The sequence below is a fragment of the Triturus cristatus genome, chromosome 7, assembly GCF_964204655.1.
Source record: "Triturus cristatus chromosome 7, aTriCri1.1, whole genome shotgun sequence".
NCBI classification, from domain to species: Eukaryota; Metazoa; Chordata; class Amphibia; order Caudata; family Salamandridae; genus Triturus; species Triturus cristatus.
In genome coordinates, this window is record NC_140590.1 from 873,132,241 (window position 1) to 873,204,329 (window position 72,089).

A 72,089-nucleotide genomic window follows, 5' to 3' on the forward strand; every position below is an offset into this window, starting at 1 on the left:
GAGATCGTAAATGTTTGGGGGGGATTGATTTTATACTTTCTTTTGTGGCAGTAATTATACTTTCTTATAATTTACACTATGAGGTTATAGGGAGAAAGTGGCCTCTCCATTAAGGGCGTTCCAGAGTATAACTGGAGTCTATAGTAGGAAGTAAAAAGAGACTGGCCTCTCTGCTGACACCTCTCCTCAAGGTGACCAGTATGCATATTAGTGTGTGTGAAAGGACTGGCCTCTCCACTAAGACCCCTCTCTTGGATGACAGGTGTCTGTAGTAGGATGTGGGGAGGGATTGGCCTCTCTGCTGAGATCTGTCTGTCAGATTACAAATATACATAGTAGGCTGTGGAGAGGGATTGACCTCTATTTTCAAATTTCTCTGCCAGATGGTAAGTGTGCATAATAAGGTGTATGAAAGGCCTCACTGCTGAGACCTCTCTCTCAAATTAAAGGCATGCGTAATAGAGTGATTGGAGAGACTAGCCTCTCTGCTGAGACCTCTCTCTGGTACAAAAAACAATGTTCACAAGGAACTCATTTCTCTGAATAATTAAAAGATCTGCAACTCAAGTGATTGCTCAGATTAAATCATAAACAGGAATATTGTATACAGTTATGACCCTCTATCGAGTCCAAGTAATATTTACATACCAATTAATCAAAAACAACCCATACACATTTTGTCAGCAAGACTACCTGACTTCAGCCGAAGTAGGTAATTTAATTATGCAATATCAAAATGATTACATAAATATCCACATTAAATATTTCAGTGTGCCCCAGTGAAGTGACCATAACCTATTAGGTGAATATTCAGTGACAAGGTGAACAAACAACGGAAACACAGGTTATTGGTGAAGTACAAAAGGATGAGCTAAATACATTTAAGATTATTTAATTTTTTAAGCTCTCTCTTTTGTCTGTAGTCGACGGCGTTTTGACCCTCTCTATATACGGGGTCTGTTCAGGACCAAGTTACTGGGGTACTCTGGAGGAAGAAAGATGTGTATGAGTGGATACTGGCTATTACTGATAAACATATGGAGCTGTAAAACTGATGTAAACTTTCAAATGAAGTGCCAAATTGGACGGTACAGGATTTTCGGACCTGTGTTAAGGGACACTCACTCAAGGATGCCCATACAATACATATCTACGAATAGAGTGTTTTGTACTCACTATAGTATGGCAGAGTACATCCAATGTAGTATCATCTGTAGCGGATCAATGCTGCAATATTGGTGTGATGGTTAACCCAACAGCCCAGACACCCCCCACCCACCCACATAGACACTAAGACACCCATACAGATACTCATACAATCAATCAATAGCCCATATAGACACTGATGTAGCTACTCACCAACCCATGCTCCTGCTTACACACCAACTGAGAGACTAATATAAACATTCACACAGTTTAGTCACTAACCCATGCATTCAGTGACATACGTTCAATCAGTGACTTATACAGTCAGTCATGCATCTACTAAATAATCCATTCAGGCACTTGTACATCCACTCATTCATCAATAGACCTTGGCATAGCTATATATGAAAAATATTTAAACTTTACAGAAACACACATTCACTGGATGATGTCATCAGTGATGTCATTTGAGATGTCATCAGTGATGTCATGAGTGATGTCACTGACCATGTCATGAGTGATGTAATATGTGACATCATCACCAGTGCATTGCGGGTGCGCGAGTTATAGTTAGCTCAACTAACTATAACAAGTAAATTTCTCTGGTTTTATATAAGTCAAATGTCCAACTAACTATAACGTCTCTGAAACATATGGTTTTTTTCAGTGAATTTCTAAGGTTTTTTAAATGCTAATTCCTAACTATAATGTCCCTGAAACCTATGTTTTTTTTCAGTGAATTTCTAAGGTTTTTTAAATGCTAATTTCTAACTATAACGTCTGTAAAACCTATGTTTTTTCCAGTGAATTTTAAAGGTTTTTTAAATATCGAACTACTATTGTGCTATTTGTCATTAGTACTGTTTTTCTAACTTTTCAACTACATAAAATAAACTGCAAAACTGCTATTTAATGTAATATATTTCACAAATTACAGTGAGTTTTTAAATAATACAAAATGATTTAACATTCAGAAAACTATTTTTCTCCCTTTTTTTGCTGTCATCAGCTTCTACTTAGCTTCACTATTCAAAGTGATGCCAGTGTAGATTCATCATAAACATCAGGGGAAAAAAGACAATCAACTAGATTGTTAAAAAAAACAAATCCCTAATTCTCGCAAATATAATACAAAATCAACACAAATAACACATCCAATACTATTTCCAATCTTCAAATCTTACCTTTACTTTGTAGTTTCTGTTCACATTCACAATACACCAAATAATGTATCAAAATTTCGCTTTGAAATCATCCAGTAGGAATTCCTTAAAGTATCTTTACACCTTCCCACTAGGCCGAATGATGTATCTAAAATCTTTATTTCAGAAATATCAAGTATGAGTTGGGTAATTCATAAGGCAATCTCAGTTTCATTTCCAAGTGTGTATCGTTGCAGTGACTCCAACCATTATTACACTTTAAATAAACTGTATAATGTTCACTTGTGGTAGTACTTCCAGCATGGAAAACAATAGCAACTGTTGCAAAAGTTCTTCCAGAAATAGATACTTGACTACCAACAAAGTTTTTAATTTTGGTTTCCACTTTTCTTCCATTTGGTCTACAGCACTGCAGCATTATAATCAAATATTTTCCTTATCTTTGTAGGCATAATGTAGATAGCATTGTTGATTTACAACGAGAACAGCTCATCTCGTGATCAGCTTCTTTTACTAATTTGGAAAATGGTACAGATTTGCAGTCAGGTATTGTCAAATATAGAAATCGTTTTCTGTCAACTATAGTGCTTGAACATTGTTCACATTTATGTTCCCGTTTGTAACTGAGTCCAAATAAACTCTCAATCTGAATTCCTTCATCTTCTAGTACTCCAAGCATAAGAATCAGAAATTCTTGTGCATCTTGTTGTACATTAGCACTGAACGTTAAAGATCCAGCACATGTATCCAACAGTTGGCGAATACCAGAAGCAGAATGAATCTTACTTCTATCAGTTCTCAATTTTTCAAATAAAGTATAAAGTGCCGAACATAATCTTTTTTCCTGACTTTCCATAATTTCACCATAAAAATCTTCAAGATAAAATATAACGTTTAGAATAACATTACCATAGCAGTTGACAGAAGCATTTTCTAATTGGTATCCGACAACATCATCACTTCTTTGTATTTTCTGTTTCTTTACATCTTTTTTTCTCTTGATTTTGTTTCTGCTTTCCAACCGTAGTTGATTCTTCAACATGTTTGCGTTTTGAACACACAACACGTTTCTCATAAATAGGATATTCACCTAAACTTGGAGCATAAAGCCTTCTCAAATGATTATATTCTCAATTAACCTCAGCACTAACCTTGTTCTCATCAAAATCAATTAAATACAAACCAGACAACGTTCTAACTCGAGATAATGCAACATATACCATTCCCTCTTTAAACACGGTTCTTTCTACATTTACCAAAGCATTATCTACACTTAAACCTTGAGATTTATGAATAGTTATTGCATATGGTAAACAGACGGGAAACTGTTTTCTACGAACATACAAGTCTTTTACAAGCAAAAAACATACAGCACAACGCGCAATCTGTCTTACCTCTGTAATCTGATCAAATTTAACTTTCAAGAATTCAATTCCATTTCTATTTTGATATTTCACAAATTCAACAACTTTCCCCATTGCTCCATTCACTAAACCTTCTTCTACATTCAGATTACGCCTCAAAATTACCCAACAGTTTAAACATACATCAACATTTTTTTCTAAGCCAGAAGTTTTTGATACAGGCTTTTTCAGACAATCCAATTTAGTCTGTAGTTTTTCTGAAAGAAGAATTGTTATTCCTTGATGCTCAATTGTATCAATAGCTTCAATGTGAACTATGTCTTGATTTTCAAATTTCATAAGCTCTCTATTAAATGTATAACACTCTTTCACTGTAGGCATTAAGCAAACTACAGACTTTTTTTCTTTCATTTTCTTGTACATTACTTCTGCTTGTGTGTTTTCATTTGTAAACAAGTTCTTTAGTAGACGACTTTGAAAAGCTTCTTTACCATGTTTGCTTAGAACACCAATTCTTACATCTTTTAGAATATTTGCATAATCTTCATCTCTTGCTTGTCGCATATTCTGAGTGAGTTCTTTATATTCAAAATGTAACCACAGATTCACACTTCCAATACTTCCCAGAGATTTCTTTGTGTTTTCATGTAGAAGAGTTTTAAACACTGGTTCTCCTTTTACAGGGGTTAGTTGTAGCAGATCTCCAAATACAATTAAATGTTTTCCTCCAAAGAGAATGTCGTAATCTGTTTTTAATACCTGTCGCAATCTGAAGTGTACAAAAGCAAGCATTAAGTTTGAGACCATGCTCACCTCATCAATAATTAATAGTTTCATTTTCTTCATCACTCTTGACACTTCATGAGAATCTTCTCCAGACAACTTCTGATATTGTAATTTATTATCATGCTCAGCTGGTAACATCAGTAATCTATGCAAAGTAACTCCTTTAACATTGTGTGCAGCTAATCCAGTTGGAGCTGTTACCACAAAACATAAATGTGAACCAGTAGTTTTTTTAAGATAACTGGTCAAAAGTTTAATTAAAAATCTTTTACCTGTCCCAGCTTGACCACTGATGTACATCCGAAGAGGTTTAAAAGATGAACACACACATTCTTTTTTTCCATGCAACAAACCATGTTCTATCTGTTCTCTCACATGTACATAGATTTCTTTCTGTTCAGCATTTAGTTGCTCTTCTAACTTTTCCAATGTAAGAGTCTCCTCGTGTGCTTGTTGCATTGCAATTTTGACTTCATGCATAGCAATCGCTGCTTCATTTTCCAGTATTGGTTGTCCAAGAGGATCTTGACTACATTGACCATTACTTTGACTTTCTTGAGAACTTTCAATAGCTATTTCAGCTGTAATAGTCTTTTCCTGTTCAACTTCATCATTCAACATTTTTAAATATGTAGGGAAAATTGTACATGCAATGCTATCTTTACATGCATAAAAAGAATCTTCGTAGCAGTCAAAGTCTCTAAGTAATTCACTTTCGGTACGCCATGGTTTAAAGAGTTGGAGAAGTGCTAAATAGTAAAATTCTCGCTTATCTGGAGTTTCACAACTGCATTTCTTGTGGTTTATAAGATTACCCTTTGCATGTTTTACTAAACAACCATGACATCCAACTACTGCATATGTTCCTTCTTTTAAATTTTGTTTAACATTTCTTTTGAAGCTGTAATGTTGAAGTACTTCATACAGACATAGCTGTTCCAGATGTCGACTCCTTTTCGGATAGTATGTGTCCAACATATTAGTTTTAAGAATGTCTGTACTGTCTGGTTCATTTGCTGCTAAGTATTCTAATTCTTCTAATGATTTCAACACTCTATTCCGTGAGCAGGCAAGACCTAAACTTACCCAAATGATTCCTCGTGACTTTGAATATAAACTTGAAGAGCACAAGCGGTCTGAACATTCATAGGATCCAATTTCTCGGTGGGGAAGCGTTTTCAAAGTAAAGCTGTACAATTTTTTGCTAAGGCTTTTCTCTTGTGCAATTTCTTCCCACATTTGTTTCATCTCTGTTTTTTCTGATTTTGTTATGTCCAATGTAACATAACGTGAAACAGCAATTGAGTTATCTGCAACATACTGGGGGCCCGATTCACAGAACTAACTTAAGACAAAATCCTAAACTTACTACCATTTTCGTATTCACTGAATGCACTTACTCATTTTGGTATTCACAGAACGCACTTACTCATTTCGGTATTCACAGAAGTTAGTAGTCCTAACTTTAGGACTCCTAAATGCCTTCTGTGAATACCGAAAGTCTTAAAGTTAGGATTTTTCTCAGTTTAGGAGTAGTAAAGTTAGGAGATTTCCGAGTTATTGTGTGCCTTACAGAAGAAAAAAAAGAATTTACTCTTCCTTTACAAATGACTGGACGTGGAAAACCAAACCGACATTTGGTGTAAAATCTTCCTTTAGACTTGTATTTTCTTCTGCAGTACTTTCCACAAGGGTGACTTTGGAAATGTAAAACTTGCTGTCTCAAGCTTCAATCTCCTTCTTCTCTCGGAATCTCACATGTCACATACTGTTCGATGAAAGACAATACTGTTTCATCAGAATCAGTTCCAAATTTAGGTGCATCCTTGACCCATAGTAGCATATGTATATGAGGTGCACCTCTTGCTTGGTACTCCTTTCTCCAAAAGAAATCGGTAACTTCTCCAAGAGGTAGATTCTTTTTATTGCAGATAAAAGACATCATAGCTTGAAACCTATGATTAAAATATCTGCACACATTTACAGGATCCAATTAACACAGTTCAACAGGAGTCTTTATTTCAAAAAATTTTATATTGGAATTCAATTCTCTTAGAAACTCAAGCAAATCTTCCCATGCATATTCTGCACAGCTGAGTGTGGCAAACCATGTTGGTGTACCTAAGTTCCGTAACATACACTTGAGTTCTCCATGACGACGATACCAATACTCATTTGTTCCACGTTGACATGCCATCAAATTGATTTACTGTGCTTCTAAATTTTCATCTGTTTCTTGAACTTTCTCCACAAATTCTTTCAAAGAAAGAAGTGATTGATGAACTCCAGTTTTAAATATGTGGTTCACCGCATACGACAGAGAAGATAGATCACTTTCAAACAAAAGGTGAAATATGTATGGAACGCACTGTCGAAATCTAGGATCTTCGGAATATAATCTTGTTGACCGATATTCTGAAGCTGGAATCCGTTCAATTCGGTCATCATATCATCCACCTTCTCCAGTATGAAACAGCTGTGGAAAACAACGAGCTTCCAAGCTCTTCTCCCATACACACATTGGAGTTTCCTGTGCTTTTTTCATTTGAAATAACTCAATGCTGCTTCCTATTACTTCTTTTGAATGCAAAGGACATATTGTGTAATGTTCATAAATCTCTTCAGTCCTGGACTTGTCCACTTTCTCTATTTGATCACTTGAAATTTCACATTCATCTTCTAAACTTATCACCTGTTCATCCACATTTACAGTTTTGTAATAAATATTGTTCTCTATAAGATATAAGGACGTCTTTTAAACTTTATTAACATCCACAAATTCTTGCCATATTTTCCGACTCTTTGTTGGTACACCATTTACTAGAATGACTACTGCCTCATTTTCCTCTTTCATTCCAGCAATAGTTTCAATATTTTTCTTAAAATCCAAAGGTAAGTACACCACTCTTCCTTTCAGCCCTCTTTGCAAGTCTGTTGGTGGCAGTTTACCTGTTTTAGGCTCCATCCAAATTATAGTTTGAAAAGGATGAACAGATTGAATTAGAGCCGACTCATATGTTTTCAATTCTGCCAGTTCCTCAGGAATACCTACTAATTCTAAGTTATTATGTACTGCTCTAGCGGGCATTTTGTTCTCTTCAAATTTGTTGTAACACTATTTACAAATACGTTGATCACTACCTAACTCAAATCGACCTTCCACCAACAAGTAAGTTGCAAATTCTTCCCACTTAATATTGTTCTCCTTTTCACTTTTCAAATACAAATCAACATTCCTAGTTTGACTTTTATAATGAGTACGTCGACAACAAACACAAACATAGTTTGGTATTTCAGAGCACACTACATTAAACTTTCCAATTTCTTCTTCAAACTGATCAGTGCTAATCACTTTCCCATCTCCTTCAGCATCTGTCAAACTTTCACTTTCTATGGAATGCTCTTCTGAACCAAAATATCGCATTTCAATATCATCACACTTTTTTTGAACATCTGATAAAGAACCATGTAAAAGACCTGTATTCAGTTCACTTAAACATAATGCAGGACTTTTTACATAGTACAGTTTCCTTACAAACTTTCACATTTCTGAATGTTGTACTGCTAACATCCTCAAGTGATGAAAAACACTTTTACACACTTTTCTTGAAAGACAAGCCAGAGAATGCCCATGCTTCTCAGTATATCTTCTTACAGATGGATCTAGTCCTTGCAACAACTTAATTTTCTGTTTAATACTTTTCTGTGTATATTCTCATAGCAAATTTCACATTATATCAATAGATTCCTGTCGAATACTACAAATAATGCTACAAACCCACTTATACACAGGAACTTGTGTACGTTTCTCTTGCACTTCTTCAGCTAATAACTCTTCTGCACGTTTACCAACCAATTCCTCTTTTGGAAGGGGACAACCATCCTGAACTTCGTTGCAACGACCTCCAGTATCAACTGCAAATGGTAAACTATTTTTCTGGAAGTAACTTTCCTCATTAAAAAAAGGCTCACTAGTAGAAGTATGTTTCCAATGTTCACTAAAGATTTTGCAAAAGTTGGTTCTGTTCACAGGTCTTTTTCTTCTACTTTTCTTTCAACGCTTTGATTACTTTATCCAACACTTTGATCCTCTTCTAAATCACAATGAAGAACTTCTGTTTTAAAGTGAAAGCAGTATCCACTATACTTTTAATACGCTGGTTCTGTTTGAATTGCAGCACTTTCTTTTTATATTTGCAGCATGTTTTCATTAAATTTTGAATCACTCTAGTTTGAAAAAGTCTCTGGCGAATTTCTTGAAATTGTTTTTGTCTCCGGGTAACAGATACTGTTTCTTTATCATGTTTTCTTTTCCTGGTATTTGAAATTGAAGTCTCCTTCTCCTTACTTGAAAAATTCTTCTTTTTCCTTTGTGTGATGTTATTTTCATTAAATGTTCGTAATATTTTTTTCAGAAATTGTCTAGTGTTTTTTACTAGAAGAAACTGTTTGTGTAGTACTCTCATTTTTTTCTAATTGAAAATCTTTCCTTTTCTTCAACTATATATTTTTTTCTCTTGTCTCTTTTTCAGTTCTTCTAGGCATTTTCAAATTTTAATCCAAACGAAATAATTTTCTGAAAAAAACCAAAAATAGATTCAATTATTTTTTACATCAGTTCAATATATTAAAATATTAACATACAATTACATAAGTTCTACTGACAGCTTCCAGAGGCAGTGCTCCATAGTGATGGAGCAGGGCAGGGGAGCAGTAGGATGATGGGTAGTGCCATAGAACATACAGCAAGTATTTATTTAATTATTTACATACACCTTTACAATTTACATGTAACTGCACTACCTCGTACTTTTCACCTCTCCACCGCACCCCCCCACAGCACTCCCTCTGCAACCCACCGCAGACAACTTTATAGATAGTATTTTTAAAAATTGTAATCTATGTACTTAGAATGATATAATCAACCAAACGGCACACTGAAAAAATACCATTATTAGCCTAACAATTTTAGCTACAACTTCGCAAACATAACACTGCACCCAAGGCTTTAAGTGGGGGGGGTTCTGTGGGGGTCTGAGCACCGGCAGTTTATTTTTGGGGGCATCGAAACGGATCGCTATGGGGCTCTATTTTCGGGCCTCGCAAAGGTGGTCCATTGTTACTGAGAAGTGGAGACATCATGCAGGTGAGTCGCGTTGTAAGAGAAAAGAAATCCTTTAAAGAGAGCCATTTTCTCTTACGTTTTCCCTTCTCTTTTTGAAGCGCAGGAGCAACATCATCGTGGCGTGATTAGCAGAGAGACCACCAGGCGCGCAACGCTCATTGCCCCGGACTCCCTGAGACAGCTTCCCAATCACACACACAGAGCCGCACCTGAGTTCTTCACAGCTCTTCAAAAGACCATTTGCTTGTAAATGATGCTCTGTTCTTTTTCACACCTTTTTAGAGCCCCTACATCCCCACTTTGCCTATTGCTGAAAGAATTAGCCTCCCTCGAAATTTCGCTCTGGTTGCGCCTTTGTAGATGACCACATGCTGCCAACTCCAGCACGACCCTCCTCTCACCTTTCACAGTGTCTTGTTGTAGTGCTACGAAAACACACACTTTGCCTGGCTCACTTAGGGGCATATTATCAAGAACAGCGTTAAGATTATTGCCGCTTTATCGTCTGGAAACTGCCGCTAAAGCGGCAATAATGAGCTTGATAATATGCCCTTGTGAATTCCCATAGAAGCCCAGCTTCACACTAGAACCTGTCCTGCTATGGGAATTTACGAGGGCATATTATCAAGCTCATTATCGCCGCTTTAGCGGCTGTTTCCTGCCGCTAAAGCGGCAATAATTTTAATGCCGTTCTTCATAATATGCCCCGTTATGTTTCTAAATTAAAGTCTTACACTGAAAAGCTGCTTTACATGTCTTTCGCTGGATCAACCTTTGTTTAAAACACCACCAGATAAGGGTGGTGAACTATGGTCCACAAAGAGCAACTCAAAGCTTTCTTGTTCTTTATCAGAAACATCTGCCTGTCAATGATTATCGCCAGCCTTTTCGGCCCCTTAAGAGGCTGGGTGGATGAGTATAATATGCGGTATTTAGGATCGGGGGCGGAGAGGGCACACAAATAAGGACTTATAGTTGAATAAAGTGCAAGTGGATGGATGGCCAGATGGATGAATGGATAGCTAGATGTATGGATGTATGGATGTATGAATGGATGGAAGGAAGGATGAATGGATGCATGGACCAGTACTTAGGATAGACGGGTGGGCTGATAGATGCGTAGGATTGGTTCTGGAACAGATGTATGTATGGATATATGGGCGTATGACTGGATGGATGACACAATGCTTACCAAAGGCGAGTGGGCTGATGGATGCTTAGGATAAGTGCAGCGACAGATGTATGTATGTATGTAGGTAGGAATGTATGAATGAATTGAAAGATGGTTGGATGGTGCAGTGCTTAGGATGGATGGATGTAGGGCTTTAATTGGGCCACCTCTGAGCACCGGCAGTTATTTTCAGAAGGCCTTGAAACGGGTCTCTATCGGGCTCTATTTTCGGCCCTCTCAAAGGTAGACAGTTTTCTTTTTTTTTTTTATTGGACTGCAGTGAGAGCCTGCACATCGATGTGCGCATGCTCATTTTGCTCACTACTGAGAAGTGGAGACATCATGCTAGGTGAGCCATGTTGTAGGAGGAAGGGAAATCCTTTAAAGAGCGTGTTTTCCTAACGTAGGATAATTGGAGGGGATTTTCTTAAGCACACAATGCTAGTTATCTTGATGGAGACCACGCCCCTACTTGGATAGCCCACACCCCTTTCACAGGTTTACCCCGCCCCTTTTAGAGCACCCCCAGTTTTTTTTCCCACTTAAAGCCCTCACTGCACCATAGTAACAAAGAAATGGTCCAAGTTTCCATTTAAATGTACAATGGCACCAACTTTCATAATTTGCCATCAACGCTGGCAGCCTTCTACCACAGTGCAAGAGTGTCTATCAGCACGAAGATTTGTTATCCACAGAAATGTTGTGTGATTTGCGTAGCTGTCTGCTGGAACACTCATCACCAAAAGGCATTAAAACATACAAATTTGCAAGTAAAACATATACCATACCATAAAGCAGTTCATAAATGGGCCCAGTGCCACTACACCACCATCACCCCCATTCTTGCATAACCTTACAAAATCAAAGAAAGAGCCCCAGCAAACCTGGAAGCGCCACAATAGCCATACAGAGGCTTAATTTCAACAGATGTCTCCCGAAACACTCATCAGCAAAACATATTAAACATGCAAATTTGCGGGTAAAACATATACCATGCCATAGGGAGCTTTATAAATGGTCCCAGTGGTACTACATCACCTTTAGTAGCTAGACATCTGCACGTTACTAAAGTCTGTGTTTTAATCACCAACATACCCACCTCCCCCACCCCCGCCCTTGCTTAACCGTACTAAATCAAACAGAAACCCCCACCATTCCTTGTAGCGCCACTATACCCATACACAGGCTTAATTTTAACAGGTGTCTTCCGGAACGCTTATCAGCAAAAAGTATTCAAACATGCAAATTGGCGGGTAAAACATAAACCATCCCATAGCACGGTTTATAAATGGGCCCAGTGGCACTACACCACCTTTACTAGCTAGACATCTGTATGTTTATAAAGTCATTTAAATACTCTGTAGAGTGTATAGCAGAGGATGGGGAGAGTAAACAAAGGTTTGATATACCGTCCCTTTACTGTATGTATATTAAGGACATTAAATGGAATGACAAAATTGACGAGTGTCTCAAAAGGGCTGGTGAAGCTGAGCACCGGTAAAACCCGGACCACTTAAACACCTACGTATATTCAGCACAGGGACACAGCCTGACAGTTAGTATCACTTATAATCACATGTAGTTTACTAATGTCAAGAAAGTCATACAGAAAATATACCGAACATTTTCATTTCTTTTTTATCTCTCACACATTTATAAAACATCTCTTCTAAAGAAACACACCCCAACCACTTCTATTTCATAAGAACAGACAATCATCAATACGTTTACTACCATATATTTTAGTATATCTACTTTTTATTATTCACTAGTCACAAACTACTAAAACTATTAACTATACCCAAATGCAAACCAGAAACCATGTTCATATTATATGTCAACCTAGAATCAAATGATTCAAACTATGTGTACATATAATGGGAACTTATCACTTTTACTATCTCCATCTCCTCTCCATGTCATCTCCAAACACTGTAGACGGCCTCACAGTACAACAGCCTACCTAGGCTTATATTCAAATCTACCTCTCACCGTCAAAAATGAGACCACAACCTGTCCACATAACATTTCTGGGTTTGGTTTTATCGCTTTTAATGTAATAACACATACATCTCCTACCCCCCTTCCCCACTACTTCCACAAAATGTATAATTTGCAAACATGGGACATTTTTTTTATCTCGCCTGAATACATTAGCAAACCCAAATTAACTCTGTACCTCATTTTCAAAACCATACAGTCCTTTAAAGATGACAAACTACATTTCTTCTTTGTGAAAAATTCCTAAACATATATAAAGTACTTATTTAACAACAGGTCAAACTTTATGCATATTATATAACCAATATGAAACACCACACTTTACTAACAGTATATTATTTTGAAATAAAAAATACTTTCAAACTTAAAAATATCACCTCAAATACTTAATCACTACTACAGAACATATAACACACCTTGTTCATTTCAACCTCACACACCCATGCAATTCTTTCTTTGTCGCACAGTACATGTAATGCACCGCTTTAATAAAGAACGGAACCAGTAATGGCACAATTTCTCTGTCGCACCGCATATAAATACATGTAAAGAACAAATCAGAATACTTCATTCCTTCATCGACATTCCAAAACTTATCTCCATTGGTTATTTTTGCATTTTCCAAATGAAAAACTACTTAATATTCCGCGCCACATGCAGGTCAGAAGTTCAACCTATTTTATCACCACACTTTCTGGAACATTCTACAACACTTGCAGGTTAAAAGTTCATGATTTCTTTAAGTGTAACTTTTTTTTCCAACATATTCTCGAACATTTTACAGCATCTGCAGGTTAAAAGTTCACCATTGTTTTAAGTTCCAAATGTACCTTCCAAATGCAAGTAGCACGTCTGGTTGAGCTGAGCACATTTCATCCTATCGTATGGACTCCACGTATAGACTGCTCTTTATTAACCAATGACAAACATGCTTTTTCACCCAACTAATATGCACCCTAGTTTTTAGTACCCAATGATTCTTATCTTCCAATCAATTATCGTTTTCTGTGGAAAAAAATATATTTTTCCCCATCTTAAAACATATCTCTTACTCTACCAAGGAACTGCATGAGCTACAGACATCTTTCCATACCTTCCAGCCATACCTTCAAAATGCTAGTGTGGATCATAGGACATAGCTATGTTTTCTGGTGCAAGAGGTATGCAGAACAGAGACGTATTGACTTAGACCTAGGTTTACAAAATGTGGACATTAAATGGTTTGCACAGAGAGGATTGAAGGGGCACCAATTGTTGCCTTTGGTTAAAACCTGTTTGCAGCTCCAACACGCTGACCTCATGATTGTGCATTGTGGTGGAAACGACCTAGGCACATTGACTGGGGTAGGTTTGGAAATGCTAATGAAGGACACCTTTCGACAATTGATGTTGCTTTTGCCTCAAACTGTCTTTGTATATTCCAATATATGCCAAAGACAGAAGTGGAAATGGTCAAACCAATTTTTTCCTCAGAGTGAAAAATCTAGGAAGAATGTCAACAATGCTGTGTCTGCATACCTCAGAGACCATCGAATGGGGTCGATATAAAACAACAACATACGTTTTGATATGGGTGATATCTACAGAAGTGATGGAATACACTTCACAGATCAGGGAAATCGAGTTTTTCTGAATAACCTGAAGCTGTGCATCCGCACTTATATGTAGCTCCAACTAATAAACACAAGGGCTCTTATTAGAGCCGTCTTATAACTGACAACTTAGGCCTACTATTTTAGGGCCAGGTAACGGCAACTCCTGCACCCTCGCCAAAATGTATTCTCCACACAGCTGTGGTGCCGCGGCCACACCCTCTGACTTTGGAGCACAGAGCTCTCGCTTTGATCACTGACTCTAGCGACAGCTCAGGATGGCACCATGTGACTCTGAGCAATTGCTCACTTAGTTTCCACGCCGGACCCCAGCGCCTGCAGACCCGTACGAGTGAGTAGTTTGCACTTTACAAATACCACATTGATTGGAAACGGCAGAATTGAACTTCACACTCCCTCTGTAGCACCCCCCAATCACCCTACAGACGTCACACTGTTTAAAACAAAACGTCCTCCTAATACTTATGCACACATGCTGACACTACTTAGACAGGTGTGCCGCAGTGGCCAGAAAACATGAGTTCAGAGCACAGGGCTCACGGTTTAATCCCCTGCTCTGCCAGCAGCTCATCTCAGCACCATGTGACTCTGGGCAATAGCTCACTTAATAACTCACATAATTTCCAAGCTGGCCTCCAGGGCCTTCAGACCCATAGCGGTGAGTAGTTTGCGCTTTACAAATACCGTATTGATTTACCTTCGCACTCCCTGTATAACACCACCTAAGCACCATATACAAATTACCGTGTTCCAAACAAAACTTCCTCCTACTACGTATAAAATATTACTGACACTACTTGGACAGGTGTGCAATAGCGCCCAGAGCACATGACTTCACAGCATAGGACACACAGTTTGGGCTCACGGTTTCATCCCCGAGTCCACCAGCAGCTCAATTTAGCAGCATAACACTCTAGGCAATACCTCACTTAATTTCCGTACCCCGCACTTTCAGACCGGTATGGGTCAGTAGTTCAGCGCCTTTATCCCTGAGTCCGACAGCATCTCAGCTTACGCCCCCAGCGTCATCAGACCCGTACGAGTGAGTAGTTTGCACTTTCCAAATACCAAATTGATTTGATATACGCAAATTTACCTTCGCACTCACTGTATAGCACCCCCTAAACACCATACACAACTTACAATATTCTAAACAAAAGTTGCTCCGAGTAGGTATAACTACATGCTGAAACTACTTGCACAGATGTGGCACAGCAGCCAGAGAACACGACTTCACAGCATAGGACACACAGTTTGGACTCACGCTTTCATCCTCGAGTCCGGCAGCAGCTCAGCTTAGCAGCATAAGACTCTAGACAATACCTCACATATTTTCCGTACCCCAGCACTTTCAGACCAGTAGGAGTCAGTAGTTCATCCTAGTAGATATAAACACATGCTGAAACTACTTCCACAGGTGTGGTGCAACGGAGAGGGCACCTGACTTCACAACATAAGACACACAGTTTGGGCTCACGCTTTAATCCCCGAGTCCCGCAGCAGCTCACCTTAGCAGCATCAGACTCTATACAATACCTCACTTAATTTCCGTACCCAGCACTTTCAGACCGGTAGGTATGAGTAGTTCATTTCGCACCCCCTCTATAGCACACCCTAAACACCCCCCAGAGGTTACAGTGCTCCTACCCTCCTCTTTCCTACTGTTTTCACCCTTTTTTCCCCTTACTTGCTTCGACAGAATCACAAAATGGCTGCCAACACTTCCTAGTTGCAACTGCTCACAGCGCTCTCAACCAATAAGCAGCAAGCTCGTAACGCCTCAGCCAATCAGATAGCAGAATTCCCAAATATCGATATCTGTAAATTTCGATATTTCTCAAAAACTACTGAACATATATATATATATATATATATATATATATATATATATATATATATATAGTTCAATGCTTCTGTCGTGATCAATAACTCCGACAAAGGAGGGAACATTGTCCTTTGGGGTAAAGAACAATACAGAAAGGAAGCTTTCAGACATATCAATGATCTGGACTGTTATGAACTATCCAACGCTGCAGACGTCAGAAAAATCAATAGAGAATACAAAGAGGATCTAAACAGTTGGAAACGGGAAGGGCTCATCACTAAAGACGAACTAAGTTTTCTCTATAAAGAATTTCCAGTTTTGCCCACATTCTATCTTATACCCAAAGTCCATAAACAAATTGATCCAGTACCTGGATGTCCTATTATTTCAGCTAAAGATAGCGTCTTCGAAAACACATCACGATATGTGGATCATTTTCTACAAGAACATGTTGTTGGATTCCCCTCGTACATCAGAGACACTAAAGACTTTCTGCTCAAATTGAATTCCATAAAATGGTCTAGTGAATATATGTTGTTGACCCTAGACATTACGGCCTTGTATACAAGCATAAGACACAGTGATGGTCTTAATGCAGTGAATCATTTTCTAAAGAACCGATGTATTTCGATGTATCGACACAATGCGGTTTTGGAGAAAATGATCCACTGGTGTCTGTACAATAACATGTTTATGTTTGACGGTAAGATCTACAGACAGAAGCAGGGCATGGCTATGGGGGCATGCTTCTCTCCCAGCTATGCATGCTTGCATGTAGGCTGGTGGGAGGAGCTTGTCCTCAAGGTACACCATAAGGAACTGTATGAAGAGCATGTGGTAACAATGTGGAGATATATCGATGATGTATTTATTATTTGGAATGGTACATCTTCTCAGGCAAATGATTTCATCAATGCGATTAACTGTAACAACTTAAACTTGAACTTTACTTCACACATTGATCCCGTAACAGTGAATTTTTTAGATCTCACGATATACATACACAATGATTCAATTGAGACATGCCTTTTTAGAAAATCCACGGCGGGCAACACTTTACTTCATGCCACCAGCTTTCACCCTCATCACACGATCTCCAGTCTTCCCTATGGGGAGTTTTTGAGAATACGTAGAGCATGTAGTACAAATAAAAAATTGGAAATAGCACAAGAAACAGCAAAGACTAGGTTCCTAGAAAGAGGATACAATGCTAAAAAACTTGATATAGCCCTAAGGAAGGCAAACAACAAAGACAGACAGGCACTATTACAAATAAAATCTGGAACTACTGCCAATACCACATTTTCTTTAGGTCACATATCTAATGATGATAGTGATGATAATGCAGGTAATGCTACATGTAGATTTGTCTCAACATATAGCAGGCAAGCAAACGCCATACAAACTATCATTAATTCTCAGTGGCCTATAGTCCTGACTGATGCGGTACTCTTACAAACACTGCCAAGAAAAGCCTAACTTTACATATCGCAAGGCACATTCAATGCATAGTGACTTAGTTAAAACTAGTCCTGAACTAGACATCAAAAATGTATGGCTTTCCCCCAAAAGGGCTTTTTACAAATGCAGTTCATGCCGTGCGTGCAAGTTTGGAGTTAATACTAAAACCTATTGCACTCCTTTTTCTGATGCTCCCATTAATTTAAGTGGGCATTATACTTGCCGCACGGACTATGCAGTGTATATCCTTCAATGTATTTGCGGATTACATTATGTAGGCAGCACGAAGCTGCAAGTGTATGTACGAATCCTGCAACATCTACATGCAACAGTAAACTCTGATCCTACATATCCCGTGGCCCGACATATCAAATTGGAACATGATAACAAACTAAATGTGCTCCAATATTATGTTATTGACATTGTTCCCGCAAACAAACGAGGCGGTAACCGCGAAAAACAACTTAGGCAACTAGAGACCAAATACATAGTTGAGCTTGACACTAAGGCTCCTAGGGGTCTTAATTTGTGTGAAGACTTACACCATTATCTTTAACTGTGCTTAGCCAGGTACACCGAAAGTCTGAGCAGTCTCTATTTAGCCCTCAATTTTTCTAGAAAGGCTGATATACGGAAGTATTTATTACACATTTTTCATCCAACAGGGTATATATTGTGATATTTCACTGCTGTACTGTGTTCTAATGTTCTCTAATCACTGCATGTATTGAATTATGTATATATTTACATTTAACTCTTAATAGACAAGCACGCTGCCTTCTCTCATAGGTATTTTTTCTTACTTCTTTTTTATAATAAGTAACACTGGTATTTTATTGCACTTTGAGCACTTTATTGTGACTATTTTGCACCCTTGAGCTTATGGATTGTGTTAGGCATTTCCTTAGGAGATCGTGCACATTTTGTTTAATATAGTTCCTTCGTCTCAGCAATACATTACCGACTAATTATTACCAATACAAAGTATTTGTACTGTTATTTTTACATCAAATGCAAAAGGATTCATTAGTGTGCAATGAATGTTTTTCATGTCGATTTGACTACTCATCACTTATAGTTCAGGTTATGTGGTAATAGGATGCATTTGTGTAGAGTCATTGGTCACTGTACGCTCTGTTCAAAGGGGGCGACGGTAATGTTAGTTCCATAATACCACTGGGCCCGATTCACAGAACTAACTTAAGTCAAAATCCTAAACTTACTATCATTTTCGTATTCACAGAAGGCACTTACTCATTTTGGTATTCACAGAAGACACTTACTCACTTTGGTATTCACAGACTTAGGAGTCCTAACTTTAGGACTCCTAAATGCCTTCTGTGAATACCGAAAGTCTTAAAATTAGGATTTTTCTCAGTTTAGGAGTCCTAAAGTTAGGACTCCTAACTTTACTACTACTAAACTGAGAAAAATCTTAATATTAAGGCTTTCGGCATTCACAGAAGGCATTTAGGAGTCCTAAAGTTAGGAGTCCTAACTTTACTACTACTAAATTGAGAAAAATCCTAATTTTAAGACTTTTGGTATTCACAGAAGGCATTTAGGAGTCCTAAAGTTAGGAGTCCTAACTATACTACTACTAAACTGAGAAAAATCCTAATTTTAAGACTTTCGGTATTCACAGAAGGCATTTAGGAGTCCTAAAGTTAGGACTCCTAACTTCTGTGAATACCGAAATGAGTAAGTGCCTTCTGTGAATACCAAAATGAGTAAGTGCCTTCTGTGAATACCAAAATGGTAGTAAGTTTAGGATTTAGTCTTAAGTTAGTTCTGTGAATCGGGCCCATAGTGTTTGTATAAAGACCAAATCCACAGAAAGTGTCCGTTGATTACCAATAACTATGAGATTGGGTCTAAACTGCATATTCCTAGAACTTCTTGTCACACCACTATCTCAACCATATTTGCTATATGTTTACGATATAAATGTATTTTGGTCAAATTATATATCTGTAATCATTATTTTACCTGAAGGGACTAATGAACATTATAACAATGGTGTAACGTTACACAGTATTTTTTCTATGTCTATGCAGCCAGTGGACATCCAATCATGAGGCTCTTAGTCACTGTAAATATATGTCATTTCCTTGCGACGCGCTCATGTGAGCAAGGCCACCGAGTTGGCCGAAACGCGTCTATTCGAGTTTTGCACTAGACTGATGAATTAATAAATCACTACTGCGGCTGGCAGTATCAGCGCAAGAACAGTTGTCCGTCTCTCCTTTCGGTGCCATAATGCACCTTTGAGTGGTAATCGTATATATATATATATATATATATATTACCTATTGGTGGTCGTCAGTTGGTAATTATAGTTAGGACCAAGTTTCCATAGGAAGAGCATTTTTTGTTTTGGTTATAACTTTGGCGTCGTTTGATGAATCTTCATGAAATTTTCCAAACTAATTCTTTGTTCATATCAGCTCCCATGTTGAGAGTTTGAGGGTGATTTGTCAAGGGGGGGCTGAGTAAAAAGGGGGTCCCAAAACGTGTTTTCTCCATGTTAATTTCCATAGGAAACTTTAGACAAGGCTATAGGTCAAACGGGTGAACGGAATTATCCCAAATTTGGCAGGGAGAAGGGTTATGGTCTAGAAAGCACGCTTTTGCTTATTTGGTGTAAATCTGTTTAGTAGTTTTGGAGAAATATCGAAATTTACAAATATCGATATTTGGGAATTCTGTCATCTGATTGGCTGAGGTGTTACGAGCACGAGCTTGCTGGTTATTGGCTGCGAACGGTTGCAACTAGGAAGTGTTGGCAGCAATTTTGTGATTCCGTTGAAGCGAGTAAGGGAAAAAAGGGAGAAAAAAGTAGGAAAGAGGAGGGTAGGAGCGCTGTGAGCTCTGTGGGGTGGTTAGGGTGTGCTATACAGGGAGTGTGAAAGTGCTGTTTTGCCCAGAGTGAGATGGTGCTGAGGTGAAGTGCTGGTACACTCGGGGATGAAACCGTGTGCCTAAACCGTGAGCTGGTTGCTGTAAAATGATGTGCTCTGGGCGCTGTAGCATAGCTGTGCAAGTGGTGTTAGTATGCGTTTAGACTAAAGTGGGAGTGGGAAGCAAACTACTCACTCCTACCGGTCTGAAGACTCGGGGATCAAACCGTGAGCCTAAGCCATGAGCAGATTGCTGTAAAGTGATGTGCTGTGGGTGCTGTAGGATACTGGCCACTTTAGCATACCTGTGTAAGTAGTGTTAGTATGCGTTTATACTATACAGGGAGTGGGAAGCGAACTACTCACCCCTACCGGTGTGAAGACTCAAATGCAGTGTTTTAGCAAGCAGGAATAAAGGAATAATCATGAAGAATATAATGCAAATGTTGCAATGCAAGACAAATGGTGAAATCAGGTGTGTCTAAGAAAGTGGCTGTGTGTAATAAAGCGATGGAGTCTGCAAGTTATATAAAAAGTGTTTATACATGGACCCACTGGTGCAAGAGCTAAGGCATCCAGCTGAGGCAAACTCCAACTGCTTCTGCTGTATTCAAACCTAAGCTCCTGCATCAGTGAATTCCACATTACATGTTACAGTTCCATGTGACAAACAATACCTATTAGACATGAATGACTCTAAATTCTATAATGAAAATAAAGGTAGGATATGATTACCACATGTATCCTTTAAGAAAACAAAATATATATATATATTCCAAAATGTAATCGTCAAACTTCTTAGGCACCCTGGTACTCCTTTTTTATAACAGAAAATTATCAACAGCAGAACAGTCAGCAATCTCTTCTACAGTAGATTCAATCTGGTGCGTGTCAGAATTGGTATTAGTTCTACTCACATCGGAACTTTGAGGAGGAACACAAACATTGCGCTTCTCAGATGTACATTCGGTACCTTTCTTGTCAAACCATACATTATTGTCTTCAGCCCTTTCAAAAAAACATTCTTGTACAAGAGCTAAGGCATCGAGCTGAGGCAAACTCCAACCGCTTCTGCTGTATTCAAACCTAAGCTGCTGCAGCAGTGAATTGCACATTACATGTTACAGTTCCATGTGACATAAACAATAGCTATTAGACATGAATGAGTAAATTATATAATGAAAATAAAGGTAGGATACGATTACCAGACTGTGCCAACTAGTTCCTAAACAATGTTGTGTTTTTTGATCTTGATCGCCAGCTTGTGAGCAGAGGCTGAGGATGAGCTAATTTGTGTGAAAGGGCTTCGTGGAAAACAGGCAGGCAGAGAGACGTGTGCACAAAGAATCGACATGGTTTCAAAATGTCGGGTTTAGGCTAATTTAGCAAGTAAATAGCGTATTTGCATAGGCCATACATCACCCATCCCTGGTTAGGCTTGAGATGTAAGGAGCAATAATGAAAACAGAATTCAGATGCCTGAGTATACTTAGAAAGTTATTATATGAAAATAGTTCAATTGAAGAGTATTAAAAAATTTTATAGGAAAAAGTCAAAAAAGTTGGAAAAAATCAATCTAAGGATAACGTGAATTTCTTACATGTCTTGGAGATTGCAGTCCGGAAGTTCTTCAGCGGCTTGAGATGCGTAATGTTTCAAGAGGTGATTGTTGCCATCATGTGAGAAAAGCAAAGCGATCCAATTCATATCCTCGAAGGGACAGTAATGTTCCTAGAATGTTGGAGCAGCAATTTGAATTGGCAGGCAATCTGTGATGTTGTCAAAGGTCGCACGTTGCAGGAGCTCTTTCGCGGCTGCGCAGAAATCCCATTCCGCCAGGATACCTTTTTGAGTTGCAACTGCCATTGCTCCACTACACGAACAATCAAGTTCATGGTTTTGAAGCTACTCCATTACCTGCTGGATATCGGGAGTGATTGTTGGGATGTTGGCAAGGAATAAATCCATTCACCAGTCGAATGGGCAAGTTTTGCAATAAAAAGATGGTTGCACGCAGATTGTATATGTGCAAATAAATGGCATGTTGTAGCTGGCTCCGATAATAGATAGAGGCAGGCAGCCGAAAAGTTGTTCCTTTTTTTCACGGAATTGATGTAGCTTTGCGTAGAGGCATATTCTGTCGGACATGATTGTTACCACAGGGAGCGCAGCCATTTTTTACAAGCAAAAATAGTAGTAGGATGGCCACAAACAGAGCGAGAATTATGGGCACTGTTGCTCTTATTCCTGAGATGATCCAATGAATGAAGTATGGTGTTATACCAAAAACAGTTTGAAAGCCTGTGACAAGGCCGAAGGAGACAGTGTTGCTTCTGGTCTAGGGAGAACCTGGCTTGGCAGTTCGGGCTGGACTGTTCCCATGAGGCACAGGGTCAAGACTGTTTTGCATATGGCCAGGTTTAAACTGGGGTGGCATGGTGAGCAAAAGAACGATGGATTTAACCCAGATCTCTTAACTGGGGGTGGATGTTTTGATTTGTTCTGCATTCCGTGTATCAATTGTGTGTGTTTTGCTTTCTCGCCCTAAGTGCGCCTGGTATGCCCAGACGTGGGTCCTGGGCTCACTGTGCCACTGGAATCAAGCTATCCAGGCTAAAGAGGGGTGAAACCCCGAAACCGGTCCTAGGATGCTTGCTTTCGGTCCAGGGAGGACCTGGCTTGGCAATTCGGGCTGGACTGTTCCCATGAGGCACAGGGTCAAGACTGATTTGCATATGGCCAGGTTTAAACATTGGTGGCATGGTGAGCAAAAGAACGATGGATTTAACCCAGATCTCTTGACTGGGGGTGAATGTTTTGATCTGTTCTGCATTCCGTCCATCAATTGTGTGTCTTTTACTATTGAGTGAAGTGGACAGTGGACGCAACCATGATAGTACAGTCAGTAGGGAAGATTACGAAAACATGGCGCGTACGTGCCTCCTGCCCCCAAATCTTTAGCATAGTGGGCTGGCTCGGCGCACGCAAGGCTTGCATAGGGGTATTAATAAAAGACCTTTCAACACCGTTGTATGTGAAAGAGAGCCCACCACGCGCCGGCGGAAGCTCCTGGGCCGAGATCTGCGAGCTGGGAAGGCTTCTGAGATCAACGTTGGCTACCACGACACAGGCACACTGCGCCCAGCCTGAGGCCCAGCATCATGGAGTGCTCTGTACACTACTAACACAGTAGTCCAACAGGTACCAACAGTGGAACGGTGTCTTGATCCCACAATGGACGATGTTAGAACTGCATCTGAGAATGGAGATGAAGGTACTCCCTTCGACCAGGTGCAACCAACTCTAGGTCCCAACAGTGGAACGGTGTCTTGATCCCACAATGGACGATGTCCAATATTACCTGCTGCTTGGTTTTCACAGAACTCCCTCCGTTGAGGTGCATCACACTCTGTGCTTCCGTAGCTAACTGCTGCACATGATTATTGGGCTTGGTTGGCTGTAGTCGGTGGACTACACCGTGGTACAGCAGGTCCGAACAGTGAAACGGGGTCTTGATTCTATGATTGAGGATGTCAGAAGTTAAAGTCTGTGATGATTTCTGTGTACCCTCTCCGATCAGGTGCAACCAACTCCGTGCTTCCAAATCCAACGGCACGTGGCTGTGAGGCGTTAATGACCACTGCCTCTGGCCTACACTGCGGTCAGCAGGGCTCACAATTCAGATTGAGTGGTGATTGTTAAATTACGGAATCCAGTAGGCAACTAACTACAAAGTCTATTGAAATATACATAATATCCCTTTAGTATACTTGCTTGAAGAACTTTTTTTAGATGAGTTATCGGTTTAGTACAATGACCAAATTCTTGTTGGTAGTGGAAAAGAACACTGAATAACTTTCTACACTGTGGACAGCAGAGATCGCAATTCGAATTGTTTTGATTTATTTATTGCAGAGATTTTTGTAAGTTATGTTGTTGTATTTTGTGAAGAGGAAGTGAGAAAATGTATTAATGGATGTCTGTGCTGACTACTGCCTTCAATTTACACTGCAGACAGCAGTGTTCATAATTCAGATCGAGTCGCTATTGTAGATGACGCAGTCCTGTAGGCAAAAGACATTGCTCCAGTGCGCTCTGTCCGCACTAAGCATACGCATCATCGCAGGCTCTGCATACGCTTTTTGTTGCTTCGTGTACAGGACAGCTGAAGTCAATGCCACATGGCAGTGGGCTCTTGCTGACCACTCTCTCTGGCCTACAGTGTAGACAGCAGTGTTCACAATTCAGATCGAGTTGCTATTGCAAATGATGCAGTCCTGTAGGCAACAGACATTGCTCCTAGTACGGCCCGCCCGCAGCCCGGATCATCGCTGGCTTTACACATGCTGAATGCTTTTGATGTGGCTATCTGAGTGCACTAGAACTGATGGAACCTTTATGATACAATCTTTTTGTGTATTATTTCAGATCTACTGCCTGTATCTCAGTATACCACAAGTTTTAGGGGCATATTATCAACAAACAGCATTAAAATTATTGCCGCTTTAGCGGCAGAAAAATGCCGCTAAAGCGGCAGTAATGGGCTTGATAATATGCCCTTGGGGATTCCAATAGAAGCCCATGTTCTGGTTTCAACATGGGCTTCTATTCTCAAAGGCATATTATCAAGCCCATTATCGCCGCTTTGGCGGCAGTCTTCTGCCGCTAAAGCGTCGATAATTTTAGCGCCGTGCTTGATAATATGCCCCATGGTTCTTTTACGATCGAATCGTTTGTGTATTATTTCACATCTACTGTCCCTACCTTACTGCAGCACAAACTATTGACCCTTTTATCATTGAATCTCTGTGTGTGATCCAATGATTACTGTTGTAGTTGATGCTAGCAGCAACCATTCCCTGAGGGCTGGTTTACACTCACCCCACACACATTCAGCACAGACGTCACTGGATATGTGAACCTGGTAATAAAAAGGAGTCGAGCGCACGTGCCCGTACCCACTTCCACTATCTATTTGTGTTCGTGTGTTCATTATCTATGCATGATACTGCCCCTGGGTCGTACCACATTACATTGTGCTGTGGACAGCGTATGCAACCATGTTACCTCTGGCAGTGGGGAAAGCTTCGGTTATGTAACTTTTAGGTGCATGGCTATCACAGGTGGAAGGCTACTTTACAGACCATGAATATTGATGAAGATGATGGTTGCTTGTTGCGTGTAGTGTAAGATATGTGTACATAGCAAAAAGTTTTCAAAAAAGCTCTCTAAGCAGAAGAGGTGTGTCTCATCAAATGCTGTAGAGAGAATGACTAAAATGGGTGGCGTTCTCCAACTGCTACAATGGGAAATGTTATGAACTAATCAAATGCTTTTTTTAAGGTCACATGGCAATCGCGCACCCAGCGCGCAAGGAGACCGCACCCGACGCGATTTTGAGAAAATATATTTACAATAATATAAGTTTATTACAGTTAGAAATATATAAATGTTTCAAATATTTTAGATTATCGCTTGCTCTCATATACACTTTAAAGTTATTTAGATATAGTTTTGAGACATAAAGAAACTAGCACACTGTCAGCGTTTAGGACGTATTTCTTAAAAGAAAGGCAAAACTGATTTCAACTGCATTAGGAGCGTGTTTACAGCAATCAATAAATGGTTGACCGCCTGTGTTTAAGAGTGCGTTGTACTGCGCTATAAAGCCCCGCTGGGTGGAGTCGATGCTACATAAGATATTACATAAATAAATATAAGGGGGCTGTTAACTTTGTTATTCGGTTCAGAAGTGGGGATATGTCCTTTAACTGAAGACCCAATAAGAGATGGCAGCTAACACTTGTTTGAAGAGGCGACCCCTTTCACTGGACCTATTTACCTCTCTTATCACACGAACCGGGCCTGCTGTCCCCAAACTAACCCCTCCAGCCACCTTTTCAGATCTCTTATCCGTCACCAGCGGCCTCCGCCCATGCGGGAGACATTAAACCTCTGTTTGCACAGTCAGGCCGAGTGTCTGGTGTCAAAGGACGGCTGGTTATACAGGGGCTCGTTCACAGGGCCTCGGCACCCTCTTTGAAGAGAAGTGAGGCAAACACGCCTGCATCCTGCAGCCAGCCAGCCGAGCATGGTTCGAGTCACTGCGTGCCGAGCCGGAGGCAGCCGCTGCACTACAGAGTAACACTTTTGGCGCGCATGCGCATGATGTAAAAGCATCGCGCGCATGCGAGAGTCTGGACAGGTCAGGCAAAAGGAAGTGCGAATGCTGGCAGCCAATCATGAAAAAAAAGCATTTACAAATGCAATAGGACTCGTATTTACGAGAGTCCTATTGCATTGTAAAAATAAATGCGGGCGCCGAAGAGGGCAGGAACGGGAGTGGGTGGGGGGGGGTGGTGGTCATCAGAGAAGTCACGGACTTTGGGAGGGAACAGGGGGAGGCAGGGGAACAAAAGAGTTGCTGATAGCCTTGGAAGGATAAAAATAACGTCATGGCAGTAAGGAGGAGGGACTAATACGCCGGCAACCAATGATAATGTAGCATTTCAGATTTGAGCCAATCAAAAGCATCGGCAGAAAGTGGGCGGAGCTTCCCCCACAATACTGTATACAGCATCTCTGGCCGAGACAGCGCATGCGCTGCCTAGGCGAAACCTAAAAATGAGGGATTGGCATACCCGGCGCGACACCACACGTCTATGACGTAACACAGGGCCTGGCAGCGTGCACTCATCGCCTACGGAATGCGCAGCCGGCTCGACCCCATACGTATATGACGTAACGTGCTGCTTGGAACGGTGCACCCGTCGCATACCAAATTAGCAGCTGGCGTGACCTCATACGTATATGATGTTAGGCGGGACGCAGTGCCACGAACCCGATGGATACGAAATGCGCAGCCTTTACGAGTTTATCAATATGGTGGATAGGATTTGTGTGCTGATGGAGCTTAGTACACTACCGGTACAGGACTCCAGTTTTCTCCCCAAAAAAATGATTTACATACTTTTTTTTGAAGATATAAAACATTACATAATTTTTAAAATAAAAAAAAAGGATAATAGAGTTCCAAAATATTACAAAAAAAATAGAACAAATATTGGTTTTATAAATATTAAAATATGAAGTTAACATTTAGGAAACCTTCAAAATTCACAGAAAATAACATAGGTTTTACAGACGTTATAGTTAGGAATTAGCATTTAAAAAACTTTTGAAATTCACTAAAAAAAACATAGGTTTCAGGGGCGTTATAGTTAGTTGGACATTTGACTCATATAAAACCAGAGAAATTCCCCCGTTATAGTTAGTTGAGCTAACTATAACTTGTGCGCCCTCAATGCACTGGTGAAGACGTTGCATATTACATCACTCATGACATGGTCAGTGACATCACTGATGACATCACTGATGACATCTCAAATGATATCCTAATCCCTACGGTGGTGCCTGCAAGGCACCGCCGCAATGTTGGCCCATAGTTTAACTCTGCAAGGTGGGCAGTATAAGGACCGCCTTGTGGAACCGTGGTGGACCGTCGTGCTTGCCTGTGGATTCCCCCGGCATCATAATTTGGCTGGGGAAAATTGCTGCCAGATGGCAGAGGGCCTGCCACCCCACTGCTGGCGGTGGCGGTCCGTCCTCCATCGTAATGAGCCCCTTAGTGCTCAAGGAGACAACAATCCTGCTAACCTAAATAAGGGCTTTTTTGCTGCTTATGTAATTAGATAATTTTCTCATCAGAAACAAGTAGAACTGCACAAACAAAGCTTCCACAAGACCACAAATGTTCTCCTAGGCAGGAGGAGTATCATCAGTTCTGCAAAGTAGTGTTTTTCCTGACTTTCCACACTGTTATTGTTTCCTGTTTCTTCCAAAGTGAACACATTTTGTTTTCCTCCCCCATATATTGTGTGACATGGTACTTTTTTTTCAGAACTTCTGTTTTCAATTTTCCTCTAACAAAGAAAAAAAATAACCCAAAAAGTTTACATACTGATCACTAATTATTAACAGTGATACTGCGCTATATTCTCTAAACTGTTCATTTTTCACTCACAATCACATATTTATATGTAGTATACAACTAAATTGTTATTTCTTTCTCTTGAAAAATTCCTCAACCTCAAGCAGTGCATTTTTTCACAATTAAAATATAACATGCCATCAAACATGGTTCCAAAACAGCTTATCAAGAAACACATTCCTTTTGACACACCTTCCCTAACAGTGGGCACCACATTTTACTCTTGAAATTGCAATATCTCCACCCAAACATATCATAGAGGTGAGGTTCGTGTACAGTAAGGTTCATAAGAACACTAGGCTGTGCATTAATAGATTCCAGATTCATTGTTTTATAATCTGAGAAACACTGCCTATTTCACTCCCAACTACATAGAGAGTGAACACTTCATTTTTTCACACAACGTGCAATACTTGCTGATATCTCTCTAAATTATAATGTCTACTTCTCAAAAGCTATATTGAGTGATCTAAACATCTACAACCAGCTTTTCAGTCAGTAAACCTTGTGTAGAATATGTTTACTAACATTAGTGGACTTGCTAACACTTCTCAATAAAGTTCATAAAGTATATTCTTAAATACCCGAACTTGGAGCTTTTTCTTGGGTTTAAGACACAAGTATTTCTAAATTAAGTCACATCTGCTGAGCACAATTCAAACAGACTTCCTTCTCCTCCAAAGCACTAAGGACAATCTGAGCTGTCTCTGCCTCTACAGCCAATCACAGAATTTCTTGAACCATGCAATAAGAATGTTAACTATTGGTTCACCTTGGCCCTTTTTTTCTTATTCTCCCCATACGATCTTGAGAAAATCTCACCAGATTGTAAAACACCTTTGACAGGCTCAGTATTTTCCATGTCGGTCTTGCAAGACGTTCATGGTATCAAACGAGCCTCATGCAGCAAGCTTCACTCCTTGAAGCTTGCATTCTACTCTTGAGTGGATCTCTTAAGATTGCAGCAGTATTTTAGGGAAATAGTAGGACTAGCCCCTTCAATAATAAACCTCTCTTTCAAAATGAGTGACCATACTAGGGTGTAAGGAGGGACTGCTCTAATCTTACAAACCTCTCCTTGAATGACAGATATACATTGCAGGGTGTGTGTAGGAACTGGCCTCTCCACCGAGATCCTCCCTTAGATGATGGGTATGCATAGTAGGGTGTGGAGAGGAACTGGCTTATCTGCTCAGACCTCAGTCTCAGATGACGAGTGCTTGTAGTAGTGAGTGTGAATGGACTGGCCTCTCCTTTGAGACCACTCGTTCAGATGATGGGTGTGCATAGTAGGGTGACTTGATGGAGTGGCCTCTCCTTTTTAACCTCTGTCTCAAATGACAGATGTGCATAGTAGAGAGTGGGGAGGGTATGGCCTCTCCTTTCACACCTCTCTGAAATCACAGGTGTGCAAAGTAGGGTGTGTGGGTGGACTGCCATCTCCTCTAAAGCCTCTTTCACAGATCACAGGCCTTTGTAGTAGAGTGTGTGGATGGACTGGCCTCTCTCTAGAGACCTCTCTGGCAGATGATGAGTGTGCATAGGAGGGTGTATGGATAGCAACTACCATCTCTTTTGAGACTTCTCTTTCAGATGATGGGTGTGGTAGTAGGGTGTTTTTGGATGGACCGGCCTCTCCTTTGAGACCTCTCTCTCAGATGATGGTTGTGCATAGTAGGGTGTGTGGATGGACAGACCTCTCCTTTGAAACCTCTTTTTCAGATGACGGATGTGAGAAGTAGTATTGTGAGGAAGAACTGGTCTCTCCTTCAAGACCACTTTCTCAGATGATGTGCATAGTAGGGTGTGGGCATGGATTGCCCTCTCTTTTGACAACTCTCTCTCAGTTAATGGGTATGCGTAGTATGCTGTGTGGATGGACTGACCTCTCCTTTGGAGGGATTGGCCTCTCCTTCGAGACCTCTCTCTCAGATGACAGGTATTAGTAGAAGGGTATTTGGATACACTAGCCTCTCTGCTGAGACCCCTCCTTTGGATGACAAGTGTGCATAGTAGGGTGTGGGGAGGGATTGGCCTCTTTCCTCCGATTCTCTGTCAGATGACAGTTGTTCATAGTAGGGTGTGTTCATGGACTGTCCTCTCCTTTCAGACCTCTCTTTTAGGTTATGGATGTGTGTAGTAGGGTGTATGAGGTGCGGCTGGCTTCTCATTTGAGACCTCTCTTTCAGATGATGGGTGTGCATAGTATGGTGTCTGGGTGAATTGGCCTCTCCTTTGAGACCTCTATCTCAAATGACCGGTGTGCGTAGTAGTGAGTGTGAAAGGGACTGGTCTCCCCTTTCACACTTCTTTCTCAAATGACGGCTGGATGTAGTAGGGAGTGTGGATGAACTAACCTCTCCTTTAAGACCTCTCTCTAAGAGAGAGACCACCTACTTGGTTTACAACTCCATGCTGTGCTGAGTTTGGATAGGACGATTTATACAAATTTCTTTTTGAAGCAAATGGTAAAATTCAAGATATCAACTACAAAATACCAGCTGAATTATGTTCTTTGGATCCTGCCAGTGTTTGCAGACTAGCTATTTGAACAAGATTTATGCTTTCAATTACTGAAGCAAGGTAATACACAACAAATTTTAATATTACTTAAAATGTTGCTTTATATTCACAAGACCAGTTCTAAAGAAAGGAAGAGTAAACAATTTAATGTCACCTGTGATACATGCTGTTACTGACAAATCACTGAAAAGCACTTAAGGTTAGATGTATCATTGAGTTGCGTCACCTTTTCTCCATGCAAGGGGATATAAGGATGACACAACTACTAAGTCACATTTATCAAGCCACACAAGACCACCTTACATGGCCCTTGGTGGCTGGATAAATCTAGAGTAATGTAATGCAGTGCAAATCGCTGCATTGTGTTATTCTGTCCTAGGGAGGTGTTCAATGGGTGCAGCATGAGTGTTCACACACATCCACCCATGGATTTTAGTGCATTCCCAGATCTACCATCACTGGTAGACCTGTGAATGCATCAAAATGCTACGCCTCCTCAGGTGAGGCATAACGAGGAAAAATATCTTTATTTCTCCTCATTATTTCCTCTTTCTATGTGTGCTGCATACTACAGCACACACAGAAGGAGGAAGATCATTAGGAGGTTTGTTTTTGTGTAGGAAGGTGCCCCCTCCTGTGCAAAAACGATCCAATCTGCAATGCAAGCACCCTTGCACCATGGCAGAAGGGTGTCTGCATTGGCGCTAGGCAGCACAGTGTGCACCAGCACAAGGAAAGGACAGGCATGCTCTGTATCATGCTAAATATGGCACATTCCTGCCCTTTCTCTTTCATGCAGTGCAGCAAGGTAGTAGACTGTGCTGCGCTGCATGAACTAATGTTAAATCTGCCTCTTAAAACCCTTGAATTCTATGTATGAGGGATTCTATCATCGATATGCAATTTTCTGCAGATTATTCTACTACTGGTGACATCTGTTATTTCATACATTACAAATGCAATAAAAAGAGGTATCAAGTAATTCTGGGAAGAAATATTTGCTGAGCAATTCTTACATAAAAGATTATACATATTTAGCCACCGAAGGCTATCTCACTGTAAGGTCAAGTAGCTATGAAGCCTGTGATCACTTGAGTTCCTCAAGCTTATATGGTAAATTCTAGGCCATATTGTGGCTTAGTCTAGGCTTGTCACCTTCACAAAGGAGAGATCTGAAAAGCCGACCTGAAATTGACTACCTTGCACATTTTGACCCCACAACAAAGATATTTTGAAAACAAATATGGTGGACATATGTTATCTAACGAGAAGTCCATTGTTAGAAGAACTGTTGCTTTATGAAGCTGCTCAATTCTACACATATCAAAATATTATGGCAGAAGATATCAACGCTGTGAAATTTTGAGTTGGAGGAAACAATGGCTGTTTGATGTATCATTCTAAACCTACAATAATTAATTAGCGGGAAATTAGTTGTGAACAATTCTACTTTTTAGCACTTCTTCACCTTATTAAACCATGGTGTAAAAAAGAGGAACTTATAGGTCTGTTTGAATCCTATGAAGAATTTAATGTTTATGAAAATGACATTGCATTGCCACAATTTCAGACATACTTGCAAATGTTGTAACAAGAAATACAGAAAGAGAATAACATTGAAGCACAAATTTAGAACAATACTGCATCAACTAATACATCTTTCACATTGAGGGCTGGTGACCCACTTAGACAACCAATTAACTACCAAAAAAAAAGAATTGGTGTTTTACCCTAAGTATATACAGATTACACATAAATATTAAAAATAAAATCAATAATTTCTGTGTACTCTAAAGAAAGCCCAAACGTAGTCCCAAAAAATAAACATATGGCATATAGCCTACAACCATAGAGACTATGGGCCAAATGTATAAACATTAGGAATAGCGATGACCTAATTGCGATTTTCTGCAAATCGCAATTAGGTAATCGCTATTACTAAAGTATGAAACTCCAAGAGTTTCATGAAACTCCAAGAGTTTCATTAAGCGATTGCTAGAGGGTTGCAAATCAACCTACCTCATTAATACAGATGAGGTAGGTCGCAATTTGTGGCCCTCTAGGAATTGCTAAAATCACAGGGATGGTGGCCTGATAGAGTAGCAGACCACCATGTCTGTGATTGCTTTTCAATAAAGCAATCTTTTTTTTTTTAAATGCAGCCCATTTCCCACAAAGGAAACTGGGATGCATTTAAAAGAAAAAAAATGAAAAGTTTTATTTTCATTTTTTAAGTTCCACGGACCACTGCCTGCTCTTAAAAAAAATGTTTTCGCCAACATTCCAAAAGGGGAAGGGGTTCCTTTTGGCCCCTTCCCAATTGCAAATGAGTTACCACCAACTTGGAGTTGGTGGTAAAAATGTGAATGTTTTGAGACCACATTCACGGTCACAAAACATTAATACATACTGCTGCGATTTGGCGTTTGGTAGGGACGCCCTAAAGAAATACCGAATCGCAAACCCATTTTTCAATTCGGGAACAGGTTACCAAATCGCAATATAAGGTTTGAGGCATAGAAAAGCCTTTCTTGCATTCACAATTGGGCCGATTCTGCAAATCGGCCTGTTTGTGAATGCAAAATAGGTTCATGCATGTTGTCCCTATGCTTTATGGTCCAAACTGCCAATAAATGCCATACAAGTACATATGTGTATAATAAAACTCTTATATTCCCATGATATTCTATATTATTATTTATACATCCAAATATGCTTTTCATTTCTGTTACCATATTAATAAATGTTCTGAACACTAAAAAAACCATACCAATCCAATTAAAAAAATGGTTAAAAATGGTTACAACTTAGTTATAGGTAGGAAGATGTGTATGGCTATAGGTGGAACAGTTCCATCAACAACTTATATAGTAATCTGTCTGTCATTTGTATAATATGACAAGTGGGAACAAATTGCATTGTGATATCAAGTTGACTGAATTATTTTTTGATACAATTCCCATATGATGCACTCCAAGATGGCTGAAAAGTTTCTTGAAAACAGTGTCCTTTGTTTATTTTTATGACAAGTGCACAATATACGGTGTAGGTTGAACTGCATCACTTATCACTAGTGAGAAAGGCTTCTGGCCAAGACACATGTGGTGGAAACTGTGAATAAACTACACTGCTCTCGAAGTGAATCTGCCTGTCATCTCTTTGGCAATCAAAGGACTTTCTGGTAAAAGTATAGCAGGCTATTTTTTGATAATTTTGGCTCCGTTTGATTAATCTCCACAAAACGTTGCAGACCTATTTGTTTTTCTACAGTGTTGGATGATTCAAAGTTTTGTGATGATTCATTTACGGGGTGCAAAGAAAAAAGTGGGGTCAAAAACATGTTATGCCACCAATACATTTTCCATAGACTTTCTAGAGGATCATAGTAGGAAAATGACAAAACGGATTTTCATCAGCTTTAGCAAGAATATGATTATGATGAGGAAAGGATCCTTTTTAGCAATGATAGTGAATTGGTTTAGTAGTTTTTAAGTTATAAGACAGAAAAACGTATTGGGCCATGGTAAACTATAGTAGTACCATTGTACACCGCTGTACATTGCAATGACAAAACACAAAACAATTGGTTAATGAAAGCCTTTTCAAAATTAAAATTAAAAGGCAGCCATGTTTTGTAGACTACAGTTTGGATGTGTTGTGAGTTTGTGTGTAAAATATATGTTAATAATGATGATGTATTTGTCCTCATTCACCAGAGGATAGATAGCTGTTGCCGCTACAAGGTTTTAAAGGAACTAAACACTCTAGCCCATGTTCAAAATCGTCCTGTATCTCACCCAAGGAGCAAGGCTCCCCTACCATCTCCTTATTTCTAACAAGAGAAAGGGAAGATCTTTGGAGCCAGTTGTGGTATAATCATCGTACCTGATTGCCAATCGAAGCAACACAACGTTTCCAAGGTTCCCCCCTGAATGTCACTCAGTTTAATTTCCTAAATTTGAGTGAAAAACTCCTCTGGACATCTATTCCCTCACCAATGGGGCAATAGTATCATTTCAGTATTTACAAATAAAAGTTCTTGCAAAGAGAACCAGATAGCATAAAAGGTGTTGATCCACATCACTTAAATAGACATTGATTGCCCGCAAAGAACTCACTTTCCAGCCTCTGGTCTCCCCCTCCATGGGAATCTCAGACTGCCTAGTGGTTCGCTCCCTTTCCTTCACCCCTCCGTTAACTTGTGTCCTGGTGTACAGACCCCCGTCCTCCCCTCAAACTTTCCTCCCCTGTTTTCAAGACTTAATGGCAACCCTGGTGGTTAACCACGCCTCCATCTTAGTCTTAGGAGATTTCAACTTCTGGCCTTCCGACCCTGCGGAATGCGCCACGTCCAAGGAGTTCTCAGACTCTCTTGGGTCGCTCAATTTCTCATCAGTTGTTAATGCTCCCACACACAGGTTGGGGCACATCCTGGACCAAATTTGGCAACGTGATTGCCCGGTCAACTCCCTCTCAATTTCCCCATGTTCATGGTCAGATCATTCACTAATCACCTTTTCCCTATCCCCTATTCCACCACCCACCACCCAAACCTACCGCTGTGAAAAATGTCTGGGTGCGCTCATGGAACCGAGTTGACATCGTAGCCCTATCGTCTCTCCTTTCTTCCTCCAGCCCTGAACTGACTGCACTGCCTTCCTCTGGCCAGGCAGAAGCAATTACTAACTGGCTGCGGGCCGGGTGCGACAAACTCACTCTCCGCCAAGCCGAACGAAAATGGAGACGGAATTACTGCCCAACTGCCAAAAATCGTTATACAGAACTTCTTACCCAGTACAAGACAGCTATACTTGACACGAAGAAAAATTATTTCTCCTCTAAAATCCAGCTTGCGGAAAATCGGCCTAGAGAAATCTTTTCTATCATCCAGGATCTTGCCTTTTCCGACAGAACATCGCTCAAACCACTACCCTCTCAAACATTATATGACTCGCTCAATTTCTTTTTCTTGGACAAAATTAACAAAATCAAAAGCAAAATTCCCTCCCCATCCCAGACCTTCACTGACCCCCGCTGCCCTCCAGCCACCGCATATTTGGACTCAATTCCTCCTCTTTCGACCGACTCATTTCTCTCTATTCTCCCGTTGGTCAAGTCCGGCTCTCCGCTGGACCCCTGCCCCGCTTATATATTAAAGCAGATTTACACTCACTGTCCCTCACCACCCTTAGTGCTCTTAAACAGCTCGCTGGCTAAGGGCATTGTTACTCCTGCACTCAAATCGGCTGTGATTGTCCCGATTCTGAAGAAACCTGGTGTGGACCCCTCCGATCCAGTTAACTTCCGTCCAATTTCCCTCTTGCCTTACCTGGCGAAGGTATTGGAACGGCATGTGGTTAAAACCTTGAGCGAGTTCGTGGAAAGTCACGGCGTGTTAGCCCCCAGACAGGCCGGCTTCCGCCCAGCCCACTCAACTGAGTCCGTTATAACATCGGTTCTGGACAATCTCCGACAAGGAATGGATACCAACCAACATCAGGCCCTGATCCTCTTACATCTCTCCGCCGCATTCGACACGGTGGACCACACCATCTTACTTTCCCGTGTCGAAGCGGCGGGAATCAGAGGAACAGCGCTACTATGGTTATCCTCCTTTCTGAACGGTCGGACTCAAGCGGTTCGTCTGGGAGAGTTCTCTGCAGATTTTCAACCAATTCAGTGTGGTGTTCCCCAGGGCTCCTCTCTGTCCCCTCTCTTGTTTAACCTCTACATTGCCCCCCTCATTTTGGCTTTACAGCGTCTGGAGGTCTCTGTGTACAATTACGCAGACGACCTCCAGCTCATTTTTTCCCTTTCCTCCACCCCTGAGTCTATGTCCAATGTCCAGTCCATTATGACCTTTATTCAGGACTGGATGAACTTCAACCACTTGAAGCTCAACCCCGATAAAACGGAGTTGGTGCTAACGGGTGGTTGCTCCAGTCCCTGGACATCTTCTTTTTGGCCCCCTTCACTTGGCCCCCCTCCCACCCCTGTACCCTCTGTCAAAACCCTTGGATTTAAAATTAATAATCAACTCTCCTTACACTCTCAAGTGTCTGCTGTGGTTTCCTCAGCCTTCCTTTCACTTAGGACCATCCGCAGAGTCTCTCGATTTTTCGCCCCAGAAGCGCTCAAACTAATTCTGTTAGCCATGGTAACATCTCGCCTAGATTATGGTAATATCCTTTACCATGGCATGCCCAACTACCTCTTGAGACGCCTTCAGCTTGTCCAAAACCAGGCTGCTCGGCTGGTCTTTAACCTCTCTAAGTCACATCATGTAACCCCTCTCCTCTCTACCCTGCACTGGCTCCCTGTCCGACAACGAATTTTATTCAAGCTTGGTTGCACCATCTTTAAAGCCCGGACAGGATCTGCCCCCTCCTTCATCAACTCAACCATTCAATCCTACACGCCTTCACGAGACCTTCGATCCGCCTCTCACCACCTTCTCCTGGTTCCCCGTTTTAAACGGAAGAAGTGGGGTGGCTCTAAATTTTCTACCACGGGTCCAGTCTTCTGGAACTCTCTTCCATTGCACCTCAGAACCTGCACCCAGTACCCCCTCTTCCGTAGAGACTTGAAGACCTTCCTCTTCACCCAAGCCTTCCCATCTTAAACGCTCACCTTACCCTCTCTCCGACCTACCAAGTAGCAATTGTCAGTGAGCGCCAAGAAACCGCCAGGTGTACGAGCGCTATACAAATCCCTTCAAATTCAAATTCAAATTTCACAATTTTCTTGTTCCAAAAACAATCAGATGAGGGCTTGCCTCTATGTTTTGTTGAAAAATTCCATTTACCATCATACCTATATCCATCTAGTATGCTTACAGAGAGGGACATCTCACAAACATGTGAAGATCACTGGCCTGAATTTCCAGCACTTCCTAAATATTCCCTCACCCTGGTTGAAGAGCTTGGCCATTGGTTTCAGTGACCAGTAAATTCAGTAGATGGTTAAAAAGTGATTTCTCCTTAATGATGCAGATCTAACTGTATTATACAGATATTTCAGAGATATTTGCCATACGTTTCCTATCTTGGACATTGACAAGTCAAAATAACAGATTTGACAAGGTTCTGGAGCATTCTTCTCCTCATTGTCCGGTAAGCCAGCACATCAAAATGCCACTTCCTTCCTTCTCAAAGCTTGATTATGTAGGACCTCTTCTATCTCCTAGACATCTTTTTGAGGCCACTTATTTTTTGTGCACCAAGATCATAACTGTTGGTACCCAAACTGTGCGATATTTCCAATAGTTCGTCAACACGAATCCTCCAAGGAGATGAGTTCACCTTCCTCAAATTAATGCCCCCACTGTACTGTACCACTCTTTTTTTTTCAAAACTCTTCAATAAGTCAGCTGATATAGTGTTTGTAAGCAGTACAAAGCAATGAAAACATACAGAGCAGGTGACTAATATATAGTAATTATTAAACGGGACCGTGAACGAAAGCCCCAAACATTTTAACATACAGTGTCGCATACTGTAAAACAAAACCCCGGTAATGCACTGCTCGCCCAACGACATACCTCAAGTCCATCAGAACAGCCATATGCCCCTGTGCTACACCTCTATATGGTTTCAATGTCTGCAGGGTGCGGAGCAGGTGGCTCCAGTCCAAGGCCCCTAAAATCTGCACATCGTTTCCATATTTTATAATGTTTCTGAGGGCACCCTCTCGCTTTAAAAATAGGTTGCTCCTGACCCATACACCAGTCGAGACCAGCCCTCCAAGCACTCAATTTGGGTGGAGACGGATCCTTCCATGCCCTTGCAATTACCCTTTTAGCTAGGGGGAGACCCAAGAACAGTAGATGCCTTTTGTAAATATTGCTCCATCTCATCTGTGATATGCAAAAGTACAAGCCTAGGAGAATGAGGTACAACCCACCCTAATACTTCAGATAGACAGCCATGACTCCTCTCCAGATCCGGCCCAAAGCTGCACAGCAATAGGTTGTGTGGAGTAATGTACTCTCCTCTCTATCAGATCTAAGGTTCATGGGGGAGCCTATCATCCCTGCCCTACAAAGCCGATACCTAGTAAAATATGTGCGGTGCAGGTAAGTAGTAGGTAGGGATACCACTCATCAACCGCAAACTGATGGTCGCAAAAATGACAGGTCTGGCCGCAAACTGCTGGTCGCAAAAATGACAGGCCTGGCCGCAAACTGCTGGTCCTAAAAGTGACAGGTCTGGCCGCAAACTGTTGGCCGCAATAACTCTGGTTTTAAAAGGGGTGACATGTAGGGCTAGTGCCAAAAGTGACAGGTCTGGCTGTAAAAACAGAGGTATGTGTGTATGTATGTGTTTAAAAGTGCGTAGAAAAGTGCGTGCCTGTAGGAGGGAAATGTCTGGGCATGTTTAAAACTGGGGGTTGCAGACAGCTGGTGGTTGAACAGCTGTGGAGCAGTCCTGAGGCCCCAGCCCTGGGCCTATGAAGGCTCGGGCATGTAGGTGTCAAAGTGGTAAAGGGTAACAGGCCTGATCTGAGGGAGGACGAATGAAAAACCCAGCACCGGTCCCTCACTAACCTTCCTTTGGGCAATTCTCAAAAATAGGCTAATACAAGCCCTGTTATAAAATAACAAACCACAGCCACCCAGGACCTTTGGGGATGTGTGAATTACATCCTGCCAGGTGTCATGTAGAACCAAAGCTGCCCCCTGACAACCTGAAACAGGGTGGCAACTGGCAGGATGTAATTCACACATCCCAAAGCTCCTGGCCGCAGAAAGTGACATTCCTGGCCGCAAAAAGTGTCAGGCCTGGTCTTAAAAAGGGGTGACATGTAGGGCTAGTCCCAAAAGTGACAGGTCTGGCAGGAAAAACTCTGGACGTAAAAATGACAGGTGTTGGGGCTTGGGATTGGAGATAGATCCTGATCCATGGAGCCCTCCACCCCACGGGAAGGGCCAAACAGCTATAACACCTGAGGGCCATTATAAAAGTGTCAAGAAAGTGTAGAGAGTTTTGCGATGACCACCCAAGCACCGGTGTCTAACCCTACTCTTCCCGGGATAGGCCCTGAGTTTGAGTACCAGATGTCAAAATAATAAAAGTGTTGTACTGTTTATACTGTACAAGGACAGAAAAGGTTCCCACCCCGAAGACCACCATGACATTGTTCTAAACCCCCCACAAGCCAGAAAGGGCTGTGGGGTCTTCAAATTAGCATGCCGGGACAAATATAAAAAGGCCCCTTAAGGATTCCTGCCCAAACACCCATTCAGAAACCCCGGGGGAGCGACCTGCCTGGATAGTATTGCTGTACCTTAAGGATTCCTGCCCAAGCAACCATTCAAAAACCCTTGGGGAGCAACTTGCCTGGATTGTTCTGCTGCAGAGAGCCACCCCAGGAACTTAAAGCAAGAATGGACCTGAGCCACTTATCCCAGATTAACGCCGCCTGCTACACTGTAATGGAGGTAATTAAGGGATGACGCCATGATGTATGTTTATGGGTTATTTAAAGTATTAGGGACAATGCAATTAAGGGAGCATAGATGCATTTTAAATGGTGCTCAGTGCATTTGTAGTATTGTACCCTTGGTGTTTTAATTAAGCTTTAAGGCATTATGATCTGCTGCTTAATGTGAATAATGTTGTCATTGAAGTTCTTAAAAGGCGCAAAATACAATGTAGCTGTATTTAAAGTGTATAAAGGAGGGTATGGGTGTGGCGCAGGGGTGTAGTCTTAAGATTATACTTTTTTTTTTTATAGAAACATTTTACCATGCCGGTATACATTTAATGTCAAGAATGTTAGAGGTTATGAGGCATTTGTATTGCAAGGTTACCAGAGGTCCTTTAAATAAAATACAATGTTTACGAATTCAAAATAAATAATACAATTTGGTACTCACCACCCCTGTTTATCCTGCCGGTGAACTGTCTCAGAAATCATAGCCTTCAGGTTAAAAAAAACCAGCTGCTACAAGTCCATGGGGGCTCAGGAGTCCGTGATGGCATGGGGCTCGCTGCCCTGTTTTTAATTTGAAATGCCCCAGAGACCCCTTGCTGCAGGCGCTGCTCTAGGGCTCAGGTGGCCGTGATGGCATGGAGATCGATGACCATTTTTTAAATTGTAACGCCCCAGAGCCCGCTTGCTGCAGGCGCTGTTCTGGGGCTCAGGAGGCTGTTCTGGCAGGGGGGCATGAGGGCTCAGTTTTCTAAAAAATAACCCAGAGCCCTCTTGCGGCTGGCGCTGCTTGGGGTGTCTGGGGGCTGGATCCAGGGGTCCGAGTGGCTCTGTGGCCCGAATGCCGCGTTTTAAGAATAAATAAATAACCCCGAGCCCGCTTGCGGCTGGCGCTGCTCGGGGTTTCAGGTGCTTGCTCCAGGGGTCCGTGGGGCTCTGTGGCCCGAATGCCGCGTTTAAATAAATAAATAACCCCCGAGCCTGCTTGCGGCTGGCGCTGCTCGGGGGTGTCTGGGGGTGGGCTCCGTGATCTGCGGGGCTCTGTGGCCCGAATGCCGCATTTAAAAAAATAAATAAATAACCCCGAGCCCGCCTGCGGCTGGCGCTGCTCGGGGTTGCAGGGGCTTGCTCCAGGGGTCCACGGGGCTCTGTGGCCTGAATGCTGCGTTTTAAAAAACAATAATAATAACCCCCGAGCCCGCTTGCGGCTGGCGCTGCTCGGGGGGTTCAGGGGCTGGCTCCGTGATCGGCGGCATGGCTGCTTCTCCTACGGGACTGATGTGCAAGACCCTCCCCTTCAATGATGTCACCATCCAGTCACTGAAGGGGCGGGGCCTTGCACATCAGGTGTGTGTGTGTGTGTGTGTGTGGTTTTTTAAATATTTATTTAATGCGTTTTTATATAGCGCGGACTTTAACCGAAGGTGTCAGAGCGCTTCACAATAGGAACAGTAATGATACATGAGGAGAAAAGTTACAAGTGAGTGTTGGACTTGGCCCTTCTGGCAGGTTCACCCCTGGACTTTTTGGCTTTTTATTTGTGACTTGGTATGGTGATTGTTTGGTCTCTGCGCCCTTTCCCTGTGTCCCAGGGTAAAGTGCGTGCGTGCTCTGAGTGCATGTGGTGAGATAGGCCTGCCCTCCCATAGGAATGCATGGGGAATGTATGTGTCCCTAGTAGTTCCTGATGCGTGGGGTGTGCTGGCCCGAGTTTGGTATGTGCGGACTCGTGGGAGTGAATGCTGCGCAATGATGTGTGCGGCGTGCATGTACCTAGTGTGGAAGTGCCACTTCTAGAAGTGGGCACTTCTGTGTGCAGTGTGTCTGTCGCGTGATTGGCTGGTCATGTCATGTGACGGGCTAGGGATTCCCCAGTGTCAGGATGAGTCACCCAGTGGTGAATGGGGAGATCAGCAGCTAGATGGGTGGGAGGAGTACACCTGGGTCCTGAATAGGACAGGGTTTTCCAAACACAATGCTGGCCCCGCTCCCTGTGGTGCGACTGACGACCCTAGCCCTTCCAGTGAATAGAGTGAGGGGCTGAGCACATCAAGGGTGCTCCCCAACCAGCTGCGACTGGTTTTCCCCCTCACCCTGAACCCAGAACAAAGGGTTTGCCTGTATAAAAATGGGGCTGTGTCCCCACAGAAACTGTTCTCTGCCAGGATCCTACCTGAGGGGGGCTGCTGCTGCTGCTGGACCGGAGGACCGCCACTTGGACTACCTCCCTGCCTGGAGGCCCAGTGAGCTGGCTCTGGGTCCAGCCTTGCCCCCACCCCTGCCTTGCTGTGTGCAGGGGAGACTTTTTGCTGGACTTTGTTATTATCCTGCTTAAAGCGCGGGGAGCGCTTTATTTGTCCCTAAAGCACTGGGAGCGCTTGATTTGTGGGACCTAGCGCCTGGGAGCGCTTTTTGGCAACCTTTGAGGGGTAGCGCTTCTGTTTCCCTGCAGCCTGGGGCTGCGCGCATTTTGAAAAGGGGATTCCCCCGCTTTTGGTGCTTATTTATAACGGGTGCCCACCCCGCGTTCTGGTAGCCTCTGGTGCCTTTAATTTATAGCGGGTGCCCACCCCGCTTATCTCCTCCTCTTTGACGTTCATACGAAGGCGGGAGCCCACCCCGCACTTCGGTGTAAGGAGAAGATCACCGCCGCGGCCGGGCTCGAAGGAAGTCAGGCAGGCCGGGGGCGGGACGCCGGGACAACCGGAAGTAGGAGGGCGGGAGCCTACCCCGCCTCCTTCCGAAAGACTCGCGGTTGTTTTCTGGGCCCCGGAGCAGGCAGGAGCCGACCCTGCGCCCCGGTGCCCTCACCCGAGCAGAGAAGAGGACGGGAGCAGCGCCGCCGGAGGGGAACAGGAAGCCTCCCGCCGCGTCCAGAGACCGCCTCGTTGCTCCGGTGAGTGAGGGGAGGGTGCCCGGGGCCGCCTGTTCTGTTACGGAGCGCTGGTGCGCTCCAACGGGGCTCGCACTAGCTAACGAGCCTGCAACGCCCCCCCCCCAGTTATCGCAGAGCCAGCAAGGTTCAGGGGGCCATCTGTGGGAGTAGAGCCTGCGGGGCTCACGAGTCCCCCGTGTGGGACTTCAACGACGGGGAGCCTTGGTCAGTTTGGAGCCGCGCTCGGCTCTACAACGTGTCTGGGAGGCATTTCCTGACCAGCGGAGCGGCCCCGGAAGGCAGCGGGCCGCTCCCACGGACACGGGGGCATTCTTGCTACAGAGCCCACGAGGCTCCAACGTTGGCCCCCATTGTACAATTTAGAGCGTTGCACGCTCCCAACGACCGGGGGCATTTTGATAGAGTCTGTGAGACTCCAACAAGGGGCACATTGTTTCTTGAGCCACGGAGGCTCTAGGGGGGCATTCCTAGTTGTTTGAGCCCACGAGGCGCCTCCATTGTCGGAGGACACCCCGAGCCCAGAGAGGGCTCAGGAGGCACGCCGGTGCCAGGTTCCTTTCCCCCAGCTGCCCAGCACTTAGTGGGCAGCTGCCACGTTTAGGTTGTGCCCCGGTACACTTTGGCTGGCGCAGCTTGCGCAGCCTTGCCCCTGACATTGGGACACAGGGCGTCCTTGCCCCTTCAAGGCCAGTTGGCCCAGGGACTGCCACAGATAGTGGCTAATGTGAGTTTTTGCGCCATTGTACCTTTCCTGCACCTCTGAATGTGTTTATGCGTCATGTGCTTTGCTTTACACCGCTGAATGTATTTTATGCATCGTGTGTTTAGTTGCTTAGACCCCTACAGGTATACTTACCTGATGCTAGTGTGATGACGCTGAGGTCATTATTGCGCCAGTAGTTACTGGTTGGGTGCTACATGTTCTATTTTAGTGCTACAGTGATTGTAAGTGCTATGGTCTAAAGTATTATTCCTATTTCTAAAAAGTGCTAATTCCTGACAGTGGTCCATGTGGCCCTGTCCCCTGTATATATAATCCCTTGTAAATTCTGCCCGTGCCTGTTGGCACATTGTAGAGTGTGTGTTTTTATCTAATGTGTTGTGTATAATACAAAGGTTATTTTTATAGAATACCTTGTGTGGAGTTTCCTTTGTGGTGGGCCTTGGGTGTTGTTGCTGGGTGCGCGCGCAAACGCTTTACACATCGCCTCAGGGATAAGCCTGTCTGCTCGTGCCAAGCTACCAAGGGGGTGAGCAGGGGTTATCTTTGGCGTGTAACTCCCCAGCCCTGACTAGAGTGGTGGTTTCTGCCTGGCTTTGGTGCAAGCCCTAGCCAACCCGAAATCCCATTTCTAACATTGGTGATCAGCGGTGGGATTTGGACTTGCGTTTGCGCTGTACCGCAGCAGCAACTGGCCGCACTACAAAACTCTGCATTTAGATAAATCACATGGTATAGGGATTATTGTTTTAAAATTGTTTTTAATTGTCATTTCTTTGGAAATGTGGTTTTGTGCACTGTGAGTTAGGTGTCCCTAGCTCGGGAGGGTAGATCATCCCCCTAAGTGCATTGTGTTTCTGGATTCACCAGAGGGTGGGATCCAGTGGTGGCAGCGTAATAGTGTCCTGTACATTTGTCCCCCGCCCTGCGCCCAGAGTTGGTACCTGTGTCACGTGGTGGTCAGGTTGAGGAATCAGGGGTGGTAGAAACTGCCTTACCAGTCCGAGGGGAGGGTTGTGTGTGTGGATGAATGGTGTGTGGCACTAGGCAAGTGAGTGTGAGTTCTCTGGGTTAGAGAGCTTGCTGAATCTTTTTGTGAATTGTGTGCTCCTGTGTGAAACTCAGACCCCTAGGTTCCCTGTATAATTGTTACCATAACGTCCGCCAGAATGGAGCCTGCTTGTGATCCCTATGAGCTAGCTTGGCGCCAGAGGCAGGAGTTAGAAAGGTACTGTACAGAGGAAGAGTCAGAAGAGGAGGTAGAGGATGACAATACCTGGACGCCAGTAGAGAGTGAGGACCCCATAGGTAGGGCGTCCCGTGCTGGGTCCAGCGTAGGAGGCAGCGCCTCATCCCTTTCCCTGTCCCCAGAGGAGTGGGAAGATAGGAGGAAAGAAAGGGAGCACCAGCTGGCGTTAGAGAAGCTCAGGTTAGAGCATGCTCAGGCTATGGCGCAGCTGGAGGCCAGGAAGCAACAGCGAGAGACTGAGTGGGTCTTGGCGCGGGAGAGGGTAGAGGAGGCTGAGAGGGCCTCCACCAGAGGCAAAGTAGCTCTGGAGGGTAGACTATCCCCTGCGCGCAGTTTTAATTTTCTGGGCTCCCCAGGGAGGGTTGAGTCCAGTGGTAGCAGCCAGATAGATTCCAGTGTAGGAAATCCCAGTCCCAGTTCCCCCAGTCTGGTACCTGTTTCCCAGGAGGAGGAGTTAAGGTTGAAATTCAGGGGCAGTAGGAAGCTGTCTCACCAGTCTTGGGAGGAGTTTGTGGATGACTGTCAGGATGCACTGGTGGAATGGCTGATGGTTAACCCGGAAGAGGATTTGAAGGCAGTGATCAAAATGATTATCAAAGAGCAGATGCTCAGTAGTTGTTCTCCAGGGTTGCGCCAACACCTGCAGAGGTACGACTCTTTTTGTCCTTGGGAGCTTGCGGAGGAAGCAGAGCGCTGGGAAAGGGCTAGAGGTTCTCTAGAGTCATTAGGGAGTGACTCCAAAAGTAGTGGGTCAGGTATCTTCCAGCCCAGCGTGGTGGAAGAGGCTCAGTGTAGCCCAGCTAGGTCCCAGGATAGCGAGGAGGGTGTAGGGGCTCACTGCCTGGCTCAGTGGAGCAGGAGTGAGAGGGTGACCGAGGGTCCCCGGACGTACGAAACCCTGCCTCAGGACTTGGATGGTTCCATGAGGGAACACCAAGTTGGGGACCTAGGCTGTCCTGTTAGCCCATTTGAGGGAGATCTCCTTGTGAGTAGAGGACCTGGAGCACCTGTAACCAGGACTCCTGTGGTTCTAGAGTCTGGCAGTACCGCTCCGGTAGGGAGGGTACAGGAGTCCAGTGTGAGGAGTGATTGGGGGATGAGTTTCCCAGTGGAAGAGCCTGTGGGTCAGGGACTACCCAGTTGGGCTAGGATCCCGTGTAGTGACCAGGGTGGCACCACTTCTGTTCTGGGGGATCTCCGCGCACTGTCAGGTGGACAGGGGACGGGAGATCAGCGCCAGACAGACAGTCGCTCGACATATGTGTCCTTTGATAGCCTCAGGGGGATGGAGTGGAAATCCCCAGAAGTCCTGGAGTGCCAGGCAATTATTCCACCAAAGGTTCTAGGCCGGAGGTTGGAAGGCCAGGTTCGGGATCAGCCTGACCTGAGGGGTGGGACGTCTGTAACCAGCGTCCCGACCAGTTCTTCTTCCAGAGGTACCGCCCCAGTTGGTAGGGAGCAGGGCTCTGGAAGGGGGTGCAGAGGGTGGGAGAGCCCACCTCTGCCCCCGGTACAACCTGAGGGGTTAAACCCTGGGTTGGGATGGCGTTCTAGGTGTACCCCTCGCCAGAGGAGGAGGAACCCTAGGAGAAGGGGTAGGGGGAGGAGAGCTTTCCCTGAGACTCCTGGTCCGCCTGAGGGTGTAGACCCTAGGCTGGAGAACCAGTGGCAGTCTAGTCCTGTCTTTCAGAGAGGGAGAGTGGAGAATGGCCGCTATGTGCCAGGGGTTACTACCCCCCACTCTGTGGTTAGGCAAAGACCAGTGGCACCTGGGTGGCCTAGGGCCTGGTCTTGGCCGCGGACAGCTTGGGAGTACCAGTGGGGTAGCCCAGTTGGTCCAGACAGTGGTGTTAAAAAGAATTCCATGGGTTCACCGTGGCGTAGAACCGGAGGGTGTCCATGCAGTTGCGGGCCCGCGTCCGTGTTCTATCGCCCCAAGCAGGGAAGTCCATCACGGTGGTGATTGGTCTGCCCTGCGTTTTGGCTGGAAGGGGGTTGTGTTGGACTTGGCCCTTCTGGCAGGTTCACCCCTGGACTTTTTGGCTTTTTATTTGTGACTTGGTATGGTGATTGTTTGGTCTCTGCGCCCTTTCCCTGTGTCCCAGGGTAAAGTGCGTGCGTGCTCTGAGTGCATGTGGTGAGATAGGCCTGCCCTCCCATAGGAATGCATGGGGAATGTATGTGTCCCTAGTAGTTCCTGATGCGTGGGGTGTGCAGGCCCGAGTTTGGTATGTGCGGACTCGTGGGAGTGAATGCTGCGCAATGATGTGTGCGGCGTGCATGTACCTAGTGTGGAAGTGCCACTTCTAGAAGTGGGCACTTCTGTGTGCAGTGTGTCTGTCGCGTGATTGGCTGGTCATGTCATGTGACGGGCTAGGGATTCCCCAGTGTCAGGATGAGTCACCCAGTGGTGAATGGGGAGATCAGCAGCTAGATGGGTGGGAGGAGTACACCTGGGTCCTGAATAGGACAGGGTTTTCCAAACACAATGCTGGCCCCGCTCCCTGTGGTGCGACTGACGACCCTAGCCCTTCCAGTGAATAGAGTGAGGGGCTGAGCACATCAAGGGTGCTCCCCAACCAGCTGCGACTGGTTTTCCCCCTCACCCTGAACCCAGAACAAAGGGTTTGCCTGTATAAAAATGGGGCTGTGTCCCCACAGAAACTGTTCTCTGCCAGGATCCTACCTGAGGGGGGCTGCTGCTGCTGCTGGACCGGAGGACCGCCACTTGGACTACCTCCCTGCCTGGAGGCCCAGTGAGCTGGCTCTGGGTCCAGCCTTGCCCCCACCCCTGCCTTGCTGTGTGCAGGGGAGACTTTTTGCTGGACTTTGTTATTATCCTGCTTAAAGCGCGGGGAGCGCTTTATTTGTCCCTAAAGCACTGGGAGCGCTTGATTTGTGGGACCTAGCGCCTGGGAGCGCTTTTTGGCAACCTTTGAGGGGTAGCGCTTCTGTTTCCCTGCAGCCTGGGGCTGCGCGCATTTTGAAAAGGGGATTCCCCCGCTTTTGGTGCTTATTTATAACGGGTGCCCACCCCGCGTTCTGGTAGCCTCTGGTACCTTTAATTTATAGCGGGTGCCCACCCCGCTTATCTCCTCCTCTTTGACGTTCATACGAAGGCGGGAGCCCACCCCGCACTTCGGTGTAAGGAGAAGATCACCGCCGCGGCCGGGCTCGAAGGAAGTCAGGCAGGCCGGGGGCGGGACGCCGGGACAACCGGAAGTAGGAGGGCGGGAGCCTACCCCGCCTCCTTCCGAAAGACTCGCGGTTGTTTTCTGGGCCCCGGAGCAGGCAGGAGCCGACCCTGCGCCCCGGTGCCCTCACCCGAGCAGAGAAGAGGACGGGAGCAGCGCCGCCGGAGGGGAACAGGAAGCCTCCCGCCGCGTCCAGAGACCGCCTCGTTGCTCCGGTGAGTGAGGGGAGGGTGCCCGGGGCCGCCTGTTCTGTTACGGAGCGCTGGTGCGCTCCAACGGGGCTCGCACTAGCTAACGAGCCTGCAACGCCCCCCCCCCCCAGTTATCGCAGAGCCAGCAAGGTTCAGGGGGCCATCTGTGGGAGTAGAGCCTGCGAGGCTCATGAGTCCCCCGTGTGGGACTTCAACGACGGGGAGCCTTGGTCAGTTTGGAGCCGCGCTCGGCTCTACAACGTGTCTGGGAGGCATTTCCTGACCAGCGGAGCGGCCCCGGAAGGCAGCGGGCCGCTCCCACGGACACGGGGGCATTCTTGCTACAGAGCCCACGAGGCTCCAACGTTGGCCCCCATTGTACAATTTAGAGCGTTGCACGCTCCCAACGACCGGGGGCATTTTGATAGAGTCTGTGAGACTCCAACAAGGGGCACATTGTTTCTTGAGCCACGGAGGCTCTAGGGGGGCATTCCTAGTTGTTTGAGCCCACGAGGCGCCTCCATTGTCGGAGGACACCCCGAGCCCAGAGAGGGCTCAGGAGGCACGCCGGTGCCAGGTTCCTTTCCCCCAGCTGCCCAGCACTTAGTGGGCAGCTGCCACGTTTAGGTTGTGCCCCGGTACACTTTGGCTGGCGCAGCTTGCGCAGCCTTGCCCCTGACATTGGGACACAGGGCGTCCTTGCCCCTTCAAGGCCAGTTGACCCAGGGACTGCCACAGATAGTGGCTAATGTGAGTTTTTGCGCCATTGTACCTTTCCTGCACCTCTGAATGTGTTTATGCGTCATGTGCTTTGCTTTACACCGCTGAATGTATTTTATGCATCGTGTGTTTAGTTGCTTAGACCCCTACAGGTATACTTACCTGATGCTAGTGTGATGACGCTGAGGTCATTATTGCGCCAGTAGTTACTGGTTGGGTGCTACATGTTCTATTTTAGTGCTACAGTGATTGTAAGTGCTATGGTCTAAAGTATTATTCCTATTTCTAAAAAGTGCTAATTCCTGACAGTGGTCCATGTGGCCCTGTCCCCTGTATATATAATCCCTTGTAAATTCTGCCCGTGCCTGTTGGCACATTGTAGAGTGTGTGTTTTTATCTAATGTGTTGTGTATAATACAAAGGTTATTTTTATAGAATACCTTGTGTGGAGTTTCCTTTGTGGTGGGCCTTGGGTGTTGTTGCTGGGTGCGCGCGCAAACGCTTTACACATCGCCTCAGGGATAAGCCTGTCTGCTCGTGCCAAGCTACCAAGGGGGTGAGCAGGGGTTATCTTTGGCGTGTAACTCCCCAGCCCTGACTAGAGTGGTGGTTTCTGTCTGGCTTTGGCGCAAGCCCTAGCCAACCAGAAATCCCATTTCTAACAGTGAGCATGTTACAAAAGCAAATGTTACGTTACATGAGGCAATTGTGCAAGTATCAAGAGCAAATAAAATGCAGAAGGTAGCAAACGTCACGTTACAAAAGGAAAAAGTGACGTGTGCAGGTTGCAAAAGCATGCAAAGTACATGTAGAGGTAAAAAATTGCAATAAATGGCACACTCAAAACACTAAAACAAACGTTACGTTACATGCGGCAATAGTGACAATTGTGCAAGAATCAAGAGCAAGCAAAATACAAGAAGAAGCAAACGATACGTTACAAAAGGAAAAAGTGACGTGTGCAGGTTACAAAAGCATACAAAGTACACGTAGAGGTAAAAAATTGCAATAAATGGCACACTCAAAACACTAAAACAAACGTTACGTTACATGAGGCAGTGGTGGCCATTGTATGCTAAGGCTAGCCCCAATGACCGAGCTATTAAAGTACAGGCTTCTGCGCTGCACAGGCAGCCATTTTTTGAATATATGTTTTAGAGCACCACATGCAGCGCTTTTTTTTTTAAATGTGGGCTGTTGCACCCTCCTAACAGCCTTTTTAAATGCCTACATCAATTGTTTGAAATTGTAATACATTGTTTAAGAAAGGCGTGTTTTAAAACAGTTGTTTTTTATTTAATACAGATGCAAAGCCCTGCAAAAACAGACGTTATCTATGTACCCCAGGCGCTGGACACCCCTGAAATAACTATCAACGCCCGAGAATTGACAGACCAGCAGACAGGTATATATATTTAGAGTTGTGTAGTTCTACGTAGTTTTGTACACAAATCTCTCAGAAGTTCTGTTTTTTTTCTAATGGGTTCTCATGTATGTATGATTTTACAGCTTATGATCCCGACCTACAACAAGTTCTTGAAGATCTTATGGTGTACCTCGATGCTCAAGGAGCTATGAACAATGTGCAAAACACTACCGTTCCTACATGTAAATAAAAAAGGCTGCCGTTATTTAAACTGTCTAAGACGCTGGGAGCTGGGGGAGGCCAAAGGCCTGACCAGGGGTGTATAGGGGGCCTCTGCAGAAAGATGTCTAAGGCCGGGTATTATCTTTTCTTTACAGGGGCCCCTGTGTTATGCACGGATGGCACCGAGGTACAAGAGGCTGCGCAACGTTCAAAAGTAAGACCTTTGAAGAGAAAAGCTTGAACGTGTAAAGAGGGACCTGCACCAAAGAAAGGAGCTGGGAAAAGTACTTCTAAACGGAGTAAAGCGTCAAAGAAAGGAGCTGCAAAAAGACCTCTAGCAGGTGTGTTTTTTACAAAAGGATTTGAGAAGTACTAGCGGTGTTACAGACTCTCAGCCAGAGGGGTCCAGCGGCTTGTAGCAACGCCTGTTTAAAAAGATGCTGTGTAGAAAATTAGGGTGGTGGTGATTGTACATGATGTTTTATGTTTTCTCTAATATATATTTTTCTCTTTATATTCTAGAAGCATCTCAGAAACATGCTGAAGAGAGGTCTGCCCAGCCATTAAGGGACATAACAGCAACCGTCCAGAACAACAGAGCTGCCGCAAAAGGCTTGAGTAGGCGTGTACGCCAGGAGAAACTCTCTACGTACTACACCCCTTCCAACGCGATGAACAATCCTATAGAAAAATCTATTCTGCACAGGGGTGGGGTCAGCACTGTAGGCATGTTTACAAACCCAGATAATACAGTGCAGGGTCTGTGTAAAAACGGTACAGCTGGTCTGAGCCCTCTCAGGGTATGAAAAGGGAAATGTGTCTCAAGCATGGCACCCCTTAAGAAGAAACATAGGGACTCAGAGAACCGCCCCTACCCTTTAAAACGTGAGAAGTCCACCAATGTATTCACAGAGCCCCAAACCGAACCCTTAAACCTCAAGAAGAAGGAGCAGGTGCCCCCAGAGGTCCAGGCAAGGCCCTTAAGCCCTGAGAAGAACCCGAGGAGTCCTGAGCCACAATCTAAACCCTTAGATCTATCCGTAAAAAGGGGTGCTAAACCCATGAATGATGTCTATACACCCTTGATCTCCAAGGAGGTGGTAGTTGTACCGCAGGGTGTAGAAGAGCTGGTGCCGCCACAGCCCCCTAAAACAGCGCGCCTCTCAAGAAAATATCTTAAGATGAAGCCGGGGGTCCCGAAGCTACAGATAGCACCGTCCCTGAACAACCCTATTACACTGCAGGATCCAGTCTGTGTCCTGAAACCCCAGACAGTTTCAAATAAACGAACGGTTCGTGTGGAGGTGCAAGCCTCAGACCCCAAAGCAGACTATAAGCGTTCAGGACCAGCCTAGGGTCTCAAAATGTGATAATACTCAACACTTAGGAGGTCCTTATATCGGGAGCAGCGACGTTCTCAATGCGTTGGTGGGCCTGGTAGACAGCGTAGGTGGAACCACAGAAGCGGGGCACAAGGAGGCTTCGAACAACGGGAGGTTACAGAGCCCTGGTAACCAGTCACCACACCATAACACACACATTTCCGCTAGGCCCCTGATTACTACGACGACAGCCCCTCACAATCCTCATACCCTGTGTCCCCTATTACCCCACCTGGAGCATACAACCCTACCAGCCCCGCGTCCAGCGTAAGCCCCACATTGCCCACAGCAATATGTGGGGATAATACCGCCTTGGACCAGTGGGCATTGCCGCTTATTGCACACCCCTGGGGTACTTATACGCTCATGGACACACCAGGGCGTTCGCAATGGGTCCCTATTTCTAAAACACTACAGGCACAGGCTTTACAGAATGGGGCTAAGGCTGTTAGCAGGAAAGAGGATCCTGCGGAGTTACAGCCATTTTTAAGGCCGCGCAAGGTGGCCCCCACTACTCAGATGTAAGACGATTCTATAAACACACAAGCGGTATTGGGGGCGCATGTAAAAGAGATACAGATGGAGGTTAGAAAACAAAAATGCCAGGCGAACGCCGCTAACTTAAAATTGGGGCTGGGGGTTACCAGTAACATATTCAAGAGGGCGGCCCAACAGAAGGTCGTGCAAAGGGTTGATATGTGTAAAAAAGTGATCATCCAGACGTGTCAGTCGGCTGTGGCAGACATATGTGGTATAAGGGCGTGACTAGGGCAGCGCCAACCCCTAAAGAGTCCCATGGCCTGTGGTGCTCATAAGAGGCCCCTGAAATCAAAATATAGCCGTAAGGTGCAGAGGTTACTGAAAAAGTCCTTACGCTTCTTACAACTGTTCAAGCAGCGGCCACCTGTTTCCCTAGATCCCCTCAAACAAGACAACCCTGTTTCCCTAGAACCCTTCAAACAAGGTACCATAGTTTCAAGACCAACGCCTGAAACACAGCCTGAAATACTTAACTCAGAACCACACACCCTCCAATACATAGGGGCAGGAGCTAACATATAGAGGGGTGGCCATTTGAAGGGGGTAGTGGGTAGAGCGTTAAAACTCCAACCCTCTGAACATTCAGAAGGACCTAGGGGTGGATCTGTAGCGGAGGCCTCCCTGAACAAGACGTACACCGCCATAAACCAACCTGTTCAGATAGGCTGGGGCCTGGATCCTAGAAAAGCCTGGGCCCGTAAAAAAAACCAAAAGTGGGTTAATAGTGCAAAGCACCGTAGGCTTTTAATACGCAAGCTGAAGAAGGCTAGAATATGCGCTACCCGGAGGTTTACAAGGACCCCCGAGAGAGGTCACGATCTGAACCCACTAAATGACACACCAGAGAACAACGTCGTAAGTCACACTCCTGATGATGAGGTTTCGGAGCCCATGTTTTTAGAGAGTGTTAGAAGTTACAGTCGCAATGTAGAGAGGTTTAACGCCTTAGAACACTATGAGGAGTTTAGATATGTTAACCTACACCAAATAACATCATCCGATCATGGGGTTCTAGCTATACATCAGGCTGTGCAGGAGCTCATAGAAAGGTTGTTACGCGATGTGGGTCCTAATGACTTTTTTCAACTCCGCTTCCAGGGGCAGGGTTTTGACAGGCCGTTGTTCACCAGGAGGAAGGCCCGAGATGTGTTTGACGCGGTGCAATTTTTAGAAAACCTCTCCAGGCTTTTACAGAGTAAGGCTGAACTAGTCGCCTATGGCACTTTTAGAGTCATAGCCCTCATTGTACGGGGGCATGAGGGGGGTGTTTCCAGACCTTTAAAGATACTATACAGTCAGATAATTGGTAAGAAATAACGGTGGCTGCTCAACTTTAACAGCTACGCATCCAATACATGTCTGGCGGCCAGCATCGTGGGGCTGATGATGGATCGCAAGACCCCTGACGCTGTCATCATGTCTGGAGCGGCTGAAGCCCATGAGGTTCTTGAAATACCTCCTGACCGCATGGTCGGCTTTGGTGACATAGGTCTTTTTGAGAACTATTTCGCAGTGACGGTGAAAGTTCTTTATCACAACGGCTCCTGGCAGTACTTTACAACCGGGGAACATGTGAGAAACAAGACCGTACATGTCCTTCACAACGACAATCATTTTTACGGAATCTTGAACCTTAAAGGTTCTCTGGGGGTCAAGTATGTGTACTCACATTGTGACCATATATACAACAATAGAACATTTCACCAGTGTGAAATGCATTGTATGATGTGTCAGAGGGACGGGTGCATAGAAGACACTACCTTGAAGGTGAGGTGTGGCACGTGTAGGATGTTTTGTCGCTCGCAAGACTGCTTGAGCATACACAAGAAATCTTTTAAGTGCATCCCTAAAACGGATTGCTGCGAGTGTGGTCGGTATGTGGCAACGGATCATAAGTGCAAAGGCATGATATGCCCCCGTTGCCATGTGTCTTTCACGGCCGGCACCAACCATCAGTGTTATATGGTTAAAGGCCTCCCCCAGACCAAGACCGAAGACTATATAGTGTTTGATATAGAGTGCACACAAGATACGGGGGTACACCAGCCTAACTATATTTACGCACACCACCTAACTTCCGACGATAGCTGGGAGTTTGAAGGGCGAACGTGCGTTGGTGATTTCCTCAGCACTTTCATTCAAACCAAATTCCAAGGGTATACCATGCTCGCCCACAATTCGAAAGCAAATGACTCCTTCTTTATTCTGCAAAACATGATTTGTGAAAAGATCCAAGTTGAACTCATAACCCAGGGTTCTAAACTGATGCTGTTGACGGTATGCCCTTTACAAATACGGTTCATAGACACCCTGAATTTCCTACCCATGAAATTGAGCAAGCTGCCAAAGGCCTTTGGGTTCCCAGGGTGTAAAGGTTATTTTCCACACTTTTTTAACACCTGGGCTAACCAGAATTATGTGGGGCCCATGCTGCCTCCTGACAGCTACGGGGTTGAATACATGATGCCTCATGAGAAAGAGAGCTTTCTACAATGGTACTCTGAAAACCGTGAAAAGGAGTTTCAGTTTCAAACAGAGTTGAAAGCTTATTGTCAGGCTGATGTAATGATCCTGAGGCAAGCTTGTAACCTCTTCAGAGATGTTGTGGTGTCTATGACTAAAAAAGTCAAGGTCTTGAAACCTAAGACACTGACTAAGAAAGTCAAGGCCTTGAAATCCAGGACCCTAACTAAAAAGGGTCTGTCCGTGAAATCCAAAACCCCAGAATACATAGACCCGTTTCAAAACGTCACTCTGGCCTCCATGTGTATGTCCATCTACAAGCACATGTTTTTGAGGTCAGAAACTATCGCTCTAGTACCGCCAGACCTCTATAACGGTAAACAGAAACGTTATTCAACCCCCTCTATACAATGGCTCATGCACGTCTCTGAGAAGGAAGACATACAATTTCAGCATGCCTTACAGGGCGGTGAATACCGCCTGGGCCCCTATCACCTGGACGGGTACTCTGTAATTAAGGGCGTGCCGACGGCGTTTGAATTCAACGGATGTTTTTACCACGGCTGTCCCATGTGTTACAAACCCCACGAGTATAACAAAATGCTGGGTGCCACATTTGAACACTTATACAGACGGACTCTGACAAAGGCCCAGTATGTTGAAAAGCGGGGCTTTGCTATGAGAGTTCTTTGGGAGCACGAGTGGCTAGACATGTTAAAAACCGACACTGGCCTCTGCTCTTTTCTTAAGAATCGTGATTTACCCAAACCTCTGGAGCCACACGATGCCTTATTCGGGGGCCGTACAAATGCCATACAGCTGTACAAGGCCGTTGGTGAGGGTGAGAAAATACAATACTATGATTTCACCAGTCTGCACAATTTTGTGAAAAAAATGAAGTTGTACCCGTTGGGTCACCCCACCATCATCTATAGAGATTTTAAGCCCCTAACCGAATACTTTGGGCTGGTCAAATGCGACATCTATCCTCCTAAGCAGCTTTACTTTCCGGTGTTACCATGCAGAGTAGATGGTAAGCTGCTGTTCCCGCTCTGTCGAACATGTGCGATGTTTAAAGAGGTTGACATTTGCAGACACACCGAAGAACAAAGGATGCTCACAGGGACCTGGTGTAGCATCGAGGTGCAAGCTGCCTTAGAGAAAGGGTACACAAAATGTGGCATTTTAAGAGCACTACAACACAACTCTTTGCCCCCTACATTAATTTGTTTCTCAGAGGCAAACAGGAGGCCTCAGGGTATCCAGAATGGTGTACTAGTCAGGATGCAAAACAGAAATACATCGCTGACTACTACGCTCACGAGGGTATCCGTTTACGCCCCCATCTGATAGAGGTCAATCCTGCACGCCGTCAGTTAGTCAAACTCTGTTTCAACTCCTTATGGGGAAAATTTGCACAGCGCACGAACCTGTCAAATACTACCTTAATAACAGATCCTGATGAACTGTTCAAGTGCCTGTTTGCCCCATGCTACGAAGTGTCCAGCTGTGAGTTTATCGATGACGATACCGCTGCTGTGTGTTGGAAATACACCCAAGAGTACCCCACAACGAGTAACAACATAAACATTTTCATAGCCTGCTTCACGACAGCCCACGCTCGTCTAGAGCTTTACGGGGTTATGGATAAGCTCCAGGATCGCAGCTTGTATCATGATACAGACTCTGTGATTTTTCTGAGCAAACCGGGGGATGAAGACCCTCCTCTAGGGGATTATCTGGGTAATCTGACCAGCGAGCTAGATAAGGATGAGTATATATTAGAATATACGTCCTCAGGACCTAAGACATACAGTTACCATACAAACAAGAACAAATTGTGTATGAAGGTCAAAGGGATAACATTAAATGTCAGCAACACCCTAAAAATCAATTTTGATAGTTTGAAGAATCTGGTGCATGAATACACTACCGCAGCCGATTCTGAGCATGCTAAAACCATAGTCGTGAACCAGCCCTGCATAGTCAGATCCAAAAAGAAGTGGGAAATTACAACCCAGCCCCTACATAAAACATTGTGAGTTGTTTTTGATAAAAGGGTCCTGACTGCTGACTATAAAACACTGCCCTATGGTTATTAGGCCCATTAGAGAGACAGCCTCCATATCATGGACACCAGGTTACAGCATCCGTTCTCCTGCGTGCTAGCAGGGCCCTCAAACTGCGGTAAAAGCTACTTTATAAAAAAGCTCCTAGAAAATGCCGGCTCTGTTTTATCCCAAACCACTAACAACATTGTGTGGCTTTATTCATGCTGGCAGCCTCTTTATAGAGACTTGGCTCGGAGGTTCCCCCCTATCAAATTTATAGAGGGTATACCGGATAACCTCAACGATGATGAGCTACTGCCCCGACCCTTGTAAATCTGATAATTGTCGATGACCTTATGCGTGAAGGTGGTGATCATCCGGAGTTAGAGAGAGCTTTTACTCAATATTCACATAATCGCAATCTAAGCATCTGTTACATTGTGCCGAAATTGTTTTACAAGGGAAAGAACAGTCGCTCTATAGCTCTCAATGCTTCATACCTTGTTTTATTTTAAAAACCCCGTGACAAACAGCAAATATCCGTCATAGCTAAACAGATGTACCCCGGAAACACACACTTCTTCATGGAAGCCTTTAACGATGCTACAGCAAAACCCCACGGTTACATGTTGGTAGACTTAAAAAATGAAACTCTAGAAGACTATAGACTGAGGGCTGATATTTTTCCCCCCGAGCTACTGGTAGTTTACACCCCATTGCCCAAGACCCGGACCTATAAAAAGCAGCGCTGATGCCTTTTAGAGCCATTTACAGACCCACCCTTATAACACACAGTGTTGACCATGTCTGCCCGCCTACGCCGCAATTTAGCTCTCCTGAAAATGCTTGCTACAGCCAGCCCCCAACACAGAAAGGCCATCCTGGGCGCCGCTTCTGACGATTTAGTGTCTGCCATTTCAGAAATAGCCCTAAACACCCTAAAAGGCAACGTCCCTATATCAAAGCGTCAGTTACAGGTGCTGAAGAAGAAGAGGGGTCTTATCAGGAAGCTCAGTAATAAAAGGGCCTCGCTCATCACCAAGAAGAAACTGGTGTAACAGTCTGGGGGTTTTATAGGTAACTTGCTGGGCATAGCCATACCTATAATTACAAGCCTCCTCTCGGGCCTGTGATAGAGCATGCCACAAAAATGTATCTGGTTCCTAGGCAGCAAATGGAGCATATGGGGTCTTCCTGGGACAATGCCTGGGATATCCGTAGAAATGAGACTCTACGCCTGGATACTGAAATTCAAGAAATTTTGAGCAGGACCGATCTAAATCCCTACGACAAGGCTAACCTTTACACCTCCACTCTCAAAAAATTCTTAAATTACTACACCCAGTGGAATACCGAGTAAAAACAAGCTGACTCTATATACCCCAGACTCTGAACAACCAACGGCTCCAGCCAACGCCCCGCAGCCCCTGCAGCCGCCTCCCGATCTTGCACCATCCTCAGATACCTTTGTTGTCGATCTCTTAAAAAATATAAACCAGAGGCACAGAGGGGCTGCTCAGATGATAATGAGTAAACTCGCAGCTTCTAAAGACCTAACCTCTTGGAATGAGCGATGCGAATTTCTCTACAAGGGACAACCGGTTGCAGGGTCGCACATGTACGATCTAGTCAAAGGTCTCACGCACCCCAAAATCCTAACGCCTCAAAATGCGTCGCGTGGTTGGAATCAGTTTCTGAAAGCCGCTGCTGAACTCAATATACCCTCCACGCTCGTTGGTAATAATGAACATCGGCGACTGCTAAAAAATTTGAAGGACCCCCTACTACCATCACCTATAAGTTCTGACGTTCGAAGGCTATCCCCTACATGGTGCCACCTCACAAAAAGACAGTGCCCAAACCCCTCACATGGATTACGCCTTGATGTTTCTACAGACTTTTTGAATAATTGTGTGTATTATGTGTATAAACGCGTCTGTTTTTTTTTTCTTCATAGGTTTCTTCAATAAAGTTTGTCAAACTAATGACCCACCTACCAACCTATTTGTGATAAACACATGTTATAACTTTTCAACCCGTCTCAGTCGTCTTTTAAAACATTTAAGGTGCATGTATATTGAAATACGGTGTCTAAATACATGTTTTTAAAAAACAGTTTTGACACATATTCGGTTTTCACAGGTCTGACCGACTCCCTTGTGTTTTCTTTTACATATTTCACAACTATACTGTCATTGTTAACAAGATCCCTTGAATATAGATTTAAGAAATTTCTAAACGAAACACCCTCTGACATTTTACTGATAAAATAAATACAGTGTTTCCCGCATGTGATGGCCATGGAATCCTGCACCCGCAGCTTGTTATACTCCACCACAGCTGCAGCTTTTTTCACAAACTTGAATATTGGCTGTGTATAGATACTGCGTTCAGGGAACTCTGCTGTACTGTCAAACACTGTAACCTTGTCCCTAGCTATAAACAAGGCGGCCCAATGTGTCCCACCCTTGTCATGAGGGTCTGTGTTAAAGACTAGGGTGCTCGGTCTTTCTGACCCTATTTCGGTTGGTAACCCGTCGCTAGGGAAAACCCCTAAAAAGTATTTCCCAGCTTATTTATGCCTGTTTAAGAAGTCACTTATCTGCACAGTGTCCATTTTACAAATGTTTTAAAGATAGTCGAACAAAATCTGTCTGGCTTGGTTGATCTGAATGATGCTGTCGAATACCGAGAATACGACCATGTTCACATTCGTCCTCAGCTGCTCGGCGAAACGTATTTCAGCTTTTTGATTCCCGTTTTTTACCAGGTTGTAGTGATCGCCATCTTCCATGTTGGGTGTTAGGTCGAATGCGAACAGCGTGTATCCGCTCCCATAGCCTTCTCATGACACGACCACACCACAGTCCCTTTGATGCTTCCTGGTTATCGAAACCAGCCCTTGATATTTCCTGATGTGGTTGGCGGTTGTAAAACTGGGTGTGTAGGATTTTGCAGGAATCACATTGCCCTCGTGGACCAACGCCGCGTAGTTGATACTGTAGTGTTTAAAATTGAAGGAGTTTGAGGCATAGGTGGCGCTAAAAGCTGTATTGTCCACAAAGCCTATGAAGATGAGTTTGGGTAGCTGCCCCAGAAATAAATTCTGCTGCTGTGTTAAGCGGGTACCTGCCGGGATACTGAATACCTTCAGAGATACTCTTTCCACAGCGTACTTGGCGTTGGATATTTGTAAAGCTTCGACGTGCGCTAACCTAACGCTCGGGGACACTTTCACTCGCTTTACAAACAGGCTTGCGAACAGGATGCTCAGCTTGTACTGTTCCGTATCCCCACTGAAGAGGCAGAATGAGTCCTTGTTGCGATTGAGCTTGAGCTTAAGATCAATTCCGTTGATGAGCAGTTTATCTTGGAAGAAGAGGTCTGAATGTATGCGAGGTCAAAGGTAAGACTTGCTGTTGCCTGCCCCGCTCTTTTTATAAACCCCTTATTGGCTCCATCCAGAGCTGTGATTTCAAACTGACCTTATGTATCCCTGTGAAAGAGACCTGCTGAAAGTTGTATGTCAAGGGCGTTGCTACTGTAATTTAGAATGCTCTTGATGTAGGCTCTGTAGGCGTACATGTTATCGTTCTGGGTGATGAGTCGATCGCCCAAGGTGATTAAACAGGGTAGCTAGCGGGTAAGCGATCGTTGCCACTTTAGCATTTTCTTCAATGTCGGTCCCATCGGCTTTTACTATTTTACACATAAGATGCAGCAGCGTGTTGTTGAGATCCAAATACATATCCGTGGACCCTGACGCAAAAAACTCTATGGGGGCCAACGGCTTCAATGCTGCTAAAGGTGATACCTCCATGAAGAAGCTGTTTTCGATGCTTGTCTGCGTGGGTTTTAGAGTAAACAAGTCTAACTCCGATTTGGCGCACTCTCCTGATCCACAATGTATGAAGGCCATAGTGCTGTTTATGAGGCTTTAAAAAATATTTACTTTAGAACCGTTTCGCTTCTTCGCAGCTCTCTTTCTTCTTGGAGCTCTTCTTTTCTGAGTGCGTTTTGAAGAGCTCCTCCATTTTTATAGGGGCCCAGAGGGCCCCTTCGTCTGGAAACCCGACGTTTCCTTTTGACACTCGTGTGTGGCTTATACACCAGCCCAGCTCCTTCTTGCGGTTGTTTGTTCATGCGCTCTGCAACCGCCGATGTAACAGACCCCACCACATCCTGGGCAATGCTCGTAGCAGCCGCCTTAACATGAGGTTTTGCAATTTCATAGCCTCTTCTCAGGAAAGGCATAGCTCTTCTAAACAGACTCCTAAAGAATCCTCCTAATACAGCCCCGTACATAACAGGTGAACCTTGAAAGTACGGTGGTCCTCCATAAACGGCCTGACTCCCTGTACATGGACGCGTCACCGTATGTTTTCATAACCACCATTCTGGCTGCTTAATATCCCATGTTGCGTGTAGGCCTTAAATGAAGCTTAACCATAACTTTCCCGTATTTAAAGGCCACCGGCTCAGACTGATCATCGTAGATCATAATTGAAATAGTGTCAAAATGGTTTTTAGAATCTGCGACGTAGTCAGGTTTGTTAAATTGTATGTTGACCATCGTATTATTATCACCCTGTATATGAACCCATCTTAACAGCTTGTGAGTAACTATCCCCGATCCTCTGAGCCTCTACAATATCACCATACACATCGAGCATGTAGAACCCCCCATTAATATCGGGGCACGTGTGATCTTGTTCCACCGGACTTTTCACATGTAGTACTGTACCTAAAACCCTTCTTAATTTACCGAAGCAGTTAAACAGGGTGTTGCGATTTATGGCTTTAAGAAACACCTTCCTTCTAATGTTATCTAGCACCAGATGAATATTCGGATGTGGTTCTATGGCAGCTATGGATTTGTTGATGGCTTCGACAACGCTTGAAACGCTTGGGTGGTAGCCGTAAAGGAAGGATACGTGTATGTCCTAGGTTCAAAAGACGAAAGAAAGACAATAAGTTAGCTGAAGAAATAAAATACATCATTTATGTAACTACCTGCTCATAACATTTTCGTACTAACCTCTGCATTTTCACCGCCCTCTGCAGCGGCTCTGAAATCTTGCGAATCGCTAATGTCCTGCGAGGCCCCGTCATCTTCGACGCTTGTCCCAGGCTGTTGCAGAACGACCTTCTCAGCAGCCGTATTCTCCTGAAGGTCAATGACTTCATAGACGGGTGTGTTAGGCGGTGCTACAGCTTCTTCAGCTTCCTCCATGTCCACTGAACTGAGACCAGCAAGCACACTGCCACTACACGAGCCCTCACTTTCGCTGCTGTCGCACTTAATCGGGGCCATCCGGCATACGTAATCCTTGAGACTAAGTTCTTCCAGAGGCCTACACATGCCATTGCCAAAACCAGTAACGTCACAGCCTATATCCTTAGGTGTTTCTTGTTGAGCATTCTCGTCCATTACCAGGGGTGTTAAGCTGCGGTATTATCTATTGATAGTGGCCTGGGAGCCATCCAACACTGGTCTTTTCACGAACGGGTTGTATCTCTTCATTATGGCAGTGGGCCCCTTTTCGTATTCGAACGTCTGCTTGCTGTACATGACTCTTGCCACAGGCTTATATGTATTCTAAGAAACCACAACCCCTAAAAGAGGCGTATACCTCTACAACACAACACGGCCACATGGCTTCAGGACTACTCCACAGCTGTTCAACCACCAGCTGTCTGCAACCCCCAGTTTTAAACATGCCCAGACATTTCCCTCCTACAGGCACGCACTTTTCTACGCACTTTTAAACACATACATACCTCTGTTTTTGCAGCCAGACCTGTCACTTTTGGGATTAGCCCTACTTGTCACCCTTTTAAAACCAGAGTTATTGCGGCCAGCAGTTTGGGGCCAGACCTGTCACTTTTAGGACCAACAGTTTGCGGCCAGACCTGTCATTTTTGCGACCAGCAGTTTGCGGTTGATGAGTGGTATCCCTACCTACTACTATGGTATTTAAATTAAATAAGCCTGAGAAGGGATGCAATTGCCACGTAACTCGGGGATTACATGGCTTTTCGCCAATCATTGATGTCCAAGGGGCCCAAGTCCGTCTGCCATTTATCCCAGAGGGGATCTAAAGTCGTGGAAAGACTAGTCATTAACATTTGGTATATCTTTGCGGTTTTATGATCGCCCAAGTCCCCCATGAAGACTTTTGCCTCAATAGGGTTGAATTCTGGAAGGGAGTCTAGGTGTGAAATATATGGAGATACGGCATGTCTCAATTGCAGGTATTTGTAGAACTGAGCATGTTAAAAGATTTCATCGTAGTGCCACGCATAACGTTGCCCAACATAGATATATCAATGGCGTCCCATTGTTTAAATCCTGCTAACGCAGTCACGTGTGGCATAAGGCTGCTCTGCCAGAGTGGGGTCCCTCTCGTCAACCGCTGCAACCACCCCACCCGACGCAGTGAGTCTGTCCACACACCGAAGACAACCCAAGTCGCTGGCGGCTGCTTACACGGCTCTTTCGGTACATAGAGCAGTCTGTGTGGCAACATTTCTCCCATCAGCCATTTCCCCACTCGATATGCTGGGTCGTTGCTAATGCCGTACCACCAATCATTTAAAACCAAAAGGTGGGATGCCGTGTGTTAAAACCGGGATTCCCTAGTTGGCTGAGGTAGGTACCTTAGGCCAAGTAGGGACCATCGCTTCCACGTCAGGGAAAGGAAGGACACCTTCTCAGATAGCCCCTGCTCACCCCCTCGGTAGCTTGGCATGAGCAGCCAGGCTTATCTTAAAGGCAAATGCATGCTCTCAGTCACCCAATAGTGACACCACAAAAGGACTCCACACGAGTTTCATAGAAAACATGTATAAGTTTATATAAAAAGATATATGATGAGACCACACAATATAAATCCAACATATGCGTATTTGTAATATTTCACCTTGCTGATTATTAGGCCAGCAAGCCCTTGTAGGTTCTTGCAGTATTACTGAGCAAGATGATCCAATGCAGGCCTAATGCAATACTATGCAGTTTGTAATGCAAGAATCAGACACTTTGCAATTTAAAAATAATGCAGCTCGTTATGCAATAATCAAGCAGTTCGTAATGCCAAAATAATGCAATGTGTAATGCAACAATCAGGTCATTCGCTATGCAAACGAATGCAATGCGTAATGCAACAATCAGGCAGTTCGTTATGCAAACTAATGCAATGTGTAATGCAACAATCTGGCAGTTCGATATGCAGAAAGAATGCATTGCGTAATGCAACAATCAGGTAGTTTGTTATGCAAACTAATGCAATGTGTAATGCAACAATCAGGCAGTTCGTTATGCCGAAAAACAATGCAATACGCAAGGCAACAATCAGGCAGTTCGTAATGCAGAAACAATGCAATGCGCAAGGCACTTCGGCACCGATCATGGTGCGTCAGACGGTCTCTCTGCCACTCATACTGACTCGCTGTCAGCCTCTGCCAACATATGCCCCCAACAGGGGTATGGTGTAAACCACAGTGCAGCTCCACACTCCAGCCCCGGTACTGCCACTCCTTGGCACGTACGGGCCGCGATACGAGCTGAAACTGAGGCTCGCACGGCAAGAAGGGGAGAGGCCGAGAGTGTCTCTCTCTCTGAGCCCGCACCCCACCCCAGGCGCTGACACACGTTACCTGGGGGGGTGCCACCTCGCTCTCCTCTCCGCCTCTCGTGACTTGGGCCTCCGATGCAACCTATTTGCTTCCGGGCCTATGACAATACCGAAGATCTCAGGCTGCAACAGGGCACATGCACACAGCGTCGCTAAGACTCCCTTGAGCTTCAGGTGTGCACGGTCACAGGGCAATCCTTACAAAGGTCTCAGGCTGCAAGAAGCACACGCACACAGCGTCGCTGAGACTCACTTGAGTTCCGGGTGCACACAATCACAGGGCAATCCTCACGAAGGTCTCAGGCTGCACGAAGCACACGCACACAGCGTCGCTGGTACTCACTTGAACTCCGGGTGCACACGATCACAGGGCAATCCTCACGAAGGTCTCAGGCTGCACGAAACACATCCACACAGCGTCGCTGAGACTCACTTGGACTCCTGACGCCCCCGATCACAGGGCGATTCTTACGAGGGTCTCAGGCTGCAAAAAACACACACACACAGCATTGCCGAGAAACACCTGAACTTCTGGTGCCGCGATCACAGGGCAATTCTTACGAGAGTCTCAGGCTGCAAAAAACAGACGCACACAGCGTCGCTGAGACACTCTTGAACTTCTGGTGTGCACGGTCACAGGGCAATCCTCATGAAGGTCTCAGGCTGCACGAAGCACACGCACACAGCGTCGCTGAGACTCACTTGGACACCAGGTGCACACGAACACAGGACAATCCTCACGAAGGGCTCAGGCTGCAAAAAGCACACGCACACAGCGTTGCTGAGACTCTCTTGGACTCCAGGTGCCCACGATCACAGGGCACTTCTTACGACGGTCTCAGGCTGCACGGAGCACACGCACACAGCTTCGCTGAGACACTTCTGTAAACTTTTGTGTCCCTGAGTTTCCACAACAGGTTCTTCTCTGGCCCTTAGGAATAAGTTACTTCAGGACACAGCACAGCAAAGACCTTTCAAGCAGGGGGACACAGCACACAGCAAAGTCCCTTTAGCCTCTTCCTTGGCTAAAGCAGCAAGCTGCAGGCCAGCCCCAGAACACACAGCAAGGGTCAGTCGTTTCCTTCAGTCTATTCAGCTGTTTCTTCCTTGGCAGAGGTTCCTCCTGACCACGAAGTAGTTTCAATCCTTTCCAGTCTTGAACAGTTCCATTCTAAAGTCCAGGGGTTTCAGCTCTCATAGTTATAACCCTAAATGTCTTTGAAGTCTTTGTGTTCAGAGGGGCACTGACCTCTGTCTAAAACAGTTCTGGGTGTCTCCCTGACAGTAACACCTTCTTCCTTTGATAGTAGGGCTCTGGATCCTTAATCACTCAGCAGGGGATGGAGCCATTGTTTTATGGCGGCAGCCCAGGGCTCTTTACCTCCAGGGGCTACTCCTCCCCTCTTCACTCCAGATGCAGGTCAGCCTGTTGCTGTCTCACCTCCTCCCCTGGGTCAAGACATTCCCCAGAACCTATCACTTTCAGATCCAGACAGTCAATCCACAACCAGGCAGAGACACACAGAAATGCTGGAGCACAAAAACCCAGCCACTTCTAAAAGAGTGATTTCTAAACACGCAATGCATAAACCACCTTCACAAAAAGATGTGAATTGTGAGTTCAGGCATACTAAACTTCACCTCTCCATCTTAAGCCTTTGGAAGATAGGCTGGAAACATATTACACAGCCTTCTCCATTCTGTCGTATGAGCAAGATAACCTATCAACAGTGAAAAACGAAATGGAGAGTATTTCACTGTTAGGACATGATACACACCTTAGTAAATGTCCTACTTTTCACATATACTGCACCCTGCCCAGGGGGTACCTTGGACCTACCATAGGGGTGTCTGATGTGCATAGAAAGGGAAGGGTAAGCCCTGGCAAGTGGGACCACTTCTCAGGACAACATGGCAGTTTAACAAACTGTGCACAGGCACTGCAGTGGCAGGCCTGAGTTCTCTCTTTAAGGCTACTGCTGTGGGTGGCACAATTAGTGCTGCAGGCCCACTAGTAGCATTTGTATTACTAGCCCTGTCACACATAGTGCACTTTACTAGGTACTTTACTAGTAAAGCAAACATATCAATCATGGACAACCAATTACCATTACACTTTACACAGGGAGCACTTGCACTTTGACACTGATCAGCAGTGGCAAAATGCCCAAAGCATCTAAGTTGGCAACACCATGTCAGAAAAAAGGTCTAGGAGGAAAGCAAAAAGTTTAAGGAACTTTGGCCAAAAAGGGCCAAGTCCAATACCGCGTGATACGATTGGAGATCGGGAGTTGCTATACTCCCACAAAAGGTTGACTGGAACCATGTTCTGAGGGACTCCCTAGCGGCCTAGTCATGCCACAAGTAGCGGGTCAGCCTGGAGTTTAGCTGTCGGAACCAGGAAGGTGCGATCTGAAAGGGGTGATTCTGTAGTTGATATAGGAGATGAGGGAGGGATACCATTTTAAATATTGCGGACCTGCCCAGTATAGAGAGGGGCATACGCGACCACGGCTCCATATCCTTCTGTGTGCGCGTCCAAATAGGGGCGATATTTTTGTCCCATGATATCGATTGTGTGTCCGAAACATATACACCAAGATATTTCAGACCGGTTGTAGCCACTGTCACCTCCGCCGTCCAGGTGCCCATAGCCGAACCCCTACGCACAGGCCAAAGTACAGATAAGCGCCATCAAAAGGGAGGTGCGCCACTATCAGACGGAGCGTCAGGGCCACCCGAGAGTGATCAGACAGACCTCTAGGTAAGATATCTGTCGCTGCAATTCGAAAATAATAGGAATTTGGGATGAACATGTAATCAAGCCTAGAGAATGAGTCATGGACTGCAGAGTAGTACGTGTAGCCATATGTAGTAGGGTGCAGATGCCTCCATGTCTCCAACCACCCATGTTCCTCATTAACGTGTGCAGCCATGTAGGTCTCAAAATCTCAGGCACCTCACGCGAGCGCCATGTGTTTTGCACCACATTTGCCACATCATTCCAATCCTCACCAATAATAGAGAGGCCCTCAGGTATTTTTGACAATTTTGCCAACAGGCACTCTACAAATGTGTCTGAGAGCGGGGGAGGTGCATATATACTGCCCAAAGTAATGGTTTCCCCATGCAATGTCCCAGATACAATGATGTATCTACCATGAGGGTCAGTCCATGTTTTAGAATGAATATAAGGGATTCAGCGGTGAATTAGTATGCCAACGCCCCGGGAGCCCCTGGTGAACCCCGCATGAAAAACTTGTATATATCCAAAGTGAACGAGACACAACGCTTTAGTACCCAGAAGATGGGTCACTTGTAAGAGAATAACATCGGCCAAGGGCCGCTTGACCTGTCGTACGACCGCACCTCGTTTGATCTTATTTAGTGCCCCCCATATGTTCTATCTAAATACCTGGAGCCTACCTACGGGGTCAATCACAGGGCAAGTAATCTAATAGAAGCGTAAAATTCCGGGCTGTCACAGGGCATATAGACCATCGATGAAAGCAAAAAGGACACCACAGTGTGATCAACAACATTCAACAAAACCAACTACTCCCCAACCCACCGTACCCAATACCTCAAAACGGCTGAAGCATCTGTTGCGTTATGTGTTGCGCCGCTGCCCAGCCCCATATCAAGAGTTCCCAAAAGAACTATCCCCAAACATTAATATAGTTCTCAGATACTGAGAAAAGAGTTTTGGGGGTAGGCCTTACGTGGGCCCGTGAGACAGCAAACGTCGTTGGTGCTGCAGCCACTATAATTAAAGTTCTCCAACCTTGAGTCAAGTCGGTGACGGGGTTTGCCGAGTCGCCTCTATTCTTGATGCAGAAGCATTCCGTGATTTGGAGCAGCATCTTGAGCGGGACCTGCGAGGAGATTTTATCTTAGGCCTGGTCGCCTGTCGGGCAGACTCTCCGGACAATGGCTCAGGTTCGAATTGTGGCAGAGTATGCGGCCTGCGTCTCTGTCTCTTGTCCGTCCAGGCGAAGACCTCCTCCGGAGTATCGAAAAAATGGGTATGTGACTTGTATATGATTAGTAATCTGGCCGGAAAAAGTAGCGCATATTGGATTTTAAGATCCCGCAACCGGGCTTTAGCAGCAGTGAAGGATTGGTGTTGTTGTTGCACCATGCGCGTATAGTCCGGAAATATTAGGATGTGGTGGGAGTCGTATTGGAGTTTACCGGCCAGCCTGGCCTGTGCAAGGATGGCATCTCGATCATGAAAATTCAAAAGTCTTGCAATAATGGGCCCGCGGTCAGGCCCCAGGTGGTGGTTTTTGCATAAGGGCTCGGTGCGCACGTTCAATTATGAATAGGGCTCCCGGTTTTATGGTATTTATTTTTGTGCCATTTCCGTCTGTATTTATCCATATTTATTTCTTTGTCATTTTATCTGTATTTATCCACATTTATTTTTGTTACAAGCAAAAGAAGATTCTACATCTAGGATTTTATTCTTATTTATGCGAGAGAGGGGCTATGGAGAGATTGTAACGACTGCACGCACTTAGAAAGTTACCAAACAAAACTGAAAACACTGAAAGGCAGAATATTCTATTTCAAACAAAAATTGTGCATTTAATGTACAGAATTCCAGGGAACATTAAGAAAGTAATGTTAAGCGCCATGTTCGAAGAGGGAGTGATGGGGGATGGAGTCTCTCTTTTGGCAATGTTTGACATTTTTGTTATTGGGATGGCATCAAACTGTGTTACAAAATCTCTCTTGAAAGTTACCTGCAACCCGTTCTAACCCTTCATGATGCAAAGAGCAAGCACAGTGTTATTGAGGAAGATTAGAAAAGGAATTAAGGCAAAAGTGAAATTACTTCTGCAAAGGCAAAATTAAAGGAAGGAGACTGCGATCCACACATCTCGCTGGAGAGAGCTAGTTGCACAGAAACAGTTGGCATTACACATGCAAACAGTAAAAAAAAAAAGGGAAGAAAGAATTTCATGTTTTCTTGAAACGGGGTCACAATCATGTTTGTACACTAGCGGTATGTAATTTTTTTAAAATTCCTCGATGCCTGCCACTTGCAACCGAGCACGCCACTACCTGCTAACAGGTCTCTGCCTGGCGCCATTGATTGCCATTCACACGCTACCTTATTGGCAATGACCCCAGCAGGCCCCACCATATGATGTCTAAAGCTTTCTATCAGTGAGACAGCCTGCTAATGCACATATTAGCACCTCGTGTCCAGCAATTAGGCATTCTATGATGGGCACAGTGTTTTTTTTAAATCTTAATTACTCGCACTTCTTACTGTGACCCCTCCCCTTAACGTGCAACACCTACTGCCATCTGCTGCTTTGTGAACCTTAGCAGTTCTCTTAAATGGGTCGTAATGGTGTAGATTACCAAGAGGGTCTTGCCGAGGTAAACCTGGGCAGGAGTGGGGCTGCGGCGCACAGTTTGTTAGTATTTTCCCATTTTGAACTTATAAATACAGATATTGGAAAAATAGTTTTCCGTCTGTATTTATATGTAAAATTCCATTTAAACGGAAAACCGAGAGCCTTAATTATGAAGCACTGCAACAAGGACGTCTGGGGGATCCAGCTCACGATCCAGTTTGCAAGGAACTGTTCCATGTTGTTGCCTTCGCAGCCCTCCTGAAATCCTACAAAACGAAGATTGTTTCTCTGAGCTCTGCCCTCAGCATCCTCCGCCCTGATCGCCAGTCCCTTCGTGATGGATTCCAGGGAGGTCACCCATGCCTGGAGGGACGCAGTTGTATCTTCCACAGTGGAGATGCGAGTTTCGGCCTCAGTAATCCTATTCACCGCTTTACGCAAGTCCTGATGGATAAGGGCAACATCAGATCCTACCTCTCCGATTTTTGCCTCAAGTGCCTCACAGGACTGGGTTATCGCTGCCATCAAAGCCGTAATATCTGGCCCGGCAGGGGCCTGGCTCAATGTTTCAGGCGCGTGTGCCCCCAGTCTCTCGTATCGATCCAGGGTGCTCTGCTTCAATACTTTATCCCTGGTCATTTTGATGTTGACACTTGGGTGTTGACCCAGCAGGGAGAAGTGTGGCAATGCCAGGTATATTCTGCTCCAGAGCCGTGGCTCCGGTCAACATGTGACATGGCATCCACCACTCCGTCCTGTGTCTTATTTGGTGGAAAGACAGGAACGAGGCAATCTGCACACAAGCCGCACCAGGACTAGCTCAGCCACCTCCGTGCACAGGTACCTCTACGCCCCCCTAATGGGTGTCACCTATCGGCCCAGTCATTTTACAGGCCCCTCACAGGATGTCCTCCGCCAGTTCTGGGAAAAGGCCCCACTTATCCACTAGTATAGAGATCATTCCCCATTAGGGAACCCCTGCCAGGCTGACAAGCTCACCCCGCTGCACAATCCTGGATCCCCGGATAGAACCACACCACGCGCTCGGGCAACTGCTCCATCGCAGCCCCCGGCACACACATTTAGCTATGCCTGGCTGGTATTGGAAATGAGGAAGGTCGTGAGGGACAGTTGAGGGCCCAGGGGAAATTTTCTAGAGGAGGGCGGAGCTCCAACCTCGCTGCTGCAGTTACAGACATGCCACACCAACAGCCCCCATGCTCCTGATGACATTAGGGAGCACAAGGCACTCACCAGCTCATCGCCCGGGGTCCACACCGACTCCTGTCGTCAATTGGCACACCTGCTGGAATCCGAACTCCACCGCCAGGGCCAAGCGGCATCCAGCACCCCATGCGCGCTCCACCAGGGCAGGAAATTAGGAGCCTGTGGGGGGGCCAGCACTGATCTCAACTAGGCCCCTGATGCGCCGGTTCTCGGTCACGGCCACGGACTGCAGCGCGCCCAAGGGCACTCCAAAATGGCCACCAGCCCGGGAAGACCAATATTCCCTGGCTGGGCTTTGTCGAATCCCCGGGCCGGGGGGCACCGCAGGTGCCAAGTCTGCGGATCTCTGCTGCGGCGAGGC